The sequence below is a fragment of the Melozone crissalis genome, unplaced genomic scaffold, assembly GCF_028551555.1.
Source record: "Melozone crissalis strain CALT ecotype California unplaced genomic scaffold, PUWL_Pcris_2 ptg000013l_1, whole genome shotgun sequence".
Classification (NCBI taxonomy): Eukaryota; Metazoa; Chordata; class Aves; order Passeriformes; family Passerellidae; genus Melozone; species Melozone crissalis.
In genome coordinates, this window is record NW_026535791.1 from 15,524,927 (window position 1) to 15,597,015 (window position 72,089).

At 41.1% G+C, this 72,089-nt stretch overlaps 1 protein-coding gene across 1 annotated transcript; it reads right to left on the reverse strand.

Annotated features, from left to right (window-relative positions):
* Window positions 1-15,330: 15,330 nt before the first annotated feature.
* On the reverse strand, window positions 15,331-36,195 carry TNFSF11 (TNF superfamily member 11). The gene is made up of 5 exons (XM_054272090.1): window positions 35,977-36,195; window positions 27,611-27,778; window positions 21,141-21,186; window positions 20,960-21,058; window positions 15,331-15,786 (listed from the first exon to the last, which is right to left on the reverse strand). Exons 1-5 carry the CDS (start codon window positions 36,193-36,195, stop codon window positions 15,365-15,367), a joined length of 954 nt encoding a protein of 317 aa, XP_054128065.1. The 3' UTR covers window positions 15,331-15,364.
* Window positions 36,196-72,089: the final 35,894 nt, after the last annotated feature.

A 72,089-nucleotide genomic window follows, 5' to 3' on the forward strand; every position in this document is an offset into this window, starting at 1 on the left:
TCAGAGATAGAAGAAGTGCTGACACTTGAAGCCTTTGCTGTTGCAGTCAGGAGCTGAAGAGTACAGACAGGCACACAAAGCCTGGCCTCAGGCTGGAGAGTGAAACAAAACAATGTCTCTTTTTTTGCACAGATTTTTAGTGATGTTTAGACTCTTAAAGCTTCAAAAATTAGTGGGGTTCATTGTCTTTGAGGTTCTGCTGTCCAACCCCAAGGTTTCTCTGACAGACACATTCCTGTGCATCTCCTGTCTCTGTGCTCTCTCCTTTCCTTTTCCTGCAGCGCTGTGTTGGGAAGGCAGTTTACTCTGTTACATTCCCAGATAAAGGTAAAATTCCTTAACGTCTCTCTACAGAAGACCTACAGAGAAATTGATATTTTGAGGAAAGGAGACTTAGACTATAAAGCACCATGAATTGGACAGGGATCCAAAACAAACCCATTCTATTTGGAGATCTCCAGATTCCCACTGCAATTCTTTACCTTAGCTATGTTCTGGGTGATGATTCTCTTTTCGTTTCTCCAGCTAACATTGTTCTGCTCTACATTTTTCTTCTTAGCATCATCAGATGTTGACTTTTTTTAATATTTTTTCCCAAGGATACAGAAAGTTTGAGGTCTGATGTGCTCTCTTTATTTCTGCAAATCAACATATTCCATTCTCTTACTCAGAGGAGCTTGGCAGCAGTGGCCACAGCCCAGTTGTGCATGGCACACATCACCACATTGCAGAGAGATCAGCACACCGATCTGCCTACTCTGCTTACCAAGCATATCATTTACTGCTTTGCAAACAGTAAAAGGCCTGATTAAATTCAGGGTTTGTGTGTTTGCCAACCTGACTTGAGTTCGTAGTCAATGGAATCAAAATTTCATTAGAGCGGGTGTACGCTCAAGAGCAAATCATTATCTTTCTCATCTGCAGACTCTTCTGTGGCTTGCATGTATTGTTTCTGTGTGCAGTCTTTTATTGGAATTGCTTCTCAGTAATAAATGTTGTATCCAGTTGCTTTCTGGTGACAAGAATGCATTGTTTGGCACTGTTTGGCATGGATGTAACACTTGCAAGTTGTTCTTTTCTACATTACTGTAATGTTGAAGGCCCAGGGTCAGCCAAGGGGATGCTACCTTAGGCATCTGATACAGATTGGAAGTTACAATAGAAATGTCAAGAATCAAAGCAGAGGTGATGCCTTCTTTAAACAACTGGATGAACTCTCTTGTCTCAAGCTCTGGCTCTCAAAGTGGGGTTTACCCACTCCAGCATCTGCTGTGGGGCTCAGGCAAGCCAGGAGATTTCTAGGATGCATTGAGAGCAGTTTTACCAGGCAGAACAAACAGGGAGGTGTTCAGACAGGGCAGCTGCTTGTGGACAATGAATGACTAATCAAGGATGTGACAACTGAAAGGACCCTTGGCTGTTGGGACCATGGGTTGGTAGAGCCTATGACCCTTGGGGAAGTGCGGAAGACAAAAGGTGCAAAAATTTATTATGAATGGAAGGAGAGTGGGCAGCAACTTTTTTTTCAGGGCAGCAGTAGGCAGGATCTTGTGGGAGGTTGTTCAGAGATCCTAGGAGAGCTGGCTGTGAAAAACCACTTTGGAGCACAATAATAGTCCAGCCCAATGGGCAGAACAGAGCACATGGCATCGATACAGCAGGAGGGGCCAGCCTGGTTGAACAGGAAAATACCAAGCTCAAATGTCAAAAGGGGATACGGGAAAAGAGGGAGCAGACAGGCTGTCAGGAAAGAAGATAAAGACATTCTGAGAACATGACAGAGGGAAGTATGGTTGAAACCAGTGTGAAAGACAAAAACAAGCAAAAGAGCTTGAATAGCCATGACTCTCTGGACTTACACATCCTCAAGAGATTCACCCCACACAGAATTCTTACTTCCCAGTTTATTATGTCAGTCTTGCACCAGCAACACAGAGATGAGTGAAATTATTTCAGTGGGAAAATAACATTGTCCTCACGAGAAAAAAAGGACAATTTTGCATGAGAAAATTTTCAATTTTGTTCAAAATGTTTTGATTTTCTGTGAAGCAAATTGAGCAGACAGCAGCCCAGCTGCTGACTTGGAAAGCTCTTTCAGCTGTATTTCATGGTGGCAAAAAATCAAATCATCCAAAGCCTGCCAAGGGGAAGGCTAAAGGCCACTTCATCTCCTTCGGTTTCCAGTCAGCTCCTCTTCCTCATTTATGTGCCCAGCAAGCAAACCTAAGTTCTTCATCCTTCTGCCTTGCTGGATCCTGCTCAGCACATCTCCAACCACAGGGCAGGAGGGAAGGGTAGGCAGCCCCGGCTACAGCTGCTGGAGCTATGGGGACATGTCCTTGCTTCCCCTACCCCCAAGCAACATGGAAACTGCCAGATGATTTCACCTGACACCTACTAATAAGAGCCTTCAGATGAGCAGCCAGAAACCTTCCCCATGAGGTTGCTTTGATTCTTGATATCTCTTTTGTAATTTCCACCTCTACTTCATATGTTTTATTGATTTTTGTTGGGTTTTTTTAATCCAAAGGCTTTCCTTCTGAGGAACCATCAGTTTCCAGGCCAGGATGACCACAAGTTGCTTCTGCTGAGTCCTTCAGGCCACATTGGTACAGAGCAGAGTTCCAGGGATGTGTGTGAGGCCAAGCCCGCAGGTGGGCTCCAGGCCATCCTGCAGAGAGCTCTGCCCAGGGCAGAGCAGGGCTACAGCAGCAAACAGCAGAGCCACAGGCAGACAGCACACAAAGCACAGGAGCCTGTGCTCAAACTTTCACCCTGCCCCCCTTTATTGAGTAGCACAGCCATACCCTTTGGCACAGACCAGGACCTTGCTTCACACCACATGTCTAGTGACCAGGGGGAACTCACAGCATCTTCTGAGCCCTCCTTACTCCTTTCGACACTGGAAGAGGTGACGTTTCCCTCTGGGCTCTCATCTTCTGGGAGCACAGCAGTAGCCTGTTTTCACCTACTCTTGACAACTTGTGCAGCTGCTCCTGGAAGGCATCTGTGGGGTGACCCCAGAAACCTGGGGTTTGCCACTGATACTGAAAGCCATAACCACCAAGAACAAACAGGTCTGCCTGGGCCACTGTGGTAGCATAAAGATTTAAAGTGCGATTTTAAAATGTATCAGAAACCTAATCCTCACATGACTAGCACTTCAAAGGCTAAGGACCATTGTGCCCTACTAGTGGCAGTCCATCTTATCTAGGCAGTTAATGGTAGTGTTTCTCTGACATCATAATGCTTAAATATTTATTAGGGATGTGTTTTATCAGCCAGCACAAGAATTTTCTTGGAGCCATTCATGCTGCTGATGTTCCAGGGAAACAAAATTAACAGTTAGTTTAGAAGAGAGAATTTTCATTTGTGAATGTATATCTAAAAACATTTAAGAACATAAGAACATATGTATGTATGTATGTATTTCATCATAACCCTACTGCCTAATTTGCATTGGCATTTTGAGAATTTCAGCTCCTAGGTGAAAGTAGCATTTTGGAGAAATAACCCACAGATAACGAAGTAGAGTGGAGTGTGAATGTCTGCACCTTTACTAGAAGAAATTAAATGAATAAGAGCTTGACACAATTGAACTGATTTCCAGGACTAGAAGGCAGGCGATGAATTCTAGCATGTGCTGAGGTTATACCAGATAACAGCATCATTTACCAGATAACCCATTTCCTGCTTCAGATTTTTTATGATGTGTTTCAAATGAAGAGGAAATTCTCGGTAGTGCAGCTGCCTTGCTGTGTTATACCACTCCAGGCTGCCAGTGGCTGATTTCTGGTGCAGTTTAAGCGCTGTGGATGCTGGCTCAGAGCGAGATAAGCAGCACAGATCCTGGTTAATGCAGATACTTCCTTTGGCTCTGCAACTGAGGCTAAATCAGAAACTGCAAATATGTCAATATCTACCCCTTGCTTGCTAAAAAGCAATGAGATGTGTCTCTAAAAGGTACCTAAAGTTGGTCCCTTTATGGTACATCTCAGTTGGGGATCTTGGGTGGTTTTGGGGCGAGGAGAAGATTGATAGGAAATAGAAGTCTGGTTTGATCTTAGAGTATTTAGATTTTAGACGCAAAACAAGAAAGGAAGAGAGGTCTTTCCAGGGTCAGTCACTGGAGAAGTGGGGCTAACATCTCCTTAAACACAAGAGATGGAAGGACCCTGACAGGATACAAGTTCTTAGTCATCTTAATCAGTGCACTAACGCTGGAGAAGAAGAGAGGAAGGTGAATAAGCCTCACCTCCCTTAGAGGGATGTGTGCTGTTCTGTGTGTGCTGCAGAGAGGGAAAGCTTTCCAGTGTGTACAAATAAGGGTCGAAAAAACTCCATTTGTCTCATTGACTTATCCCATCCCCACTGGGATAAGTTATTTCAGCTCCATGCAAAACATTGTTAGCTTTGATCAGAATTATTAGAGCAAAGCCAAAGGATTAACCAAGGAGCTCACCAGAATAGAGGTTACACAGGCACCAGAAAGCAGTCTCTGGGCATTGGTGGAGGCAGGTAGGATTCATAGCAGATGCAAACCAAAAAAGAAGTCATTGTGGCAAAGATTTTCAGTGCCAAATGGATGCAGGGCTTCTGAAGGGTGGCAAACAGGTTGCTGTGGGACCCCCGGGCAAGCTAACAAAGAGGGAGAGGGACAGGGTATGGAGGAGAGGGGGGCCTTGAGCTGAGCAGAGGTGGGTGGCAGACATGCCACAAGGAGCAGGATGTGAGCAAGCAGTCAACACAAGGAGAGAAAATGAAGGCAGCAAAAGTCCCTGGCGTGCATTCTCAAGCCTGCCGGCTGCAGGGTTTCCCCTAAGCAGAGGAGAGATATGTTGTCATGCAAGCCAGCAAGTATTAGACTAAAGTGGAGTCTTCCCCCACCAGAGTGGGGCTGGACTAAGGTCCTACTTGGGGAAAATGTGGCTCTGTTTTATCTCTTCTCAACAGCCATCCCAGCATTGCTCGTTCTTCCCTACAGTCCTTATAGTATGTACACTTCTCATTCCACACAGCAAACAGGAAAATTCAGAGGATTGGGTTTTTCTAGGACAGTGAAAGAATTTCAGTGCTCAGCTCTCCAGAAAATTAGTAGCTAAACCCTTGAATTCAGCTTCAAAAATCTCAGCCAGATCAGTCACTGCAGTTGTTATTCTGTATTCAGATACCTTTGGCCAAATGCATTATTTATGGTCCTAAATACTGTCCATTGCTGTTTGCTATGACACCGAGTTAGGACTCACTGGGAATGTTAAGAAGAACCTGCAGATATCAAACCTTTCTTGTGCAGAAATTGATGCTTGCAAGAATCGGCACAGATACGTCAAATTGTCAGAAGGGTTAGTTTTGGTCAATTGATTCCACAGACGTGGGGAGCATCTGAGATGGCTTCTCCCATTACTGAGTCTAAAGAACCCACTGAGTATTCTAGTTTTCATGTATAATTTCTGAGAGCTATCTACTTTGCATGGTATTTGTGAGGATTCTTAATGTCCAAATATTTCATTGGTGAATTTAGAAAGCTCTAAATTTCTCCTCTGACCCCCGCAAACCCAGGTGTCTTGCAAACTTGCCAGAGCAAACCTCCCCCTTACTTATGCGATTTATAGGAATGGAACCAGAAAACTCTGTGTTGAATGTTCCTGCTCAGAAAACTTTAAATTACTCAGCTAAAACCACAAGCAGCATCAATGTGTGCACCACCAATTATTTTGAAAAGGAAATACATTTCCATTTTCATGAAGCAGAGGAAGATAAAGTGATGTTTTATGAACTTCCTCTTATGTGTCAAGCTGGCTTGGTTGATTTTTGGATAGCACTTCATCGCATTGGGTCTTTTCCAGGAAATGATAATTTACGAGCTTTTGAAACTCAAACTCCCCCTCTTTACTAGTCAGAAAGTATGACCTAGTTTAAGTTACAGCTTGAAGATGTGACCTAGTTTCACAGGTAGCCTGCACACACTGAACTCAGCATTGTAAAATCTGGGAATCTTTTCTTCACAAAAAGTGAGTTGGATTGTCACCTTGGATCATTGCTCCTTTTAATCTGTGCCCTGAAAACTCAACAGTATTGCTTAGTTTGGAAAGCTCAGGACAAAAAGAAAAAATTAGAGGTACCTGATATCCTATTAAAAAAAGCTGAGGGATCTTCTGTAGATGCCTGCAAAGAATGATCATCTGAAGGCCCGTTAATGACCACTCTCTCACCACTGAAGGCACAGCTGGGTAGCCCTGTGGTTGGGAAGCTTGAGCACAAAGAGTGGCTGGCACTGCTGACATGGGAACAACCTGGCAGAAACATGGTGTGGTGTGGGGTGGGCACAGATGCCAATTTTTTCCTTCTCACACAAACAATATGCAATGAGGGAGGAAAATGTTTCCTTGCTTTTCTGGTCTCTCTTCTTCATGGCTGAATATTTAAGCACCTCTGAACATTGAGCAAACACCGTGTTTTATACAGAGCCTGGACTAATTTGTGGGTTGATGTTAGCACAGCATTTGGCCTATTACCACTGGGGCAGAGAGCACCAGCATGCTTTCTCTTTACATCTCTGCCTGGATTAGGAGGGGGCAGTTCTAACCATGTCCAAAATAGCAAAATATGCACCCTTGAAAGCAAAGACAGATGGTGAGGGTGGGTCTTCTACGTGGAAATGATCTGGCAGCTTTTCTGGAAGCAGTTTTCCTCTTAAATGCTGTGATTCTAGCAGAGCACATCACAACTCTACTAAAGGCATCCAAACCTTCATGAGCTTGTCCTAACTGCTGATGACCATTTGCAGAGATCTCCGTGTAGTTTCCCACTACTGTTCCAAATTTTTCACTACATTAAATAAGGTTCTGCCTTAGACACTCTAAATACCTGAGAGCAGTGCTCATTGTCACATCCAAACAGATGAAGAGGGACAATACTAGAGAGAAAAGTTTGTATTGTATAACCAAGGGAGCATGCTGTAATTCAAATAGAGGTTCCTCTATGTTGAAAGCTACACATGATCACATCCATCACAGCAGTAGCTTTGGAGTGATGAGCCAGACTTCCAATAAACATCTTGCTTCCACAGCAGAAGAAACACCAAAACATGTAGCACTGGAATTTAGGAGCAATGCAGAATTTGAGCCTTCAGAGGCACATATTGAGTTAATTTTCCTGTTAAGAAAAATTAATGCCCTACAAACACGAGGTACTCCCTTATGGGGGAGCCATAGGTATGGTTATGTGTCATCTCCTTTGCTCATAAGTAGGAATAAGTTAGGTGAAAATGGTATTTCAAGGGTTAGTTGCATCACCTAAATCTAGGTCATGTCATGAAATTCAAAGAAAAGTTCAGAGTTTACCAGTACATTTTTAGCAAATACCACATTTCCGAGTACTCAGGAGTTGATAATATGAGAAATACCAGTATTTCGGTTAGCCTGGTCTTTTCTCACTTTAATATTAGCACTGTGGTGAACTTTTGGATAAAGGTTATATAATGTGAGATGAACACGTAGGAAGGGCTTTGGTCTAGCCCAAACTCAGCTGCCTGTCTCCATGGCTGAAGCAGCATGACGCTCCCTGTCACCTTCAGTCCTGTTTTACTCTCTGTGAGAAGCTGACCAGGGTGTGCTGGTCTTGATGCTCAACCCAAACTACTGACTCCAAACAAAAGCCAATGATGAAAGATAGTTCATCGGTAACCATTGGACAGCATCAACTATAATTACTTTGAGAGGAGGAGCTGGTATTAAACCCATGGTACATTCTTGGTGTTGGTCCTTATGTCAGTGGCTCTTATAGTCTGTTATTTTTTCCTCCCTCTAATGGCCAAGAGGGAGAGGAGATCCTGCCCTGGCAGTGGGAACTTGCTCCAGCAGACTCTTTGGTAACCGGCCCATTCCCATTGTTGATTCAGACTGTCTCGTGTTGGGAACAAACCCACATTCGTATACTTTTTCTGTAAGAACTTAAATTGCTTTTCATTGAATGTGTCTCCAGCCCATAATGGTCATAAAGGCCATCTGCACTCCCAGGCATTTGGCTCACAGGAGCAGCAGTGGGTGCCTGCTGGAGCCTCCTTTCAGTTTTGTAAGCACCATCACTACCTGGCAAAAACAACACAAGCAGAACAAAAAAAGCCTCCTTACCAGGAGAATTACCAGCAGAATTTCTGCCTGGGTCTTATTTTACATAATGGAAGCGCCTTAGATATGGAAGTGTGAACATCTCTGGCAAGTCAGGTGTGGCGCACTACTTCTCCCTCACCAGATTATAGCCTCAAAACTTGGCATGGAGCAACTAGAAGCCCTTGTGCCCATTGCTGGCCAGTATGCTGACGAAAGATGGGTCATTCTGGACATTTTATGAGCAAAGACATTTCCACCACCTATTCATTTGTTGTAGATGCTGTCAGAAACCTTTGATATCATCCTTTTCACACAGGCACAAAAATGCCCAAACAAGTTAATAACCTTTATTCATGATAGACCTCACAATAAGTACAAAAACAAGGTATGTCACCAATGAGCAAATATTATTCTCAGGGCTGTATTATCCTCAGTTACACATACACTGTAGATGCTATATTTGAAATAGATATAATAGAAGAATATTATTTGCACTGTTGCTTTGTATTAAAGCAGTTTTCACTGCACAGCGACAAATATTAAATATATGTATATAGCCTATATTAAAATAGTGACCAGCGAATAAAGGCTTAAAAAGAAACTCGCTCATATAAAACTATTTATGATAATGTTATTGATGTCAGCATGAAAACATCCACTGATTTAAAATTGGGAAGCTCAGCCCTTTCTTACCAGGGCAATATTAACCAGGATTAATAAAACTGAATGAATTGTAACAAGCAATTTATGTATTTTGGAGGAATTTTTCACATTCAGCAAGTCTCACAGCACAGCTGGGCCAATAGAGTTCTCAATTATCTTTTTTATGTGAGCTGCTTTGTTTCACAATCTCACACATCAGCACAATTCTGCAAGTGTGCAGATGGCATATACCAGAGGACAAGAGCAAAATTGAGGAAATTTGTTTAGATATTTTCAAATAAATCATGAGACATTTCTAATTGGCTCATATTTTGGGAAAAAAATGTTTTTTAAATGTAATTTTAAGCCAAATTGAAAAAAAATTAGCCAGATAACAAAGCAAGAATAGAATAAAGTGCTACAGGAAGCTGGACAGAATGCTGGACTGCAGTCCAATGCATTTGTGAACGAAAAATAGTAATCATAACACTACAACACTACTTTTTATATATGCAATAAGAATAATGAGCTTTAAATAAAATTCTCTCTTTTTACATAGTGGTATAATAGATTTGAGAGAAAAATGCAGATTCACGTAATAGTAATTCAATTATACGTTTACAGGGCACAGGTGACAACAGGCAGTAAATTCAACAGTTGCTCTCAGGAAATAGTAATCAAATTAAAAATGCTTTGTGCTATCAGATTATTCTTTAATTTATTATTCTCTACTGACAGTGATAGATTCAAAAAGATAAAAAAAATTAAAATAGAAAAGGCAGAGGCTCAGTCCTGGACCTCTGCTGCCCACATGGGTTTATTTTAGCTCTCATGCCAGCCCTGTTTGACCTGCTTGGAGGAGCCCTCTCTGTCGACCCCTGGGCTGTGCAGCACATATGCTCAGTTTCATGTGATAAAAACACAACTTAGTGGGTTGCAGCTTGGTAGGATCTTCTGCTTAGGAGGGAAGCTGGCTGAAGCTGCAAGGCTGTGTGCCACTCAGTGCCTCGTAACTCCAGCCCTCTTCCAGTTAGCAGGACAGAAATAACCTAACTATCCATTTCCAGAACTGCAGATGTTTTCCCAGAGCAAGATCTGGAGCCATGATGAGTGATAAAACATCAAACCAGATGGACCTTGTTTTGTTTTAGATGTGTCACTGCATGTGATACTGCACTGCAGGAAAAAACCCCACATTTAGTGACACTAACATTGCAAAAAGCTACAGGTTAAGCAGGGAGCTGGTCAAACTTGTATATAACATAGAAAACTTTATATCTGGGAGATGTTTACACAGAAAAAGAGTAGTCAATGTGCAAATGATTGCTAACTAAAGCAGTGTCGTGCGTTACTAGTTCCCAGAGGGCAGAATAAGCATGTTCAGGTTACAACATTTGCTGGACATCAGTTCCTGGGGACGCCAGCAGGGTGGAGAGCCCACACTGGGGTCAGAGCAGACACAACAGTAAACTGTGGACAAGCAAGGAAGGTCTGCTCCACTCTGCATTCACAGCCAGCATCTGTGGTGAACTGATTTTAACTATAATGTCCGTGGAAGGTTGTGATTGCAGTCAGTGTCTGGTGTTCTTTTGTGACACAGTAAGGAAAAAAATTCCAAACACTACACCCATCCCAATTAACAGCGAAAAGCAGGCTAAAATCCTTCAAACTGGTGGGATATGAAGTAAAAAAATATGTACAAGAGATTATCTGAAGTTCCCATAAACTTATCTGCCATGTGATCATGTTCCAGTGCCTCCCAAATCTATCACCTCTGGTGGAGGGGACCAGGGGAGGAGATCCTATTTATGAATCTTCCCCCTAAGGAGCTGGGGTCCCCAAAGCCACCCACCAGGCATCCTTACTCACTCCTGGTAATACAGACAGGCAGGGAGTTTGGAACCTCCAGGATCAGGAAGCAGCCACACCATGATCCCATCCAGAAGGCTGGGAAAATGAACCTATCACTTGGTGACTTGCAGCAGGTAGGGAGCTGAAAGCAATTGGAGTTCCTGCTTGTCTTCTGTCACAGCCAAGCATAAATTGATTGGCATTTGGTGATGCGCAGTCTGGGGGAAAGCAGTGTGGCACAAGAGACCAGGCAGTAAAACAGCACATGACTCAAGCCCTGAACAAATGGAAGGAAAATATGCCCTCAAACTTCACAAAATGGATTGTGAACAGACAGCACCAAATCAAAGATAGCCAAGCTCTCACCTCCACCCCTGCACAAATATTTCCTTGGAAACACAGCTAGAAACCCCAGCACATCCATACTTAAGGCTAAAAAAAACACAGGAAAAAACATTTGGAGTTGCCAAGAAGTTTTTGAAATCTGATTCAAACAACCTCAAGCTGACACAAGTTTCTCAGCTTTCCAAGACTGAGCTTTACTTTGGAGCTAGTCACACATGGAGATATTAGGCAATGGTATGGGATCTACAGAGTCAGACTCCAGTGAGCTAAAAAATAATAAACAGTTGGCAAAGTGTGCAGGTTGTGATCCCAAATACAGCAACCAGGAAATACTGGACAAGACACCAATACTGAGAGGGAGAAAGAACAAGAAATTGCCTGTATATGTGTAAGAGCATTTTCTGGTTTAGGTGTGATTTTTCTCCAATCACCACAGCAAAATGCTGCACACAGCCATCTATATTAAGTTCTGCTGCAGACTAATTTTTTACCAGCAGAATAAAAACATGTGGTTATTGTCTGGAGCCCTCTAAAACTGGTACATCAAACAACAGGGCAGCACAGACTGCTTTGTGTGTCCAACCTGTTGGTTCCTTATTCCCAAATTGCTTGTCTTCATTCCTATCCAGCTCAGTCCTTGCACCAATGGTTCAAAAATCTTTTTGAAAAACAAAGTTCTTGCTATTTTCCATGAAAAGGCACAGCAAAGCTGCCTGAAAGTGGGCCAAAGAAGGGGGAGTATACCTAGATCTGAACCGAGGCAGTTGCTGCCACAAGGAAAAGGAGCTGTAAGTCAGTAAGAGTGGGGTGAGCAGAACACACTGGCAGCTGGAAGGAGCCAGAGAAAAGGAAGTGGGATAGACAGAAAAAGAAACAGCCACTGGCTGGAGCAAGCTTGGGAAGGAGGGGGGAGGAGTACCCAGGTGCCAAAATACGCAATCATAACCCCATGTATAAAAATTAACTTAGCAAGAACATGGTAAGAATATACAGATGTTTACATGCACACAAATACCCTGAATTGCAAATAAACTATTTCCAAGTAAGATTTTTTTAACTTCAATTTTCAGCAAATAATAACCCTCTATCCACAGACCAAAATTATCTTTTGAAGATTATAAAATAAGAGTCACAGGTACTTTTATTGGCCTAGAGCACATCCCCTTTCTTCTCAAGCTAAGTCCCTCCATTAATTGATTAGTCTACTCTTCTCATTAATTGTGTTCTGCTGAAGCAGACACCAAGGAACAGACACTTCAGGGAGAAGATTTGGTTTTAGGAAGGTCAGTGCTAGCGCAGGCAGGTTTCATCATCTTGGAATACATGCCCAGGTTGCCTCAAATGACACCACTGAAGCTTTTCAATCTGTGGCTTCTCTGATATAAAAAGCTCAGCCAAACTGTACCTAGAGCTCTACCTGGAGCTTCCTGCTTCCTTTTGAATGCACAAAACCTAAGAAGGGACCAAGGCACAACAGGCAGAATAATGAGATCTCTCACTTGATTTCTATTTTGCAGAGAGCAGAGTAAGGGCTTGGCTTCTAATTGTTACTCTCACAGCAGCCTACAAAGCCCCATGAGGGCATTATCACAACCCTTCCACCTAGTCTATCACACTACTAGAAAACTTGCAGCCAGAAGATGCTAAGGAAGAAAAAAAAACCAAAAACCTCCACAACCCTCAAACCATTTAGGTTTCAGAGTTGTTGCACAAGGGAAATTAAAAGCCTCATATCGTATTGTGAAATTGAGATGCTTACAGCCCTCCTCTTGAGAACATGCATGCTAAGCTGAGCCTCAGGAGACAGTGTCTCAGCTCTGGTGGCTTAGGATGCACAGACAACCAACAAGTCTGTGCTCAGGGGCTCAACACATGCTACAGGTCCTGTGACCTTCTCCAGAACACACTCACAGCCCACAGCCACTGTCATTCAGGTGACATTTAGTGCTGGTGGCTCCCCTCCTTCATATCACACCATCTGTGGGCATTTGCTAAAATCAGCTACTAAGTCTAACTTTACTTTCAAACCACTTGAACCCCCATCTCTTCCTCCTCAGAGGGTGACTTAAACCCCCAGGACACAGAACAGGCATTTTTTTCCCAGCCTGCAACTGGACATCTTTATAGTAGGAAAAAATGATTGTGGCCTGTAGCCCCTGAAAATAAAAATATAAGAGCCCCAGATTCCTCAGTCATTTGTGGGTTTGAACTGACAACTGTTAGATGTGAAACATCATGGGAAGCCTTCAGTTTCAGCTGAATTTCCAAGCCCTAAAAATATAACCTGACTTGAAAGTGGTGTACGTAGATCTGAAGCCAAATCAAAACTCCATAAAATTCATTGTAATTGTCTCAAAATAGTTGATTTATGCCTCAGTTTTCTTGAGAGAGTTATACCATTCCCAGACTGTACATTCTGAAATCTGAATGGAATTATCAAAGCTGCACAAGAAATATGGGTACACACAAAAATAAAGAAATCACAAAGTTGTTTTTTTCTTAGAAATATATTTTGTAAGAAAACAATATTAACATTAAAAGGAAATGCTTATTGTACAGTATAAAATAATTGCTTGAATTCAACTCAGTTCCTTTAACAAAAAAAAAAAAAATTAAAAAGCCTGAGGATTTTTATGAAGCCCCAATTCCTACAGATTTGATTCCCACTGCAATAAATAGTGGGCTTTCCCCACATCATCCATAGAGAGCACACACACTTCAAAACCCTCCCTCACCCCCCTACCCAACAAGTTGCTGTCCCCTGTCCAGATGTGCCCCAAAGATGACCTCAGTACTTGCAGCCCTCCCCCCGGCCCCTGCACCCCCCCAGATTCCATCCACCCACCTCTCTTGGCCAAGCTCTGTACAAGCGACAGCTCAGGCTGCAGGAGTCTCCCCAGGCAATCTCTTGGCTAAAATCAACAGTGGCCAGCCACTGACTAATGTATAAATGGCTGAGGTGCTCTCAGCTGTCTGTCCTCATAAAACCTGCAAGAATATCTCTTAACTCTGCCATTCATCTGCCAAAGTTGGCAGAAGGGTGCGGAGTTTTAAAAGCTACAGTGGGAGACAAGAACAGGCAATGCAATGACATAAGCTTCACTTTTTCAGGAAATGAAGCTAAAAAATTTACTGCTCAATTGCAGAATTTGACACTGGCAGATTTTGTTGTAGGAAAATATGCCTGCTCAATAACTATAAATATCCCTAAATCATTTCTAGGGCTTACTACATATTAATTTTTTTTATAATTTCATTTTTATATAATGCCAGCTTAATTACCCTCCGGGTTTGAAAGGCACCCAGTGACCAGCATTCTGGTATAATTACTCATGGCATTGGTGTGATTTTGTCTCCCTTAATACTGACAAGTTTAAAAGAAATGTATTAAGTTAAGAAGAACAAAGATATATATATATTACATTTGCTAATTGCAAACAATCTCTTATAGCTGCATTTTTTCCCATTGGGATTAAAAAGTGCACGAGTTTAACATGTCTGTACATAAAAACAGTTTAAAACATTAAATATACAAACAGCAAGAGATTTTAAATATTTTGTATCAAATACTATAGGACAATATAATTTACATTTTTTTTACACAAAACATTACACCTGAAATATAACTTTAGATATTACAGAATATAAAAATACATACTTTTTGTTTAAAAAATGTATTTGCAGGTTCTGGCACAAAGTAACACTTTAAAGGCACGTCATATTTTGGCAATCTATATTTGCAATTAACTGTGCAACAATAACAACATGACCTGTAATTAACTTTTTAGAACTGCAAGACCAGATGATCTCCCTTCTTCCTGGAATGGCCCTATTAATCAGGTAACAGTTAAGTTGGACTGTTTAAGTGTTCTCCAAGCCATTTCTGCCGTGGTCTGAGCTCTCCAACCCTAATCCAGCAAAGCACAATCAGCCCTAACTCACCATCTGAAAAGCCACATCAAATGCAATGGGATTAATCACACTTTCACCATCTTTGCTGTCTCAGGGTCAGAACACTCAACCCAAGCAAAAAGGAGCCCTAGAAACAAGTTGGGAGCCAAGTTCTGTCCTGTCTACATTTGCACCAAAGCTAGTAAGGGTAACCAGGGCAGAACTTGGCAACAGAAGCTCAATAATTTTAATTGTTTTGATTTCAACTACAGCAATGCAAAAGGCACAATGACTAGTGAGGCCAGTGGAGACAAATGAAGTAAAACTGCTTTAAGACTGCATCAGGAGAACTGTGTAATTTTGCCCTTCCATGTATTTGCAGGACTCCCACTGGAATTTACAAGGGACAAAAAAATCTCTTTATACAGCTTATACAGATGTAATTGGGCTGCAGAAGATTTTCAGTTCTTCAAGTTGTTTTTGGACAACTAAAAACTCAAATTTTCAGCACACTAAAACAAGATTCAATCTAAATCTCTAACTTTAAATGCTCCAAAGTAAGTTGCTTCTTGTGAAGAATCCAGTAGCAATGGGTTTGATACCTGGATACTTATCATTTCTCCGGATTTTAGTTTAAAAAATCCCCCTACATTTACAGAATAAAAATGAAATTCTGAATTCCCTGACCAGTATTTGGTGCTTCCTCCCTTCATCAACACATCCAAGCGCCTTATTTTAAGACTTGTCTTTACCACATAAACCATCAACTGAAGCCCTCTTTTAGTCAAGTTTCCTGAAGTTTCATGATGTCTAAAACAAATATTGGCATAAAGATAGTAAAATCCATCTTGATTAACAATCAGTTTTCCATCGTTGAATGTCATATTTGATAAGTTTGCCTGGCCTTTGTCATGATGCCAGGATGTGAGGTTCACTTTGCGAGTTCCTGGAGATAAAAAAAAAAAAAAGGATTATTTACAAACATTTGACAAACCCCAACATTTAGAAAGCAACTTATATGTTTTTAAAATCAATAGCAACTGGAGTTCTATAGGCTAAAGTGAATATGAAACAATTATGATAAAAATTCCTAAAAAAAAAAAATCTTTTTTTACACCATACATTCCCAAATCTTGCTTGGTACTTATAACTGTGCCCTCCCAGCAGAACACTTGATGGACTATGGTACAAAACAGCCTCTTGGCCTATGGTCTGATTATGCAAGGCAACCATGAAACAAGCTCTGATCAGGCATTGCATTCCACCTAAAACTTTAGTCAAGTTACAAATAGTTGAGAGGAATGTGAAAAACTTGTTACTGTTCTTTAACATGCAGGTGTTGAAAAGGAATAACTAAAATTTGGAAAAAAATGCTGAACTGGCAATTCCCAAAAGAGAAAGCTTATGAAGCCTTCCATATTTTATGTTCTTATGACTGTAGTGGTAGAAAGGTAAACATATTTTTCATTTGATAACATCAAAAAAACAGAGAAAGGTCAGTACAGTAGTGCATCTTTAGTACTACACACTGAGTTGCCTAGACTTCACACAGCACTTCAAGTATTTATGACAAACTTCCTGAGAGGCACAAGCCACTAACAATTCTGTTATTCAGGGTAACAGCCAGGGCATAACACAACAGATGGGAGGTGGCCAACTTGTCCCCCTAACCCCTAGTAATTTTCAGTACACACAACTGACTCCCCTTGCTCCCTCCTGCAGCAGTGGGTTCATGTAGGTACCAGAGAACTTCACACCTCAGCCTCCCAGTGCATCCAAATGCCTGCTTGAAATATTCAGTGCCTTATTCTCCCAATATGGAGCCAAAAAACAGTCCATCCTTAGCAAACTTTCCATGGCACACAGCAGGGCACAGTGCCCTCTCCTTCGAGCACGTACAGAACCATGCCCCAGGACCCCACCGGGTCAGTGCAGAAAGGGAGGGGAAGTAGGAACAGGGGGATTTGAGAAAGAGGAATCTCCCCTAACTGCCAAGGGCAAGCAGCTTTTCCATGTGAGAGGAATACTTCAACAGCAGCCCAGAACAAAAACCTTCTGGCATTCTTCCACAAAGACAGAAGCAAAAGCACTGTCAAAGGCAGATCACAAATAGCTGCTCCCCTATGGGTCTAGTGCAGCCAGGTAGAAATTAGGAAAGCAAGAACAGACAGAGAAGCCAACTTCTCTGCAGTGCCTCAAAAAAACCACCTGAAATCCATCAATTAACTGGAAAAGACAGCAAGATCTTAAGTCCCTGAGCCTGCAATTATTCACCTGCAAAATATACTGAGTTAGGGGTACCAGAGTGCACCTCTGAAGCACCAGGAACAGCTGAGGAAATTACAGAACTTCATCTGCACAGCATTAAGTCTGGGAGAAATACTGCCCCATGGAGAGAGGGCTATCTTCAAGATGAGAAGGACAGGGAAAAAATCACTACCTGGATCAGAGGATAGGCACGTTAGATGCAGGACACAAATGCACACCTATGACAGAACAGAAGGACATGCCTTGATTGCCTGGCAGCAACCTGGGTAGTTGCTAGGCAGGTTTTATTTATGTGACAAGTCAACATTTTAGTTGCCAGTCAAGCTGCAATTTTGAAGAAATCCTCAGTGGGAAGATGTTCTGCTGAAGAAGGGGAAAGAGAGCAAATAGGTGCCACAGTTGCTTGTAACTGAGAGAGGGGCTCTGGGTGAATTTTGGTTACACAATTTGGGCGCTCAGGGGAACAGGCTAAGAGATGATGGGAGATGACCCTCTCTGTTTTGAGCAAAGGATTTGTACAGATAACTTCTGGAAGTCCCTTCCAAGCTATATTATAATGCTGTGATCACATGTGCTGAAGCAGACAGGCAGTTTTCCACAATTCAGAGCTCCAGAAGAGGTGTGCCGCAGCCAGCAGCACAGCACAAAGATGCTCTGGTAGGGGTTATGCCATGCGACCTCCAATGGAAGGAGCAAGCAGGTTCTCAGCACTTCTAGTGGTGACACACCTAGATTTGGAGACAGCAAAACAAGCAGTACATTGAAACAAAGTACAGGAAACTGGAGAATGTAAGTGCTGGATCTGCTGTCCATGAATGTTATGTATCAGAAACTCTGACACATAACCCAAGCCATGGGACAAACAAAAGTGCTGCAATACAGTATCTTCTAGAAAATTATTTACTTTGGAATCATGAAAAAAACAGCACAAGCTAAGTCCTGTTGACAGAGAAGGAAGTGGCTGGGGGACAATGAACAAAATGGGCCTCCAGACAGGGCAAAAAACTTTATATAAGAATTCAAGACACTGCACGCTTCTTCTCGAAACTGAAGATAAATAAAATGAATGTCTTGCTTTTTTGTGACCTTGAACTAAGACTAATACAAATGAGTTAAATAAAATAAATTAGCAAGAAGGAAGCTGATGTGAGTGGAACAGAGGAGAAAGGAGCTCTGTTTTGATAATCTGTTTGCATCCCAGTAGTTTTCAGGTATAAATAAAGCCTGAAAAAAAGACCAAAGTACTGTTTGCTCTGAAAAGTCCTTTGGAGGCAAAGGGCAGCTAAGTCAAACCTGCAGCTGTAAATAGCTCAGAATACTACAGCATTTCCTTAGACAGCTAAAGGTATCAATTCACACCCCAAATGATATATTTAACACTTATATTTATTTCTGTTTTCAATTTTCCCCTTTAAACAGTGACTAATTTCTGTAATCAATTTATAAACCAAAATCCACTGTTTTCATTTAAAACCTAGGTAACATTTATAGTGAACTCTGGTAAAAACCAGCCAGCAAGCATCCAGCTCTAACCTAAGACAGCAAACTTAAAAAATACACACAGCAAGCCAAACCACTACTGCTTCTGTGCCAAAGGGTGGGTGGGGACACCATGACCTGAGAAGGGTAATTTCCCCCCGTCCCTTGCACTATCCCCCAAGCTGCAAAAGTCCACTTGAGGCCTGACATTATCGTGAACCAAGTCAAAGCACAATGTTCTCTCACTGACACTGCTCAGTGGCCCCTTTATTAAAGGTGTTCAGTAGAAAACTGCTTCAAATCCTGTTTGACAGTGATGAAGACTTTTTTTTTTTCCCCCGGCACTGTTTATTCTGGATGAGTTTGGTGACAGTAGAGAACCTTAAAATACTAAGAACAGATCTGTCCACTCAGGGATGGCAGAAAACAATTCAGATGGATTTCAGACATGCAGGCTAAAGCATCAGGGGAAGAAAATGGAAATTGCCATTTGCAGTCAGAGAAAACAAGATGGGAGAGGAAAAACTCCCGGTGACCCTTCAGGCAAATTTTTCTTTCCCAAAAGAGAAAGCCTGTCTTTATGCCTGTCACTAATCTCTGTGCTGCCCAGCCAAGTGGGTAGTGCTTCATGCCAGTGAGCATGATATTGAAGTGTCTCACAACCAGCAGGCTCAGAGCTCCTGCTATCCCTAAGGATGCAGCCCCGCACTGCTGCAATGCCCACAGGGGCTGCAGAAGCTGTGCTCATGGATTAACTCCTGGCAATGCTCTTCTGAAAGAGGCAAAAGCCAGATCAGGGGGGAGAGAGTACATGCACAGCTCATCACACTGACAAGGAGTTGATCTGCAGAAAAAAAGAACAATGTCCCCCTGGCCATCATCCATAGATGTGCTGTGCCACACCCTTGAAGGTTAATGCAGCAAAGCACAACTGTAAAAATTATCAGCTGCTGTAAATTACAGTTGTAAAATTACAGTCTACAGCAGCATCCAGGTAAGCAGCAAATAAATTCCCCACAGAAAAAGGTGGATTTCACAGACTGCAACACAGACACACACTCCACTTCTGCAGATGAGTGATCTGTTTCTATGACTAGCAAATTAATTGAAACCTTCCAAAGACAAAATGCTAAGGCAAGTTTACTGATACTGAATCCTCTACTATTTACCTACTGAAAAGTAGGTCAAAGCCAAAATCTGACTAAAATAGAAGATTGTCAGGAGGCATTTGAGCTAACAAGAAAGCCTGTGGAAGTTCTGACTGCCATCTGACAAGCTGTTTAAGCTCTCTGCTATAAAGCTCTGGATTGTGGCAATGCCAATGCACTTGAAAGAATTCTATCCCTCCAGGCAAGAAGCTGTACAGAAGTGCTTTGTCTTTAAATAGAGCAAGAGCAAGGTATTACTATGCAGGCTGCTAAAATCTCAGATTTCAAGTCTCAACACACCATTCCCCTTTGGTTTCGTTATATAAAACAGAAAATCAATGTGCATAGCTCAATTAACAATGAGTTCAGCCCTGCAGAACATATAAATCTTCAGAGAAAGAAGACAGTGGTGATCAATGCACCCCTTCTTAAGATCCCCTACCTAACAGCTTCAGAAAAAAACTCTGGTTTACTTTTACCACACCAACTGTTGAGAATACAGCAAAAAATCTCAACTGACAGTGCCCCAGGGCAAAAACTAAAACTGTTCTAACAGTGTCTTAAAATGTTAGGAATAAATCTTTTCCTCTGGAAAGTGTTCCAAGGCAGACTCATGTCTTGTTCTCTGGTATTGTACTAGCAAGGATATTCACAAAGCCATCTGATTACTTGTGTGCAGAAAATAAGAGCTCTGGCAAGATAAAAGAATGCCATCCTCTTACCACAGGGGCAGATAAAAGCCACAAGAACAATTTTTTCCCCCTGCTCAGAAGTTTGGGCAATGTTTGTGCTGGTACATGCTTGTATGAATGCATGCATCCTCATGGCTGGTGTCCAGTGGGAGTGAAAAACTCCTGATGGGCCTACAGGCCAAAGGAAAATGGGAAACTTTAGAGGAGAGCATTCAATATGGATCTTCCTTCCTCACCTGACGACAGCACAAAGGGGCAGGATTTGCCCCTCAAGAGGTTGGTCAAGAAAAAGGGCAATTTGAAATGGAGGCCATTTCAAATCAGCACAAGGCTGATACAAAGGGGAACCATCCTCCTTTAACCACTACTCCTGCTGCCTCTGAAATTCTTTAATGCATCCAATTTATTCTGACTATCAAAAGCCATTTCTGAAGTCCCAGTCTGTTGCTGTTTTGCTGAAATATCTTCATATACTTCACTTTTGGTACATTTATATTAGTACTGGAAGTATTCACTTAAAAAATGAACTTACCAGATGGAATATTCTTATCATCAATGATGAGATGGGCAAATGGCTGCTTCTCAGGTTTGTTCCTCTTGTACAGTTCAAGTCCTAATGCCTCCATTGCAGCTAGAGATAAAAGAATTGCATTATCCCAAAAAGACAAGTTTATTGGAACTAAAATATTGCTTATTCATAAACCAGTATCTACCTTTTTCTGGTCTTGGTGGCGTTCTTCCCATAGCACGCTGGACCTCCTAAAATGAGAAGGAGACATTACTTTGATGCTTTCTTGGTTTCATAACATTGTCTAGTTCACACACTTACAATAGTCTGTGCATGTATCTGAGGACACTGTTCCACCTGCAGCACATTCAGATGTCAGGGATATAAATTATCACATTTGCATGATTCATGTAACAGGCACACACAATCAAATTACACCTAGTAATTTGGTAATTCTAATAAAGGTTCATAGAAATGCTAGTATGTATGATCACTCCATGATTTACTGTGGTGGTGACAGCACATTTAAAACCTTTTCTACCTACTGTACTTGAAATATTTCTCTAAGTATAATGGAACAATGATTGATAAGAAGGTATCACATCAAACAATGGCATTTATGAACTGATTTAATGACTTGGAGTCTAAAGGCAAGGAAAGAGGCATTTCTATACAGGAACTAGTGTGTAATCACTCTAACAATTAAGGATAGCTAAACTCTGAATTTCATTTGTGATGAGGTGAATGCAAACCTCCCCACCTCACCAACAAGGAAGGCTACAAGGCTTTACAATCAAGGCTCACTTCTAACCAGGTATGCAGGAACTGAAGGATTAGGTATCACCCATACTGGACCAAAGGGACTGGTGCCAGACTTCAAAAGGGTGTAATTCTCAGCTGCAGATACATTTTAACATGACTAAGAACTATGCTACCCGGACCCAAAACCAGCACAAAATGCAAACATCAGGCACCACAAAAAGCTTTGCTTTTAATCATTCACACCTCCTCTTGAGAAAAAGATAAAACCAGCAGATTTCAAAATTTAAGCAGCCTGATGTTGTTACAAGCCTAGACTAAGTTTAGTATTAAGCTCAACCCTCAGTTCTGTCTCCCTTTTCCCCATGACTCTGTCTGTTTTCTAAAAAAAACAGGGGTAATATGTTGGTTATTCTGAATACCTCATATCATGGAGCTGTCAAGAAGGTGTTTAGTAAAAGGAAACATTTTGCTGAAGACAGCCCTGTTTGAACCTAGGAGTGGTCCTCTATTTCATCTTTCTGCCTCACACACTGCTGTTTGCCTGATTCAATCCATGTATATGAAATACATCTCAGATTTGGCCAGATCAGCAAAGTCCCACTGTGCTCTCAATCACTGGGGTGTTTCAGAATTTGAAATCCTGCTCTGAAAACACCTGAAGTCCTGTTTTTATGTAGTTTTGCAACCACAGTGAAATAAGTAGTGTCTTGGCTGGTGCATTTATTACTCTCACTTTCCACTTTCAGTAGGTGTTTAAATGTTAAACCAAAATGAAAAGCCACAGTAGTGTGGAAGTTGTAGTATGACTATCAAAGCATAATGCTTCAGCTGAGATATGCTGATTTCATAGATAAGAATCATGAAGATGCTTTTTGCTGTAAAGACAAGAAGAAAAGCAGAAGAATCACAACTTCAAAAGCAGCAAAACTCACATCCACTTCCTGCATTACATTCACTTTGCTTCTCTGATCTTCCTACTTCAATGTCAGTTCTAGGAGCACGAAAAAGAAGTTCAATTCTAGGAGCTGCATGTCAGCATCAGCCACTAGCCACATTTGAATAAGAAATAGGAAGATAACAAGAGAATGCAAGTACTAGGTACTGTGAAAAATGACAAAACCCTCTGAAGAGAACAGGATGTAAGGCAAAAAGAGCCTGGGAGATAGACCACATTCTCAGAGATTATTGCAGCACACCTATCTCAGCCCTTTTTCCCTTGAAGGAGAGATATGTCTGTCTTCTTGCTTTCTTACTGGAAACTTCTCAGATGTGAAGTTTGTTTCAATATCCTTTCCTTTGGGAGGATGTGATAGTGTCCTTCCCTGGAAAGCCTACTGAGCAGATCCAAAACAAACCATGTACATTCTAATCTCCTATGATCTAGACTTGGTACTAAGAAAAAAAAGAAAAATCCCATGATTGATAATTGCTCAGCCCTTGAAAGGCCTGAATTGGTGGACTGCTATTCTCATTTTAGCTTACATTTTTCTTAGGAACCTTCAGTTCTGCTTCTGCACATTTCCAAAGATGCTCTAGCTTAAGGAGCTGAATACCTCATCTTCTGAAACCCAGCAGCCTGACTCAGCTCATCTTCCACACAGAATGGCTCTGGTCCTCATGAAATCAGTCTGAGCTGCTCTCCTTCTAACTGGTGGTGGTGCTGTTCATCTGCAGCTTCACCACTCAGTAAGCAGGACAGCTACCCAGGAGGACCTGGGCCCACAACTCTCCTTGTCTGGAATTCAAGATTAGCTCAACTGGTTAGATCATGGCACTAACACCAAGGCTGGGAGGTTTGAGCCAATTGTTCATTGACTCTTCTGTGAGCCTATCACTGGATCAGAAGTGGAAGACTGTAGCCAAAAACCAAAATCCTCCAGCAGCTGTCTAAGCTCCAGACTAGTGTCAAGTTCGTTACTTGATTCTGACCAGCCTCATCAAAGTTTGATATTGTTATGTTGCCCCAGCTTCCAAAATGAAGACAAAACATATTAATTAGTCCCAAGAAAACAGATATGGAATTGTAGGTTTCCTCCTAAAGAATAAGCAGTTAAACACATCTTGATTTTTTTTCTTACTTGATGTTCCTCTAGTTCCAAGGTGCTGATACACAACCTACCTTAAAAAAGCATTTAACTGTATTTGCTTCTGACCCTGAAGGACATTTTTCAGTGGATGTTTGAAGGTAGCCTCTTAATGGGATTATAAAATCCCCTGGTATTCTTATTGCAAGGAATGAAGAGCTGTGATTTCTCAAATCACCAAAGTATCCACTGCGTTTTTTAGCTCCTGAATGTTCTTAGGTGTCTCATACTTACTAACAATGTAGAGGCTCATTAAGGAGGCAGAAACAACTCAACAGAACCCGTGACTAAGACACTGCTATAATGGCATGAAAACTGCTGACAAAACATTACCAGCAACTTCTCTCAAGACTGCCATCCACAGAAGCATGTGTGATACCAAGCTGTTCAGTTATTTTTAGCAGAACTGTACACAAAAATCACCCCACTCTTAATCTTATGACAAGCTGCACTTGTACACCTTTGTCATTTGCTCACTGCCCACCAAGTCAACTCTGCTGGCCTGCTCCCCACATTCCAACCTCCTCCACATACTCATTGTTTAAACAACAGACAAGGAGTTAGTCACAAAAATGAAAAACATGTCTTCCCTTCATACAAAAAAAAAAAAAAGAGGCCACTAAGAAGCTCCAAAACTTTCTCATTTTACAGTTAAAAATCATGTTTTAAGTGCCTGGAAAGTTGGGAACTGCTTGCTACCTCATCCACAGCAGGCTGCAAAAATACCTGCTGCTCTTGAACTTATGTCCAATGCTGAGGATGCAGAGACAAGGCTACACCTGAAGACATGGCATTTGTGAAAGGTTTTTAGTCTCCTTTAGCTTTTATCTAAATATCTCAGAATCTACTTTGAGCAGCTCTAAGTAGCCTTTAGAGAACAATGAGAAGAGAACTTCTGGACACTCACTTATTGCTTCAGATGTGATCTTAAAGCTTCTTTAACCATTTGACTCTTTTATTACCAAGTGCTTTAAGTACAGCTGATACCAGGAAGAAGTATCTGATTCTCTTGCCGGAAATTCAGCAATCTGAAGAATGCTAATCAGGAAGGAAGTAAAATAAAAAGTACATGAACCTGTATTCAGACTGCAGCTTAGACACCAGCAATAAAACCTCTCTCCAAATGAGTAGTCTACTGCTTGCAAGAAAAAAAAAAGAAGGCATGTAAGACTGCAGGATGGAAACCTACAAAATTGTAGGTGAAATTTTAACAACTTACAACAATCACTTGTGAAACCTTTACTTGGTCCATAACTATGTGCTCTTTAAATGTCTGCTAAGTATATAGATCTCTTTATAAATGCTGCCCTGGAGGTCTAGCAAAGCACTCTGTTGCCATGTGAGAAAACAGCTTATGCCTGAACTCCACAAGCAGCTAGAACCTGGGAGCCCTGCCAAGCAAAGTTACTTATGGATTGACCCAAGATATGTTTGTAGTCCTTTCTACTTCAGGCTCATAACAGACTTCATAAGGACTGTGGTTAGAGCATCTGGACTGCCAAAACTTTTTCAGGGTTACAGGGAAAAAAATTAAGCAAACAGACTGGCTAGGAAAGTATATTATTTGTCTGCTTGCAAGTTTATATGCAATATTGAAAATATTCTCTCTACTTAGTAAGCTGATGCTTAAGCAGAATTTTTATCACAGCATATGTTAAGGAATCAATCATTAGATTCTGATTAAAAGAAAAAAGCTATTACTTTTTCAGGAGACAAGTATTTCCCTACTACACTGGTTTTCATAAGAGCACTTCCACTTTCAACATCAATCTCTGCTTTACATTTAAGCACTCTGTCTACAGGTGTGCAAAGAAAACCGATGAGAACTGGCACAGGAAGCCAGAAGCTGTAACCAGACCATAAACCTGAGCAAAAGAAATTTGTCTATTTTCATTTCCTGAACAGCTCGGATTGCAAAACACAATATATTGAAAAATTAAAAAACAGAAATGGTATTTTGAAATGCTCCATTTTAGTCACTTAGCATGCTGCCAGCTCAAATAAGGATACTGGTTCTTAAAACACACAGGTTAGATTTTTTATTCTCCTTAAGGAAAGTGAAGAAAGCACAGACAACAGGAAACCTCCTTTAAGTCACATTTGCTGGATCTGCACACAAAGGAGTGTGTGCAACTGCAAGTAAGTTATAGCTGCATCTCTGCTCTTCATCGTTGCAGGGCGACTGAAAGGCAGAATTTACAGATGATGATAAAGTATAATTCTCTCTTGACACTGTTACTTTCACTTCTCTGATGTACCGACAAGATGTAAAAAGCCTCAGGTCACCACCTTCCTATTTATTTCTTTCTCTGTCATTGATACAAGATGACAAAGCATCCAGACCACTGGTGCTGCTGCTTAATAAACTCCACTGCATTCAAAGGAAAATCAGAGTCTAATTACTTTGGCAAGGGAAATTTTATTGTTCTCAAACTAATAGTGATCAGCCAAAAAAGTTATCCCTACTCACTACTTATCCTGGCCACGGACATTGCAGCATTTAACCTCCATCCAGACTGGCAGGACACAAAGCCTCAGCTAAAGCCAGTGCCTTTGTTGAGTAACCAGCAGCAAATAACCAGAACACAGGGCTCCCCATTGACTTACTGTAACAAGCTCCTTCCTCTGTCACGAGTGAAGGAGCAGCCTAGCACACAGCACATATGTAGGTGCTTCATGAGAGGCTCTAAAATTGCAGGAGGGAAGAACTAATCTTACAGAAATAAGCCTTTGTTTCCCCCTAAAGCTCTTGAAGGAGGTGGCTAGCAAAAGAGACAAGACTCCTATGCCTCTCTGTGTTTTGTTCACAAAAAGATCTGTCACTTAGAGGTCGCTGTTAAAACCACACAACACATTAGCACAATTCAAATGCTGTAGATTTAAGTCAAGTACAGTTCATGCTAAAGCATATGTGAGCCCAGCTCAAATCTTATGTAGCACCCTTAATGAAAAACTGCCAGTCCTATGAAGATGTGAGGCAGTAAAGTTGTAATGGGTCTGATAAGCCAGAAAAACCAAATACCATAGCAGACATCCATCTGTTACACAGCCCATAATTAGCACTAAACACTATAATGAACACAAAAAGAGATCAAAGGCAGTAACTGCAGTAAACGGGGATTATGGCATATTTCCAGCTTGCCTAGGCTTCTTCATTAGGGCTGACTTCTTTTGTCATTTGTGTTGGGAACAACCTGTCATTCTCAATTCCTGGACAAAGACCACCCAGTTATCATGCTATGGCCAAGTAGGTCTTCTGCCAATGTGAGAATGGCCTGCACAGAACACAGAACTGGCAAAGTGAGCAAAACCAAAGCAGGAACTGAGCCTCACTTTGGACTCCAGAAAAAGAAACAAGAGCAAATAAGAGCAAATGCTATCTCCTTTTCCTTCTGGCAGTATTTTGCTTGCTGGTGATCTTGACTTAAGAGAATCTTGTTTGGAAGATTCCCTTGAAAACAATGTGGAACTGACACCTGTTATGAGCATCTGGAAAACCTATACAAATATTAGAATAAATTACTACTCTTCAGGCCCATCCAAATGTCAGAATGGGTAATCACCTAACTTCAATCAGTTTTCTTAGTACAACTTCAAGTCTTCCTTTCTTAAAAGAAAAATAAAGTAAATAAAATGTGCTTGAATACAGAATTGGTTAGCCACTACCAGATTCATCAGCAAATACAATACAATCCTGGATAAAACACCAGGTGTTACTCAAACACCAGGAAATAATTTATAGAACTTACCTCTGAATACAGATTTCAGAAAAACTGTTTTCATTTAAACAGGACCATGAAATAAAGAACACGCTGTCGGTGCCACTTACCCTCTGCACCGCCCTTTGGAGAGCCTGTTTCACACTTCTACAGGATTCTGGCATTAACTTCGCTTCTTGACTTTCAAAAGAGGCATCATGCAAATCTGTACTTTCTTGGTGTCCAAAAAGTGTTCTGACACAGTGTGCATGTTCTTTTGAAATTCTAGTAGGGTCCATCTGAAACAAAAACATAAGTACAGAAACAAAAACATAAGTACAACCACAGTTCTAAGTGTTAGAGACACTTTTCAACCACCTACAAGTTTGGCCCCTGACTAAGTTTATTATCTAAATTCTCATTATAAACAATGTAGAGAGAAAAAAGTTTCCAACATCAGGGTTAATTTCATCCAACAAACATGTCAGATAGGAGAATGAATTATCTCCTGGTGCTGCCTTTATCATTAACTTAGACTAGATACAGGACTTTCAAAAGTTAAAGATAAATCCAATTCTTGTGGTAAAGTCAATAATTCTGAATTCTGTATTTCAACCACTCAGGGCAATATCACAGTTATTTTAGCAGGAAACATACACAGTTATCCTACCTCAAAAGCTATTGTTTGTAAGATAACACATGAATGTCAAGTAGAGAAACACGGGGGAAAGTATGTATGTTTGTGTAGAGCACATCATTTTCAAGAGAAGACACAGAAGTTATCTCTGAAACCATTTTATCACTGAAATTATATCACTGAAGCAGTCAGCTATCACTGGAACTGTTTTATGGATATGGATGTGCTCATGGTGAATAGAGTTCATTTTCCTTACAGTGGCTGGTACAGGGCTGTGTTTTGCATTTCTGACCAAAACAGGGTTGGTAACACAGGGATGTGTTTTCTACAGCTGAACAAGGCTGACACTGAGTCAGGGCCTTTTCTGCCTCTCACCCCACCAGAGAGAGGGCTGGGGTGCACAAGGAACTGGGACAGGACACAGCCTGGACAGCGGACCAGAACTGGCCAAAGGGATACCCCAGACCATATGGCATCATGCTCAGGATGTAAAGGTGGGGGAAGGAAGAAAGGAGAGACATTTGGAATTATGGCATTTGTCTTCCCAAATCATTTTATGTCTGCTGTCCTAGGGATGGCTAAACACCTGCCTTCATATTCTGCTTCCTTTGCATGTGCAGCTTTTTCTTTATCTTTAAAATTTTCTTTATCTCAACCCATGAGTTCTCACTTTTACTCTTCCAATTCTCTCCAGAATGCCATCACGGAGTGAGCAGCTGTCTGAGACTTATTTGCCAGCTGGGATTAAGCCATGACAGTGGCAAAACATATTGCTGTGTGAAATAGCCCCAAAGACAGCAAAACAGCAAAAGTTAAAGACCTAAAGATGACAGAACTGCATCACAAGACACTTCTGCAGCATTGGACAAAGAACGGTAAATTTAGAGTATCTGTAATACATTTTTATCAATCAGTCTTTGTGACTGAATCAAGTATATTTTTAAATCCTCCGTTCTATCAATTAGATAAACTGGAAGATAATCCAAGGATTAGGATTGTACCTTGACAGCACTTTATTGCACAAAAACTATTTAAACCATTTCACCTTTTTTTCCCACACACTCCAAATCCATTACACTGAAGAGATTAACAACTATCTTTCAGAGATGGCCTAGGACTCCCAGAAATTGTTCTCAAATCACATTTACTCTGCTTTTACTTCAGGCTTAAAGAAGGGGTTTTGCACTCAAACTCTTAGTCTAGGCTTCCTAACTGTATCAGCTGGCTTATTTAAGCACATCAACTTCTGTCTTTCTTTAGTTGGAAAGAACAGTTTTACCAAGAATTACAGAGGTTATTTGTAACTGCAGTGCAGAAATACCAAGACATTATGGATGGTGCCTACTGTTCAGTTTCCTTTAAAACAGAGCTGAAAAAACCAGCATATCAAAAGGAAGTTTTTCACAATACGAAACAGCCAGAGCAAATCTAGCATATCATTTGCTCACAGGAATATAAACTCAACTCCCTAACCCCCCAAAAAATAAATTAGTTAACTTAAAAGTGTAAGGTTAGGATTACAGGGCTGAATTAAAGTCTACACCACGCGGGCAGCCACCCTACAGTAGCACACAGCAGAGAGACACTTGTTGCACAGACAGCGGTACCAAATACCGCCTCCTCCATCACCACCCTTCTGCTCAAGTCTCCAGATGGAAAGCTCTTTGCCCAGTTAATCCAGACCAGTGTCAGATGCTGTAGCCTGGTTTAGCTGTCTCAGTTATCCCTGCATATGAATGAAACAGGTCATTGAAGGTTCACCTGAAGATCATAAGATGCCACAGCTTTGACCAGAGGGGTAGTGATGAGTTACAGAATGCCTTGGAGGCAGTAACTTCTTCCTGTGATGGCCTGACAGCTGAATCCCCATACAAAATCTGTGTACAGCCATTGCAGCTCTATGAATTAAATGCTAAAAACCTACACTAATGCCTTCTGAAGTCAGCTAGTGCAGTGCAGCCTCATTAACTGCATAAAGAGATCTTAACTAGCACCTCTCTGCTCTCATCCCCTTCACCACAGATTTTAATTCCTGGATTTCAGTCTCCTCTTCTAAATCAGTAACAAGGGAGGAAATTTTGCTGGCCTAATTTCCTTTAAGATTAGTTCCTCAAAACCAAGTTACTCCAGATATACCAGATAAGCATCAGAGTCAGTACAGGGATGGGCATAAGAATTAAATATCAGGAAGGCAGCACTAGCTTTAACTGACAGTAAAACTTAACTCTTCAAGCATCTCTCACACTATGTTCCACTTGCATTCAGAACCCAGAAAATCAACTAAAATAAACTAAACATAATAAAAAATAAATAAAATAAAAAGAAATAATGAAAAAGAGAACCACAAAATGTTTACCAACAGCACTAAAAGGCAGTTAATGCAGAATGACCTGGGTTGGAGGGTACCTTTGGACGTCTCTAGTCCAGCCGTCTGCTTGAAGCAGGGCCAACCTGTAACTCAGGCCAGGTGGGTTAAGGCCTTTTCTAGACAAGCTTTAGGGAATGTCCATCAAGAAAGAATTTCAGCTTCTCTGGACAAACTGTCCTAAAACTTCACCACTTCTAGTGTGCAAAAAAACCTTGGGTTTTATATCCTTGGTGCAATTTATGACTGTGCCTCTTGTTTCTGCTGCACGTTTCTGAAGAGCCTGACTGTCTTCAGGTATCTAAAAACAGTGATTAGCTTCCCTCACCTTAGTCTGCTCTTTGTCAAAGAATCCAGCTCTCCATTCTTTTATACATGATGGCTCCTACCTGTCCACAGTGGTTTTCTGCTGGACACCTTCCAGTTTGTTGATACACTTCTGCTACTGAGGGACCCAAAATAGGACCCTTTATTTCAAATGTAACCTCTCATGCTGGGATCATTAGAGACCTGACTGAACTGATGTCTCTTAACAGGATCTGGGTATTTGAGTCTTCTCCCCTCTACACAGATCACAGAATAGAACATAGAAAGTTATAGCAAATAACTGCCAATAAATACTAAATTGTATCAATAATTCTACTAGATAGAGACTACTATCCCAGTTTTGAGTTTATTAAAACATATCTTCTGAATTACAGGCAAGAAAACTAGGTTTTACAACACAAAAATAATGAAATTTGTAAAGGCCTGAGTGTCCAGCATGACAAATCATGCCAGCATAGACTAATTGCTATCAGCAATCATTCAAATGTGTCACACAATACTGTATCACAACCGTAACAGCAGATTGCACAGAATCCCTTGCTTAGTTTACAGTTTTTCTGCTCAAGGCATAAGACAGAAATCCGGCATCTCTGCACCTACAGGTGAAAGACTGAAGGCTTAATGGGAACACTGCAGCTGACAGTTTCAGCAACCTGGAGCTGTGCAGCCCACCCTGACAAAAACTGCAAGTCTCCAGAGTTACTGCTTGATAAGGGGAAACTCTGATCTTGGGACTAGCTAACCCACCTGCTGCCCTCACCTTTTTCAAAGAATACCTTCAAGAATAGTCTTCACCACATTTCACTACGAAAATCAGCTCACTTGCCTGAAAAGGACTTCTCAGAAATCCTGCATCATAAGTCTTTACAAAGAACAGGCACTGAACTACCATGGCTGTAAACAAGCACTACCAAGCATTGAGATCAAAACTGGGGAAGTAGTGATGCACAGAAAAATTTCCAAGAGAGTTTTGAGAAGAACTTCTAAAGAATGAGAGAATTATGATGAATTATACCAGAAGCAGCTTGCTAACTTGCAGGGCAGAGCACCTTCAGCAAAAAGTCCTAAAGATTTAATATCTGGAAGAAATACCAAGATGCAAACACAAATAAAGGAGAAAGCTTTATAAAGTGTGAAGTATTCTAAATACCGTAGAGGAATTAAACTAAAGAGAGGAATGTCTACCTTATTTTTAATATCTGCTTTGCCTGACCTTGAAATCAGGTCAGACTGTTCAGTGCCCCTGGTTTTCAGCACCTCTCATCATTCTAGTTGCATTTCTGGACTCTATTCAGCCACTTCAGGGCAGCCAAATTGAACTCCAGCATCATGGGTTAGATTACCTTACAGAATTAAGAACCAATTTTCTGGTGTAAAGAGGACTCCGTTTGGTTTTAAGAGATACAATACATTCCACCCAGCTTTACTATTAAATTTTGCATCAATTATGCACCGTTACAATATTGCATTAAATACTTCCTCCTTACAATAAATGTTTAAAATCTATACTTGCACTTTTTTTCAAACATAAACCACTTTCCAGACTATCAAATATCACTTTGCACTCCATGACCTTTCTGAAGCACCAAGAAGGGGCTCTTTCAGGCTTCTGAAAGATGTTAACAATCCCCAGCAAGCTGTTTTTTCTGTTAGCCACAATGCTCACAAAACTTCAACTGAAATCTGAAAGGTAATAGTTTGAAAACATACCACAAGAATTCCACATAAGCATGAAATGACAATAAAAACTGGGCTTCCAGGTCACCATTTTTCCAACTGTGACCTCTTCAATCTGGTAGAATACTTGAAATTTGGACAATCTTTTTTTAATGGGAAAAGTGCACACTCTTGGAGGTCTAGCTTAAACTGTGAGCATTAGACACACAGCCACCACATTTCATTTTGAGCAGTTTCAATTTGCTTCACTGCTCTCCAGCTCAGTCAGTGTTAGCCCAGATGCCTACTTTTTTGAAATCTAAGTGCACTAAGGAAATGGGCCAGAAAGAAAAGCTTAAAAGCTAAGCTTTTGGAGACTAAACCTCAGCATTTATCAGTCACAGTTAAAGAAAATACTTCTCTCACCCTGTGCTGTGCATGAGTCTCTATCGAGTGATGACCTCCAGCTGCTCTCGGTATCTTAACTAAATTTTCATGGCATTTTTATAGATAATGAGAAAATACTCCTCAAAGTATAGGCAAAATAAATGCTTAAGACCAATACATTGTTTTATTGTTTAATTTCTTGGATTCAGTACACTGCACAGGATAGATGCTAATGTTTTTACATTTCAGTTCACTATTATGAGAATACTGGTAAAATTTGAACTTGTTGCTTTTTTTTTTTTTTTTCTTTTTTGCCATACCAGCTCATTGTCTCACTTGCATGGCACTGCATTATTTCTTGGCCACAAACATGTGTTTACCCGTGAAAACCTAGTGTCAGTCTTAGTTATGTGTCTTGTGAAATTCCAAATGCTCAAGCCACAACATAAACAAAATTAAGGAAAAACCAAAACCTCAAACTATTGTCTCAGTTTATACGATGTCATGATCCAGCCCAAATGATTTCATGCGAATACAGACAAAATGTGAGTGGTAAAACTGAGTCAGAGTTTACTCAGACTCTTAGATAAGGTTTAAAGAGCTTCTAAAAGATATATAATTTCTTAACATCAGCCTATACAGTCAAATCTTTCTAATTCACATTTGCTCTAATTTACCAAGCAAACAATTCAAATCTTTTCATCCACAGCTACTACTCCTAATGCCTCATTATTTCAACAAAATTAATTAAAAATAATTAAGTTCTGTTATTAAAGTACAAATGTAGATAGCTGAAATTTACTTTGAAAAGGCCAAATTGAAGTAGCTTAATAAAATCAAACATCACAGAAATCTTTCCAAAAGAAAGAGGTCTGATCACGTCCCACTTAAATAAAATAAATCTCGAAGAGTGTGAAATAAGAATTAACTGCTGCAGGACCTACTATGTTTTTCCATCTATATTATTCCACAATTAGAAATGGTGAACAAATATGAATTATCATATCTTCTTACGGTGAATTATGTACTTAAATTCAAGAGTATACTTATTATTCTATTTTCCATTGATGACATTTTCTCCATTAAAATTTTTTAGGCAATGACTTCAGTCAAGCCTACATCGAGTTATATCACCTCTTTAGATGTTTTGGAAATTCAAATTTATGAAAGAGTCCATTCAATAGCACTACTCCAAATCTACAGGAACAAGAAGCTAGCAAGAGAATTAACCTGTCAAATGCAGAGTTACACCTGAACCATGCCATTTTTTAAAATCAATGAAGCAGAAGAAAAATAGCCATTATGGTTCTTTTTTACCCTTTGTTAGGCACACATGAAACCCTGACATGTACCTGTCAGGAAGAGCCTTTCATAAGGGGGTACACTTTGATTAGTTGTTTTGATTGCAATGGCTCTCGATCCCCCTAATGAACACATAGCTGTGCATCTCTGAGCTGTGTTTTGACAAGAATGTCTTTTCAGGTTCATGAACATCTGGAGTGAAAAACATTCCCCTGTCACAAGTTGAAGCAGGCATTAATTTATTTCACTGTCAAGCAAACAAGTAGCTTTAAGCTACTTTACAATGAGTCCCAGAAATTAGATGTCACTCTTCTAAAATATACAAGTTATGATTAACTAAGTGCTGTACTGCCGTTACATTTTTATTTTTCGAAAAATGGAAAACACAAAGTCATTGTCAGTAAGAAAATATGAATTAGTCTGCATAATAAATTGTCAGCAGCGTTACTGTATATTTGACAGTCACTCATCTGATTAAGTGGGTATACACTTGCGCAACACCTGCTTTCAGAGTGCACTTAGTTAAGAAATCCAGCCTGCTACCTCAAGATCAAGTGCCCCTACCTAGAAAGTAAACCGAAAGAAACAGGTTTCCAGTCTGTGCCGACTTCAAATGAAAAGTACACACAACAGAAGCACCACTTCCATGACGGCAGTGAGAGCCACATCAACAGAACTAGCTAGCATCCGACAATAAAGCCAAGCAGAAATCTAACACCTAGCCCTGAGAACCAACTCGCTGGCAGCTCCCCACTTCCTCCGAGAGGGCTCAGCTTTGCAGGGCAGGAGATGCAGCAGCGAGGGAATCCAGGCAGCCGAGCCATTTCCAAGAAGCTGAGCGCTCCGCTCCCCGAAAGCCCAACCGCTCAGCGCCTTATCTGCCCCCACAGCGACACTGCCCGCGCTGCCCTCGCACGCACCGCTGCCTCTGCCGCGCCATCCCGGCACACTCGGGGCCTGGCAGGTGAGGTGCGGCTCTCCCAGGCATCCCCAGGATCCCAGGAAAAGCCCCTGAGCCGCCTCTGGCCGATGCCCACGGGCACACAGACCCAGCTCCTCTGCAGCGCCCCTGCGCAGCCTGAGTGACAAACCACCACCAGTGGTGTTTCGTGACCATCTTTTTTGTCCCTAAAGCCATTTCTACTGCTGGTGAAACATTTACGGCAGCCAAGCACCTCAACCATGCCACAGAATCACTGATTATGCAGAGCTGGAAGGGACCTTCAAGAATCACCGTGTCCAACTCCTGACCCCACAGAGTACCATCTCCAAAAATCCCAGCATGTGCCTCAGAGTATTGTCCAAACATTTCTAGAACTGTGTCAGGCTGGTGCTGTAACCACTTCCCTGGAGAGCCTCTTCCAGTGCATCACCTTCAGGGGCAAGAAACTTTGTCTATAAAAACTTTGTCTAGCCAATGCCAAAATTCTCTCCAGTGGATAACTGAAAGCTGATCATTAAAAACCAAAGCCCTGCAAGTCTTCAGGTGAAGGATCATGGCTAAATTGCTTTTTGAGTCAGGGAACCCCTCATATCCAACCTGGCGGCGAAGCCCGGTACCCCAAAATGCACCCGATGCCCGGAGCACTACCTGGAACCCTCGTACTGAGCAGCCCCAGTGATCAGGGCACAGCACACGCTGGGCAGGGCACTGGGAGCCCATTGGCCCGACCCATCTCAGAACTGCATCAACTTTAGAGACAGAGAAGCGTCTTCTAAAACTTTTTGTTTGTTTCTCTTTAATTTATCCCCTCGATCGCACCGGCACGAGGGCCTTGCCCTGTTCTGCAGGGTGTGAGGTGCCCGCGCCCGCTCCCGCTTACCTGCGCTCGGAAGTAGAGGAAGAGGGCGACGCTGCAGACCACCTGCCCGAGCCCCAGCAGGACGAGGGCGGCGAGCAGGGAGCGGGACGCGGCCGGCGGGTGCGGGTGCGCGGGCGGCGGGGGCGGCGGCGGCGCCGGGGCGCTCTCGTGGGCGGCGCCGCTGCCCAGCTCCTCGGAGCCGCGCAAGTACTTGGTGTAGTCTCGGCTGGCGCGACGCATCGCAGCTCCGCTCCGCTCCGACGGCTCCACACGCGGCTCCGCCGAGCTCCCCAGCGCCGGCAAACAACCTGGCCACCCCGGCCGGGCACCTCTTATAAACGGGACGGCCAATCAGCCCCGGGCGGCGCGCCCCTGCCGTCCTCCTCCTCCTCCTCCCTCCCGCTGCCGCACGCACCACCGCCGCCCCCTCCTCGCCTCGCCTCCCCGAGCACGGACCGGCCCCCGCCGGCCCGCCCCTGCCCCTGCCCCCGGTGCCCCGGCCCCGCCGCCGGGCAGGTCGCCCGGGGATGGCGGTCGGCGCTGCTCCGCCCCGGGGTGAGCGCCGCGGGCGGCCCTGCCTCCGCCGCCTGCTGCTGTCCCCCGCACCCTTGTCCCGCTCAGGTCTGCGCTCCCCCCAGGCGGCCCCGTCAGCCGAGGGCTCCCTGAGCCCCTGGTGCATCTGCAGGGTCCCTGTGCCCTGAATTCCCGGTGTCTGCAGTCAGCGTGCATCTCGGGTGCGCATCCCCTCCCCCTTCGGTGGGTCCAAGCCCTCGGGGACCGAAAGGCTGCTAACCCCTCCCAGTCTCACTCGCTCCTCACTCCAGCCAGGCTAAAAATGAGCACAAGTGACTTGCCCTGTCCAAAGAAGCAATGCAGTTCACAATCGTGTTAAAGGAAGGGGTTAAAGACATGGCAAAGGTGTGCTGGCACCTGGCTGCCAGTGAAACCAGCTCAAAACCTCCTCATCTCCCACTACAGACACATTTCTGATCCCTTGGTTAGGAGCATCTTCTGATGTTCTCTATGTCTCAGCTTACATTCAGTACCAAAACCTCTTCTTCATAAAGCAATGCTACAGTTTGTAGCCATTTTCTTTCTCCTTGTCCTCTCGGAGTCCTGTTCAGGCCAGATATAAAAAGGAGTTGAAGTCCAGCTCCGGCTTTGAGGAGCATGGGAGAATGACACAGATCCATCTTACAAGTCATCTTGTCTATAGGAAAAAGTCTATATTTCAACTCAAACACATGACACAATATCCTGTTTAGGTCTCTCTAATCTAAGAAACTGAGAAAATTTTACCTTCCTGAAAGATTGACAGAACCTGACGTAATTATGAGCTCCAACAAAGTAAAGGAAACTGGAACTCACCAAACCACCATGCAGCAAATCACTATCAGAAGGAACTGATGTTTAGCACTGAACCCAAATAGTGCAAGGGCAATTCCTTCACCTACAAGACAGCACATGAGAAATGATGATGAGGGAGCCTGCATCTCAACATCACCCACCACAAAGCCATTGGGAGGAATACCCCAACCTTGAATATCTACCACTATTTCTTCTTTGTAAATGCTTACTTTTATTCTTGGAAACATTGGGAGCATTGTGGTCTGTAGCCAATTGGAGGAAGTGTTCCTGTAACTGTTTACTAACTTTTCTAAAAAAAAAAAAAAGACAAAATAGCCACCACCACCTGTAAAATAACCATGAAAATAATCTCACATTAGAGTGAGCTGCACCCTCCTAAATCAATTTTACATTGGTCTACAAAAACAATTCTTTCAGAAAGAACTTTTTAAAATTGAGGTTTTCAAGGGTCTACATAGTTTTTAAGATCCAGTCACCAATTAGTTATTAAACAATTTATAAAGAAGTTAGGATAGTATCAGTGATGCCAGCACATGATTTTTTATGCTTTCCTATGAGAAGTAACTCAAGAAAGACCTCAGATTTTTTCACTCTAGAGTTCAAATTTCTTCCTAATGAAGATGGAAAAAATTTATGTCAGCTCTTGTCGCCTTAAGGTGCTTGTCTATATTCTTGCAGAAGGAAACAAAAGGAGACTTTCAGTGAAGAGCTATGAAGATCTGATGACACCATCTTTAAATACTTTGTCACATACAAAAACAACTTTCTCTAGATAAACATGCTTCGTCCAGGATCACTGCTTCATTAACTATCTTCTCTACCGTCTTTAGTATTGCTATCCATTGTATGCTACACCAGAGAACCAATACTGCTGACCCTAATCCTAAATGTCTAGTCTCTTGACACTGAATAACCAAGCCCATCTGTTTCCTGTTCATCCACAACCATTTCACCCTCACAAAATCTCAGATGGGAATGCAAGCACCCAGGTACTTTCCTCCAGGACATCAGGCTCGTAAGGAGTCACCCCGCGTAAACCTTCCCATCAAACCAACACAGGTTCCTATGTGTTGGTATGCTAGGCGTACATAAATGACATTTTTACTGAAAACTTAGATTCCCTCATTGATTTCTACCACAAATCCAGCAACCAGAATTGCCCATTAAACTCTGGAAAACTTACATCAGCACTAACTTTCTAGACACCAAGGTCAACATAAAAAATAGCAACCGTCAAAATACCATATGCAGAAAATCCACAGACCAACACACCTCCTTCCACAAACCATTAGCTATCCAAAACACACTAGAAAAACTGATATAGCCCACAGACATCACCTCATTTGCTCTGAGGAAAGCACTCCTGACACGCCCTCACAAAGCTACAGATGATGCTCATTCAACACTGACACTCCATTAGGATTGCATATTTGAAGAAGCCACCTAAACCTTTTCCAAACTTACTACAATACAGAGAGGAAATCCCCTACTGGGTATCATGTACCACAATATGCAAGAAATGTATACTGGAAAATGTTAACGAGTTGTAGCTTATATTGGAAGAAAATCATACCTTGAAATTATTTTTTCCTAGAAACACCCATCCTTCCCTTCAAACCACACTCATTATCATTAGCTCCATCACTGAAAGCAAGTTTTGGCAGACTGGTGTATACTGGCTAGAGCCAGATAGCTCAGGAAAATCATACCCAAATATTGCCATGACCCTCATGATAAACACCTGCTCCAGCAGAACCACCAAAATATACAGATCCTACACATGAGCATTCTGAAATGCTATGGGCAGCACCAAATGCATTCACTGCTCTTAGGGAACTCTGTGGGTGGAACCAAGCATCCAGCACAGGATGCATCATTAGGATAGAACAGCAACACCCAGTTTCCAGTTGGAAAATTATGTTCCCAAAACAGCTATTCCATCTCTAACCTTGCAATCCTGGCACTGCGAGACTAAAGATGGGCCAGAGAACCAAAATGTGCAACTCTATCAGATACCAGATTTCATATCAGATGAATTTGACAAAGACTTCTGGGTTTCCTTATTTCTCAAGTCTTGCTGATCTTCGATTACTGTTTGCTCTGATCATTCCACTTCTGTCACCACTTACACTCTTAATAGGGTCAGGATCTCCCTCTGGTCCCAAAATAGAAAACACTTTTCTTTCAAATGTCTGACTGATTAAGATAATCTAATAGAATTCAAAGTAATGATCTACAATTACTTTCATATTTTCTCTATGCTTTGGGCTCAAAGAGTAGTTCATCTGCATGAAAAAGAATGTGCTTTATCTAGTATCTCATTTACACAATTGTCTCTGTGGACCTAATAAAAGTACTTTCTTCTTAAAATATATGTCATTCTTTGGGTTGTGAGGACTAATGACATACACAAAAGTTATCTTAAACAAAGTCCAGGCTCTGTAATATGAACTCTTGGCCCCTGAACGGAACACAGCTCTTTCCTATTGTCTACAAAATACTTGTGTTGCAAGAGAGATGATCACAAATCTAGTACCTGTTGTGATAAGACTGCATAGCTGCTAGGAGTTTTTTTCATCATTTTGCTTTGAAGCAAAACAGGAAACTGTGTTTACATAAAAAGGCTGTGTTGAAAGTAGTTCTCATTGCAAGGCTGATTCTCATTGCAAAGTTGAAAGTCTTAAAAAATCTGAAAATGTCAAATAGCAACAAGCTTGCAGGTCAAAATAAAACATTAGGGGGAAAAATATAGGCTTTTTAATTTTAGTTTATTCTCTTTCAAAACACAGGGAATCCCAAAGCATTCTTGTCCTGACCTACACTTCAAATAATACAGTGTTTTTTACCTCAAGAGAGATTATGCAGCTGAAATATTCTATTTAAACAAGTATTATATTCTTACACCAGAAAGATTTTTTTCCTGTGGACATATGTTTGTAACTAAAGTTCCCGGTATTACTATTGGTTAGAATATTGTCAGTGAAATTACTTCATCAGCCAAAGGTTGTTTTTGACCTGGCACAAATGTTTAATTGAGTTGTATGAATTTTGAGCATGTTTTGGACAAGGGTTCCAAGGAACAGCACAGACTCTTTAGGGGATGTAAAGAGAATTCTGTACTGGAACTCTGATCTACTCAGTATGAATAGGGATGTTTTGATGAAAGTAGCAAAAATAGTCAGAAGTTTCATGTATGTTGGGAGCGAATGAAATTCTACAACTTCCAAAATTGTCAAGAAATGAACTTCACCTTATTTTTTTCTCTTCTTGACATGCTATACAATGGTTAATATAAGTAAATATGTAAGTGTAAAGAGGAGGATGGCAAAATATGACCAATAACACAGAATGCCTTAGTAAAAGCTTAGGCTTTTTTTAAAACACTATCCTAGAAAAGTCTGAGAAACAGCAATTGATACACTGGGAAATAATTTCTATATTTTAAAAGAGCGGAAAAATGCATTAAAATGTCATTTAAGTTTTCCAGCAAATTGTCATCCTGCTTCTTTATAGTCTAGTGGGTATGACAAAGGTCAAAACAATGAAACTGATTTTGAAATATCAAGAGAAATAATTAGTATATTAGTCTTTTATGCTTATGTAAAACCACTTAAGGTAATAGACATAACTTTGTCCCTGTTCAGGAAAAACTAACCGAAAGGAAATTGTAGGAACATTCTTACATTATTTTAGGGCAGAAGTCAGTAACAGAGTGTAGGGGAAAATATTGGGAGAAGAGTTCATATTTTTCTAGGTTTGGTAAAACCTAGAGAAACCCCACACTACCTGTCGTTAGTTAAAGTCCTCAGAGTCTGTGAAAAGGCTCAGAGAAATTGGTGAATATATTTTCCACATCTTCAATATGTTTTGGATCGGGTTTCTCCAGTAAGAAGGTTGGAGGTCACCTTATATGGATTTGCACAATTTCTTTTTGTATTGTACAAGTTTCATGCATTAGGACTGCAGCACCTCAAGGCCTCTTTTTCAGAAGAGAGACTTTCTGGATGTTTTTTTAAGCCAGATATGCTGAAACATTTCTTAATATAAAAGGTTTCTGTAGTGTCACTTGACTGTCATGGCACATTTCTTTGTGTTATCTGAATTTCATGTATCCTAGTCCATGTCCAAGTAACAGGCGACATGCAGAGCTGCAGAACTCCTGAGATTGAGTCAAAAGACAGATGAGAGTCCATCCCAGTGATTATGATCCATACCAGGAGCACAGGCAGTGAGGCACTTTGGTGAGGAGAGTTTGATATTGGACAAGGTCACTCTGGTCAAACTACAAATTAAAAGTGTTTCAATTTTATTTTCCAAATAAATCAAAACATAATGCAATACAATAAGCTGAATATATTAAAGTATTTCAGAAAAGTATTTTTCATTAAATTATGCTGTCAGAATTAGAGGAACACTTTCTACCTTATTTCACTGAGCAGCCTTTCCTCCCCCATGATTTTATGTTGAATTACACACAACCCTAAATTTTTATTAGGACCATCTGCACAAATTTAAATACTTCAATTTACATTGCAGCTAGGAACTGTATAACTTTATAACTGTATAACTTTACCTTCTTACGGCTGTCTTCGCAGCTGCTACCAAACATCGACTGCCTTCAGCGCTACCTGGAAGTGTGGAATTGCTCTGATGCCAAGGAAGAACCAGTTGCTGAAGGTGTGTGCAATTGAAAACAAACCATTTGCTGACAGCAGCTGTGCCACAGGACAGCTTTCTCACACAGGAGGACAAGAGCAGTTCTGAGTCAGACGGAGATCCATCAACTCACGCTGGCCTGTGTGGGTGGCAGCTGCTGTAGATTTGGAGTGGCCGTGTCCAGCTGTGGAGAGCAGTGTGGCTAGCCCGAGCCCTGCTCTTTAGAAACCAGACTGCAGTTGCCTGGAGCCTGCCCTTCACAGGGATGGTTTTGTTAATCAAGTGGAGTCTGGAGCTCCAGCCACCATGCTGGAATTTCTGGATCTGAGACTATTGAACTGGCTGGTTCAGGCAAAAGAAAATGCTTCCCACAGTGACAGGGAGCAGAACAGTTTCATGGTCATTCAGTATCCAGACTCTTTCTGACCAATGGCCGCAAAATCAATAGTGAGTAAACCCAGCTAAGACGAGAGAATAATGTTCTGATTGCAGAAGTGGGAGTGGCCAACAGTTTATGCCCAGGAAAGAAATAAAAGAACAGGGCAAGCATGTAATTAGACCTCCCAGTACACTCCAGCAGCTTGTGGCTCAGAGCTGCCCTAAGTCAGTGGTGGTATTTTCTGTGTTTAAGTTTGTGCCCGAAGCTGCCTGAGGATTCTGATAGTGTGTGGACATGTGATGGAGCCTTGGTGGGAGCTGAGTCTTGGATGGGGCAGGGACAAGAAGATGTGGCACAAAAAGAAAAGGTATAACACAGCAGTGATCACAATGAGGAATATGAGTCAGAAGCTGTCAGACATGCTCAGCAGGGCTTGTGGCTCACAAGAGGGGACAGAGAGTACCAGATGATGTAGCAAAGATCCCTTAGAGAGGATATTGAACAAAGGAGACCTGGAAACATGAAGTACTGGATGATGACCCATGAGAAAAGACCAAGATGAAACACTTGGAGGTCAGCACAAAAAAACCCTCTTTCTTAAAATTTAACTAAATTATAGAAAGGCTTGGGTTGAAAAGGCCCTTTAAGATCATCTAGTGCTAAGCACAAAGTGATATTGGAAAGGAAATTGATTGAGATAAATTAAGTGGCCACTTGATGTAGACAAAAGGGATGTGCCATTCCAGGCCACATGGGAGGATGAAAGAGGATCTCCTTTTGGAAGAGGAAGGGCAATGCCTTTAGCCATCCCATTAAAGTTTTGACAGTGCTCTCATCAAATCCCATCAAATTTCACAAAGTGCTTTATTCCCACTCATCTCATTGGGGGTGGTCATGCCTGTAGGTGCTCTCTGGGCTTGGCACAGAACAGCCATTGAGGAGGAGATGCTGGGCGCTCCCACAGTCACTCCACAGGATGTGGGAGACTTGTCTTTACATTTCTTTTTTTCCAGTGGGATTCAAGCCCACAAATATTCCAGGATCCCTAGGAGGAAATCCTAACCACATATCTGTGTGCTGGCTGAAGGATTTGCTCTCCCAATTTGCACAGTTTTAGGAATTTTGAAGGGGAAGGAAATGGGAAAAAGAATAATATGAGGGAGGGAGGTGGTGTATAGGTGTGTTCCCACAGAAAGCAATGTTCGCCTTAGAGATAATATCTGTCTATCTGGAACATCTGTCTTTATCTCACACTTCCTCTTTTCTCCATGTATTTCAGTGGTTAAAGCATGGGCAAGAGCATCTGGTTTCAATTCTGCCTCCATGAGGGCACAGAAGCATATCCCACATCCCCAAAAAGAGGTACAATCATCTGTTCTTCTGACGCGGGAGCAAACGCATTTGCATAAGCCCACCTGCCAGAACTGTTCCACATTGCTTGGAATGATTAGAAGGAAAACAAATAGGGATTTTCCAACTTAGTAGGATGCTCAATGCAGAAAGGAGATGGCATGAACTGGAGAAAGATTGCATGTAAATTATGATGTTGTGTTGAACATATATCCTGAAAGCAGGGATGCAGGTCTGAGGAGTTTGGCACTCAGCACTGGGCTTTATGAGCTTCATTCCAAGTACTTGATGTGGAGAAACTGACTGCAGACCCAGCTCAGGACAGTGTCCCAATGCTTTGTTAAGGACAACATGAGGTCTGGTGTCACAGTGCCCAAGATTCCAGCCCCAGTGCACTGCAGATGATCAAAGCCTACCCAGTAACTGAAGTAACCTGCTGAAGCACGCATTCACTAACTTTTTCCTCCTCTATCACCTTGTTTGATCCTGCAGCAAGTACCATTTAACAGTTCAAATAAAGAATGTGGTAAAAGCTGCCCAGGAGTATTATAAAGCAGAGGCAGATTTCACAGTCTGAGGCCACCTAACATAGCATAGCCACTGTAGCATAGTCAATAGCAAAGAAATGCACTTGTACTTGCTGTCTTTTTTTGTATTGATCAGTTATCAGTAGGGCTGTAGTGCTAAAACTTGTATAAACCCTTCAATAAATGCATCAGAACAGCACAGAAACAGCAATGGTTTCAGGAAGTATTCAAGTAGAAAGCAGAATCTCCCTCAGCATCGCTTGGAGCCTGAAGAAATAGGATCGTTTCTTCATGAATAACTACTTGCATACAATAACACCATATTCTGCTTCATCATACAAAAGCACAATAAAAGAATGAACTGAAACAGGGAACAATGCTGTTTATTCTGCCACATTTTTGAAGATCTCAGTCCTAATTGCATATCATAAAATACTTTGATGCCTCATATAAAAGCAAAGTGGGAAAATAATACTTTGCTTGTCGAGAACTTCCTGCTAATTATAGTTTGAAATGTTTGCATTTGCTTTATCTCCTCAAAGGCAATTACCAGCAAGCTGGTGAATTTAGGTGAGACTCCAGTGCTCTTGTTCCAAATCTATTTACACGCAGGGATAGGGTTAAAGCCCTGGTGAAAGCTCTCAATCTGTCCCAATCTGGTACCCACACTGAAAAAAATTTCAAACAGGAAGCAGAAAAAAAAGCACTATCAGAATATCAGAGGAGTGAAAAGCTTTCAGTCAAGGCTAAAGCGGTATAATTACTTGTCACAAATACATTAGGTATATGAAAGTGGAAAAGGATCTTATTTAAAGTAAAGGTCTACAGACAAACAAATCAATATAAATTGTCAATGATTATTTAAGCAGGAAATTAGAGGAAGGCTTTCACAGAATCATAGAACACTTCAGGTTTACAAAGACCACTAAGGTCATTGAGTCCAACCATTAACCTAACACTGCCAATTCCATCTCTAAGCCTTATCCCTAAATACTACATGTAGTTGTCTTTTAATACCTACAGGAATGGTGACTGAAGCACTTTCCTGGGCGGCCCATTCCAACACTTGACAATCCTTTTGCTGAAGAAATTTTTCCTAATAGCTAATCTAAACCTCTCCTCTTAATCTGAGGCCGTTTCCTCTTGTCCTATCGCTAGTTGCTTGAGAGAAGAGCCTGTCCCCCACCTCACTACACTCTCCTTTCAGGGAGCTGTAGGGAGTCGTGAGGTCCCCCTGAGGCCCCTCTTCTCCAGGGTAAACCCCAGCTCCCTCAGCTGCTCCTCATAAAAGACTGCTCCAGATCCTTCACCAGCTTCATAGCTCCTTTTTTACCCATTTAAGGACTAATGTTAATGGAATAACCTATCAGTTAGAGTAAATGGAGCAAGCAGTTTCTCCAGAAACTTCACTAGATAGACTTTATCTGTGGAAGGAATAAAGAGTTTTATAGGTTTTGCAATAGCAGGTATTTGTCTTGAAGAGTCTTTTCCAGTCCTCCTCCTGTAGTGACTTCTGCTTCTGCATATCAAGAACTTTTGAAAATAAAGCAGAAGATGATCCTATGCTTGTGCAAAGTCCGTGTACCTTGAAGCACAGAGGAATTTAGTGGTTTCTACCTTAGATTTATAAAATGTCTTTCTTTCTCATGCAGTTTTAAAATTATATTAGTGAATATTTTATGGGATCAAGGCTTAATATCTAGGTATTGTTATCAACATGAACAGAGAGGTTTAGAGAATGAAACTGTAATACAAGATTCAGTTTTAAGTGCAGCTTTCTCCTTTGGGAGACCAATACCTATTGTGCCTGTAATTAGCAGAAAACTGAATCCCATAAAGAAAAGGGAAAGTTTCAAACTCTTGCAATAAAATAGATGCCACTGGTAGAAAGACCTCCATGATAACAATTTTGCAAATTGGGAAGTGAATCTGGAAAGGAGCACGTATTCTGCTCCATATTAATGCTCTAGCATTGCAGCCAACATGTGCTACAATTCCTTGAACTGTTTATGCAGGTGATGGTTTTACCTTCCTGTTTTATGGAGCAATGCCTCTCTCTGGCAACAAGTTAACAGATTTTACTTATTTTTGCTCTCCAGACATCTTGTAATTAAAAAACAAAAACAACCAAATAAAACCCAAAAAACAACAACAGCCAAAACAACAAACAAAAAAACAAACCAAAGAAAAACCCCACAACAACAACACTTGCCCCAAGGTTCATTTCTACCTACAAGACTCTCGATTAATTAAATGGCAGCTTTTCTATCCCATCACCACACTTATGGACAGCAGAGTTCAAGAAGTTCATGAACTGGTTCCCCACAGTTATCTTGAACATGAACTCACTGTTTAGTCAATGGCTTAGAAAAACAAGGCTGGACAGCTGGTCTCTGTGCTACTTACCACAGTCTCAGGGCAGGGACAGAGGAAATTTAGAGAATATTTCCAAATACAGACTGCCAGATTATTCAAATCTACAATGCATCCTCATAGATGTTAAGTATTATTTGCTCTGGAATTTAATGTGCACTGTAATATGCTCCCTGTTTTATGGAGTGTGAAGGCTGACATTTGAAATTAGTGCTGTTTCGTAGCCTGGTATCTGGTTGCTACATCTGGCTGTGTCATGTAGTCTGGGGAAGTGCTCTACCACAAGGACTTGAGCCGCAGAGGATGGTGAGACAGATGAAGCTAGATAATCTTTTTTATGTCCATGAGGGTCAGTGTTTCAACACCAAGAAGAACTAAGACAAATAAACAGAAACAGGACTCACTGTAATTAATGGCTCCAGAACACAATAAATCCAAACAGCTTCTTATTTTCTATCCGTGGCTTGCTTCAGACTAATAGGAAAATTTAAAGGGTAAAAAAAATCTTTCCTCTTAACTGTTGAATTGGAGCTTTCTTACAGAACCACTTTCAAACCAAATGTGCACACAGACAGAGCACTGCCCCCACCTAAGATCTCTGTCTGTATGTATGCATGTCTGTGCCAGTATGTCATTTGAGAGGGTTCTTCCTTTCCCAGTGTTTCCTAATCCTAAGAAAACACCATGTCCTCACGTTTTAACTGTGCAAGAGCATTTCAAAAATGTTGCCACGTGGACTTAGATATCAAATACAATTTTTTCCTTCTCATTTTTTCATATATTCTCTGGTGATCCAAACCAATTTTCACTTTGAAGTCCTTAAATATTAGACTTGAAGCAGAGATGGCTGCAAAGATTGTTTTAAGCATAGATTACCAGATTCACACACGCTTCACTGTTGCTCTGTAATATGACAAGCTTTGTCTTATGAAAAGTAAAGATTCATCCAATGGGTTGATAAACATGATTTATTAGTACTATCCTCAGCCACACACGCACACACACACACACACACACAGAGACACATATGAAAACTGCAGTCTGGACTCAGCAATTACTTTCATCTTCACAGTGAAGTCAATGAAATATTTCCATTCACAGTCAGAGACTGCCTCCTTCTCTTTTGCACCCCACCTCCAGCACCCCAAGGCATCATCTCTCCTCTTTGGCTTTGGCACTGGAGAAAGAAAGGAGGAAAAGCAGGGAAGGGCTAGGAGGGACAAAGGGAAATTCCTGAGAAAGGCTGTGTTTCTTGTGCAAGCTTCATGTTCTAATGCCTGTTCAAATCAAGCCTGCAATCCTGCACATTGTCTACTAAACATATACTGCATGATTTGAAGGAAAACCTCTGGTTAAACATCATTCCTTGAGGCTGGTTCTTTGATAGTGTCTTCTTTAAAACTGATTTTGAAGCAGTTTATATCCTTTTATTATGGAAGCTCAGGCAGTATCTCTTTATGAGATGTGTTAAATCCACACACACACAAGTTTTGGGGTTTTTAAAATTTATTTTGAATAGCTGCACTCATGTGGATTGTCAGTGTGCCAGCCCTTGTTGCAAATAGCATGCTGTCCTTCTGTGCCCCGGGCCTCCTGGTTGGTCTGGGAAATGCAGTGTGCTAGGAGTTTCTGGCCTCCTTTGGGGTTAGGTATGATGGTCTCCGTTGTGCGTAAGCAAGTGGTTTCAATCCTTAATTGCAATGGGGAAGTGGTCAGACAACATACAGTCCTGGCAGGATAATGGCAAAATGTCTTGGAAGAAGACCAGAAAATAGCAAATACGTTACATATGAAGTGAATATGTGTTTCTAACATAACCTGGAAAATGTGTAGCATATAGGAAAGCAAAATGCAAATATGTTTTTGAAGGTTTTTCTTTGAAACTGGTGCATTATCTCATGCTATTCCCTTATTCCTCTTTAAAGAAATTAAAGAAGTGGTCTAAACATTTTCTTCTTACATCACAATTACACAAATCCAAACACTTATTATGAAGAAATGGATGTGGGTTTTGACTATAATTATGAATTGAAAGTGAGCTGTCAGTCATCAGTAGTGAAGCACCAAATTACAGGATTTTGCCTTGTTTTATCTCAGAGAGAGATTGTTTCATCATGGATGAACACTAATACCTCGCACTAGACAGCTCACCTCTTCCAAAGAGACAGGAAATCTTTCACAATATCATTTTGGTAACTTACTGCATCCTTCTGAGATATGTTTTACTTTGCTCACTTTACAGGGGATTAAACAGAGACATAGAAAACTTAGCAGCTCTAAGTCTCTCTATAATTCAATAATTCTCTCTATAATTCACATGACAGCTGGGAATTACTTCCACGAATTGTATTTCCAGTGCCTTCTTACAATCACTTTAGAGATTCTCTCAAATAATATCCTAGCCAGGATGAAAATTCAGCTTATGCTCCCAATCTTGTCTGTGAAGCTGATTATCTGAATGAACACCAATTATCACGTACATCCTTGAAGAAAAAAAAAAAAAAAGAAAAGCAAAAAAACCCCACCAACCCAACCAAAATCAAAACAAAACCAAAAACCAAACCCAAACAACAAATAAGGGACAATCTCTCATCTGAGAGATTGAAAGTGAGCTTTTTGGCCTTCCAGCTCTCGCTGCTACTTTCAGACAAGGCTGAACATCACTTCCATTCGGACACTTTTGTGCTTTACCTGTTTTTTTTTTTACAGGTGTGGATGCATTCTCCTACCTGCCAAACTTACTTTGTATCCATGGTCTGTTTACACTTCAGACATGAAGGTGGCAGGACATTATGTGTATAAGGTAGCAACAGCACTGAAGATGGTGGTGCCTGTTTCTCAGCTTCACCCTCTGAAGTGATATACAGAAGCTTTGTCCTCTTCCCTCTCCTCTTGCAGCTGCTTTTTTGCTCTTTACAGGGTGAAGCTCTTACATATATATGAAAAACCATGCATCCATAGACAGCACCTCTGGTCCTAGGTCATAGACTTTCCTCTCTCTCTGTGTAATATCTTCCCTCTTGTTCGTTAGAGGTGGAAGCCTATCTCTGATTTTATGGTACAGAAATAAAAGTAACTCCTACTTGGTCCCAGTCCAAAATAAAATATCACTTGGAAAATATTAATTTACCACTCTTTTTGACTGTAGAAATTACTCCTTTATTTTCTTATTATACATGCACAAAAGCAAGCATAAGGGATGTAGCTTAATTCAGCAGGAAATGTTTTAGCCTACAATACCTCAGAGGTAGAGAGAGCAGGTCATGGTCTCATCTTAAATCATTTCTGTCTTCAAAGGTAGCAGAGTTGGCACCAGATGCTCATGGGACTGTGGAGTTATCTTGCTCTACCAGAAGAGGAGCATGTAAGCATTCAGCTTTTCCAGGGCGTGTTTTGCTCTAAATCCATCTTGATTCTAGGGGATGTGTGTGGATCTTTATAGCTAAAAATATTTATAGCACCCTGTGTTGCTATAAATACTATACAGCACTACCTGTTGCCTGCTCAGCTGTGACAATGTGAGCAGCATACCTTGATATACCCAGCAGTATTCCAGGTACTCCAAAGAAACTAAAACATGAAAATGACCTTTCCTTAGTCAGACTGGTGCTGGGTAAAACATTCGTCCACACGAGACAGCACACTATAAAACCTGGCATGTGTGTAAATGACTACTCCAGGGCTGGTTTGGATCTATTTCCCTGTTTCTATGTGCACCTAAAGTTTATAGTTCACCTGAAGTTCACTGGCTTGTTTGAAGCTCAGTCACCATCATGTGGAGAGAAAGGAAATATCCATTTAATTAGGCCTTTTGTCTGCTGGCCCAAATGCCTTTACTGATATGGAGGAGGTTGCACTCAGAGGCTCTGTTCAGTCTGACCAGAGAATGGCAAGTGAATGAATTGTAACTGCAATTGTTTTGTCCACATAAAGGAGAAAAAAAAAAGAACAGAGGAGAGAAGGGTGTTTATTACTTCAGTTATATTTCTGAATTAAAAATACAATACTTTTAGTACAGTATTTTTAATATTTTAAAATTATTCTTCTAGAAAAAACCTGAAACAACATCTATATATTGTGGGGGAATAAAAGCTGTTCTGCTGCCGACACTGTTTGTGTTGTTTATAACACTTCTCACTTAGGATTGACCAAGTACTGCACATAAAAATATCTTGGGGAAATGTCACTGCCATTTTTCAATATATTAGAATGGTTTCAGATGGCTAGAGAAAACTGCTAAGACATTTTCAACCCAAGATGACATTCAGAGCTCTGAAGCATAAGTGAAACGTGCAAATTGGTTTGTGCAGTTTCCATTTGCTCCTTTCATTTGCTTGCAATACACCATTTTCAGTATTAGATCTCAATACCTGGGGAGTTAGTTATCACAAAACAAGCATATCTCTCCATTCTGGTAAGAGTTTCCCAAAGGTTGAGAGTAGTTCACTCTAAAAATGTGTTAAAATTTAAGTTTCATGTACAGTTTTTAGAAGTTTAATGATACGGTCTGTATGGGAGTCGCTATTGGTTGAATTTGGGGGGGATAAGAGGTGGATTAAACTTGAAATTAACCTGAAAATAGTTCTGCAAGTACAGTCAATATACTAAAAAAAACCCAAAAAACCAAAAAAACCAAAAAAACCAAAAAAAACCAAAAAAACCCCCAAAACCAGCAAACAAGATGTAATGGGCAATTAATTTTCTCTTATAAATTTAAAACTAGTGGCATTTGTTAAAGAAATTAACTAGATCTGTTTTTTACTAGCATAGAATATTTCCCTGGCAATATGAAGAATATCCATCTGCCAAAATGAGGAAATACTACTTTCCCAAGTAGTAACCAAATTCAAAATGCTGAAAAGAAACCCAGAAGGAACCAAGTAAAGACAGCAGCACCGCTGCTTTATTTTTGTAGTTCTTTGTAACTCAGTTTCCTGTTCTGCAATAAATTGCTTAACCTCTTACAAGGTTGAGCTTATTTTCATCATTAACCTTGCCCAGTAAAAGCGAAAGCGAATTGGCAGAGGCAGGTTAGTCAGTTCCCACCGTGGCAGGTAATCCACTTGCGGGGTGCATTTGCATAGTATCGATGAGCCTGCAGCCCAGCACGTACAGCTGCAGCACTCAGCTCAGAGACAGCTGGCAGCAGGGAGGAATTGCATGGAGAGAAGTTCCCATTCTCCAAGCACAAGCCAGGAGGCAAGGAAGGGGTGGTGGGACGACAGCTGATAACCTAAAAGGCCCGCACACACCTTTCTTTCTAGATGTCACCCTGAGCTTGCTGATTCAAAAAGCTGCAAGCAATCAGTTTTGTCTACAACACCACAAAGATACAAATATTTGAAGTCTAGGCTGCAATTTTCTGGCTCTTAGTGTGAAGTCAGTGCCAAGTCAGGTATGTGCAGTAGGGGTCTGTGCATCATTTACACCTTTGTGTTTCTTGAATGTGAAGTCATATTTTGACCATCTTAGGGTAACAGCCTAAGTTGTACCTCTTGAGCTCATAAACCATCCTACACCAAAATAAGGCAGCTACACCAAGAAATCTGAATGTGAGCCAGACCCACCAACACCAGCTTTGTAATCCTGTTTTAGATATGTTGCAATGATTATCAAAGAAATCAAGAGAGTAGAAGTGAGAGAGGTCAAGAGAGAAAAGGTAAACAGGATCATTGAGATTCTTGCACAAAACAGCATCCTTGTGACTTTACACCAAATTTAGAAGTGTGTTTGGGCTTGTTTCCTCATCCAGGCAGATGCCAAAGGTGCCAAAGCTGCCTCTGTCTAGTCTCACTCAATGCTCTAACATTCAGATCTAATTTAACTTTTTATCAGTCAGTAGATCTTGCATTGTCCAAGTTGAAATTGTTGATGCTGGATATGACAAGAGTAAGTTTAAAAAAAAAAAGTCAAAACCATTTATTTTGGATATGGTTAGTGAGATATCAGCTGGCAGACAACAAGTCATTTTGCACTACAGATGTTTCAGTATCTGGCTTGAAAAGGTTTTTCCCAGCAATTATGTTACACTACCCACAAACATAGTTTTTTCCTTAGCTCAAATGGCAGAAGCCCATGTACTAGATTGAAATGTTCCAGTCCTTCAAATGCACATTGCACAATGCTGCTGAGCACTGGGACTTCTATCCTTTCATTTTCTGTCTTTAAAGATCTAGGAGGGAGACATATAGATCTGTTAAGAGCACAAAAAAGAAAGCAAAGGAAGTCAGGAAACATGGCGGGCATATATACACTATAGTATGTTATGTGTATATCAGAATCATACACAGATTTCATCTCTAGTGTATTTTGGTTTTGTTTTTTTTCTGGCAAGCCTGATTTGGAGATATTTTGGGCAAGGCATCAAAAGACAGAGTATTGTACAAAACTGGCCAAACTCTCTCTCTAGAGTCCCAAGCAATTCCAGAGCAGCTCCCACAATTAAAATGTGTTGTGTGACCCCAGGGAAGTGGGCAGAAATGGACCTCCTCAATTTTTTCAGTCCTCTAGGCCTCAGCTGTGCACACAGACTATTTCAGCCTGAGAGGGGAGACCTCTGAATATCTCCTAGCTATGGCTCCTAGAGGTCCTTTCCCTTTCCTTTTCCTTGTCTCCTCTTGCCACCAGACTCTCATTCTTTTAATGTTCTTCTACTATTTTTTACTTAAAACTAAATAGAAAGATAGGCTATTTTCCTAAAGTGAAATTTTTGTCTCAGTATATATTGGCCCCAAATGTTTTAAGATCTCAGGAAAAGGGATTAATGGCAAAAAAGAATATGTATCCCTGTGGCTAGAGGGATAGGGATAAAAGATGGAGCAGGGAAAGGAAGACAAGGTTGAGAATGAGAAACAGTGATGACATTTGTTTTCTCAGATGAAAAGCCGTTGTCCTTGGAGAATACTTCACATATTTATCTTTTAAGGGGGGAAAAAGAATTCCCACTAGATAGAGTGAAAATTTGAGAAAGGTCTGAGAAATAGGATCTTCTCAGAAGATCTTTGTCTGTAGGTGGGTAAAGTCATCATAGCTCTGTTTTTCTTGGTTTTCTTTACATGAGAAAAACTGAGCAAGAATGCCTTACTATGCATAATTGTAAGGATATTCATTTCTTGGAGTTCTTTTTACACTGCATCTCTGTCAATTGAAAGGTCAATTTAGTTATTTTTCCCTCCCTCACATCCTATACTGAGGGGAAAAAACCAACACCAAAACATGTAGACAGGTCTTTCAGATTTCAATGAAAATAACAGCTGTTACCCATAAAAGCAGCTTCCACCCAGAGTGAGGATGACATTGCCACAGTGGCTGAGATTTTCCTCCCAACAGGCAGAGCTTTATCTCAGGCAGAGCCCAGCACTGCTTTGGTTAGCAGAAGCAACTGTCCTGATTTCACTGTCAAACATCCTCTGCTTTAGGACTGAAAGGAAACCTTTGGTCTGACTGCATCTCCCAGTTGATGATGGAGCATATTGACTGCAAAAATTGCTAGCTTCAGCATTTGTTTGTTTGGCATGGTGCAAGCAGAAACTTTGGTTTCATATTGTTTTGGTCAGATGTAGGTTTTACATTCCCTTCTTATTGCCTGATCAGTGCACTGGGAAGACCACCAATCTTTTGGGTGGGCTCTACAACAGTCTCTTATTTCCCAATTTATTTAAATTCAGAGTATGAAATCATTGCAACAAAACCACAAAAGCCATGGAGTTTACAGACAAACTAAAGCCTCTTCTCCAGTGACTTAGTTGCAATTATAGTACAATACTAAGCAAGCAAATATTGTTTAGCAAGGAGTTAGTTTCTCCCCTAAACCAGTGAATAGCTAGGAGGGCAGCCACTTCACATGTGTGCCTAATAGCAGGCCAAGCATGGATGCAGTACAACAGAGATTGAAATTCAGTAGATAAGCTGGAAACAATCATGAACTTCCATTCTGACATTAGTCCATCAATGTGTGTCCCATGGGCCAGATGTGAAGTCCATAAAATGCTGTAGGGCAGAGAAGCAGACAACGTGCTCATCAGTAGTGTGGGACTGTGAGATAGGTGAGACTCAGGTGAGTGTGCATGGAGCCTGGGGTACTTCTGACAGCTCTAGCGCCCCTACACTAAGCCACCCATGCTGGAAAATATATTTGATAAGAACATTTCAGCTAGAGGTTGGAAAGGACACATGCTGTGTTTCCCAATGACACATAGTAAAGGAGTCTGTAGGTTGAGAGTAATGAATTGTGTAAGAGCCACAAGAGATACAGAGTTTGAATAACTAACTGGGGTAGACCACTCTGTAAAAGAAATCTAGCTCTAGTTGGAGGTGCATGACATACTTGAAACTGCATTCAGGATTGTTAGAACCAAAGTGTTGCTACATCAGGTGTGGTGGATGGCAATAGAAAACCCAAGTAAGGACATGAGTAACATGAGTAGGACATGAGTATGTCCTTACTCATGTCATGACTAAGGACATTTGTCTATGTAAAAAGGCAGCAGCACCATTATTTTTTTCTCCAGCTGCTGGCTTTCAGACAGCCCTCAGCAGTGTCCCAGCCTGGCAGTGCACATTTGGGTCCTGGGGTGCAGAGTGCTGTTACTTCTGTTTGCAGGCTGGGCATCTCCCAGCAGAACTAACATTTCAGTTCCTGAACAGCTTTCACTAATTGAGCTCTGCACATTAAGTGTGTGGTATTAAGGGATAATGTTGTGGCTTTTTACATTGTCTGCAAGTATGCAGAGCTGCTGTGCGTTACCAGGGCTTCTCAAGAGACCTGTTAACTGCTTTTTAATATTTCAACCTCTGACATGGGTGTTAATGTGCTGTTATAATTGGAAAAGTCTCTCTCCCTTACTCTGCAGTTTCACTCCATGTGTGTGTTCCAAGACTTACTTGCTGACTTTATTGACACACATAATAAGTTTATTGCTTCTCCTCTCGCTCTATACTGTTATTGCCAAGTCCCAGGCATGCAATCTTCAGTCTTGATGGAAATACATAAGCTAGAAAAGCATAAAGTCTGACTTCTTTTATCCAGGCCTGGAGTTGCAAAGTTATTAGGTAACAAAACAAGAGGAGAGGGGGTGAATGCATCGTTTCAATACCAAAAAGAGTTGATCCAGCCCAGAAGTCCTGTCAATGCAGTTTGACAGAGTATTGTTTCTTGGGTTTTTTCCCATCAGTATAATATTGGGTAATCCTTTAGTTATTTAAAACTAGATTTGTCTGGTATTTTATACTTTCCAGGTTTGTCCACAAAAGCCTGAACCAGAGTTCACAGAAACAGAATCACAGAATATCTTGACTTACAAGGCACCCTTAAGGATCGTCAAGCCCAGCTCTCTGCTGCTAGTTAGGGCTGCCTAAAACTAATCCATACAACTCAGAGCATCATCCAGACACACTCTGACAGCCTCAGTGTTGTGACCACTTCCCTGGAGAGCCTGTTCCAGGGACTGACCACCTCCTCAGTGAAGAGTTATTCCTTGCCCCACAGTTTGATTTCTGATGAATCATGGCCAAAAGTAGCAAAGTGGGAACTTGGTGATGAACATTTAGGTTTAGGAGGAGCAGTGTTTTCTTGAATAAAATGACTTTTTTAGAAGGGAAAGAATAGAAGAGTGGTTGTGAATAGTTAGGATCAATGAGAGAAGTGGAGATTTCCCAGTACTATACAGAGAACAGTAATTTGAAAAGAATTGGTTCAGTAAAAAAAAACTCATTTGATATAAAATATTAGCACATCCCTAGACAAGTAACTTACAACTGAATCACATTTCCCTGCATTCATTAAGATTTTCTTTATTTTCTTCCTTTTATGCTCCTTTTAGGATTTCCACAGATTGGCTTCAATAGCAGCTTAGGTCTTTCAGCAGAGGGAAAAATGAGTTTAGGGATTTGGAAGCTGACAGTAAGGCTAAAGCTAGGATCTGACCAGTGTCATGACAGTTCAGCCACCCCAAGGCAAAGAAGGACTGGTACAGAAGGGACAGAGGAGGGGGAAGTCTTGCAAAGCCATGTTTGTGGCTTGTGCTACTGCTTAAGACAAACAAGCCATAAAATAACGACTTGTAGGGGGTTTCTTGCCAGCCGAAGTTTCCACACCGCCATGTCAGGTCAGATTTTGGTTATATCAGCTTCCTGCACTGACTTGCCTGTTCTCGCTCAGTGGTACCAGCACTGGAAATGTGTGGGAAAGGTCATTCAAGGGCAGGGGAAGGGGAGCTGAACCACATCATCTTCACCTCACATGAGCTTCAGCTATTACACAAGCACAGTGTAAGAGCTGTGGCTGTGGGAGAGGACTTATAGCAAGGCACACACCTGAACCACCATCTCCAAGTACATCATCTGGCCATGGATCTAGTGATGAATGCCATACCTGAATAACCACTCTTAGGGCAAGGTGCAATTTTTAAAAAATTCATTTCGTGCCACACTTACCTACAATGGTAAGAACCACAATTTACTCTCTAGGTTTCATCTCCTCTGTGTGGTCATGGATTTTCCAGACAAGCTCAGCACCTTTCTGTGCAGCCCAATCAAGCAGTACTAAAACCCCACAACAGAGATTGACATTGTGTCCTCCCCCTAATTCAGCTTCCATTTATCCCAGCAGTGATTTGCTTTGTTGTTTCTAAGCAGTGAGTGGTCCTCAGGTTCACTTTGTCCATGCAAAAATGAGCCTCCTAATCCCACCCTATGAGCAGAGCAGTACTGCAGCACAAGCCACCGTGGCAAGGCCTCTCATGTAAAACACTGCCAGCATCACTGAGCAGCCTGTGGGAGACAGCCTCATTCCCTTCCCGCTGCACAGTTTTGACAAGGATAAAAGGAAATACTCAGATGTCCTATGGGAATGTGGGTGATCTCAGATGTGAAGGAGTGAAGAGGTAATCAGTCATTGCATTTTCTTAATGAGGAACTGCATTATCGGTGTCATTTGGTACTATTGCTTGGAGGGCTGGGGAACTGTTACATTCATTCAGCTCTGATCCTGCACATAGTGAACATTCTGTGCAACTGCACACCTTGCCATAAGGAATAAATCTGCTGGAAAAATGCTGTGATTGATTAAGAGCGGTCTTGTTAACTAGAGACCTTCCCAAATGGCAACATCTGTTTCAACAAACCATGATAAATACAAGTATCAGCAAAAACAATAATACCAAACTCACAGCAGCAGGTGCTGACTTTGGAACAGTTGTCTTTTCATTTTTAGAGTCTGTTACTACTTTGCCAATGTTCTGTAGGTATGCCAGGTGACTCGATTCCCCCTTTTTTACGATTTCTTTTTGGCAAACTGAAATAACATGAGAATTTTGAATAAATCTAAATGAAACAATAAATATGCTGTGAGAAAAATGTGTTTACAAGAACTTAAGAAAAAGTTGAAGGTCTGGTAGGAGTTTTAAACAATATATTTTTGTTTCAGGAACTATTTTTATTTTGACCATTTTTGTTAGCCCAGCAAAAATAGAAAGGACAAACAAATATTTTCATGTTATTCCAGATGCACCATTTGTCTGCTCCAGCATAAAAAAGAATTGTTTTAATCAAAGATGCAAGGTTTTGGATCTCGATGCAGCTCTCATGGCATCTGTCTACTCCTGGTTCCAAACCATTGTGCAGCAAAGGGGAGCAGCACATTCCTGGCCTCTTTCTGCACCTGTGAAGAGCTGGGATTTACTGCAAAGCCAGGTAGCACAGAAGTTAAATAATTTGGAGAAATCCTCTGCCAGGATGCTGGCTCAACATCTGCCCAAAGCCTGTTCTGGCACAGAGAAGAGGCTGCTACAGTCAGAGGGACCATTTGCACCCTGCAAAGATGGGGCTGAGAGCAGCAGACTCTGCCTGCAAGAAGGCCTGGCTACCACATCTGCCTGAAGATTGAAGGTGGTGGCTTGCTGCCAGGAGGAAAAGGCTGGGAAGGGCTGATAACTTTGGGAAAAGTAGCTCACTGTTCTGACAGCTGCAGCCCATTGCCAGGTGGGGACTGCAGTGAGGGGAGCAACTGAGGAAGGGCATTTTCTTGCTTCCCAGGACTGTGTTTCCAGTTAAGGGAAGTCATCATTTGGTAGCTAGAGGTTTTGTGTCTCTGGAAGTATCTTGGAGGCCCAGGAATACCTTACCCTCTGTCCTTCCAGAAGGCAAGGATGCCCACACACACTTGGGCATGTTCACTGAGGGAAATCCCGTCCCTCTTGGGACTTTGTCATATGGTTTTGCCCTCTCTTTCCCCCTGGCACCAGGCATAAATCTCAGAGTACCTGTAGCCATTCTATACTGGGTTTGTGGTTTGGGTTGGTTTTTTTCCCCAAAACCACATTCCCATTCTTTTCAGGAGACCCTGCTGCAGTCCCTTGATGGCTTCACACTGATGCTGATGAAAGTATCAGACGTGCCAGCTGCCTGACTCAGCTTGTGGCTGTGCCTACAAGAAAGGGACTGGCCTACCCTTCTTGGTCCTGGGCACACGACAGGCAGGGGATGGGGCACGGTGGCACAGTTTTATAGGGCAGCATTGTTTCAGCTAGGCAGGGTTGAACCCGTGTCCTTTCAGCACAGAGACAGGCAGGGGGTTTGCTGGCTCCTCTGTTCCTCTTCCTGCCTCTGGGTATAACCCAAAAAGTGGGAAACTGAAGCTGAGCATTGGTCTTTGGGTATAAGCATGGGTATCCAGGAGCCTGGACTGAGTTCTGTTTTCTCAGCAGTTGATTAGCTGCATCTATGAAATGATGCTCTGAACAAGGAGAAGTCATACTCTCTATTTTTAGATATGTAACTTGGCACGCTCTGAACGGCTCTCAAGCTAAATAATGAAGATGTTTTCAAGTAGAGATGTTGTTCACTCACTGGGAAAATTCATTAAGGAAAAAGCAGTCTCTTTAAAAATGCCATAATACAATACTGCACTACAATGATGCAGGAAATCCTTGCATTTGCTGTATTACCATACAGGCAGAAATAGAACCTTAGAGGAGGCTAAGCCTGTCTATTTGTTATCTTACACACTGTGGAGGCTAAGCCTGTCTATTTGTTATCTTACACACTGTTTGGAAACACTAAAAAAAATCCTGCAGTTAGAGTATGTGTAATCTTGGAAGTTCTGAGCCCCAGGCATAGATAGGAAATACATAGATATGTAAAATATATATTAAAAATTGGGATGAATTCAGGTGTCATTTTCATTTTCTCTCGCTGTATGGAAGATTAGCTTGCTAAGCAAAACACTTCTGTATATCTGGGTAACAAAGCAAGTTTTGGCTGTTCTTCAGGGTTGTGGATATTCGCTGTGGATTTTACGTGCACATTCTCGTGCTCTTTACAGGGAAACTGTCTTAGTGTGGGATGGGCAGAAAGGGTTAAGAGGCCACTGATCTTGTGTGTGATTTTTTTTCTATATTTTATTTTCGCTGTACAGCAAAATAGTTATTTTGCTTTCGCTTGTTAACGAACTGAGCACTGCCATCTTGTGGGAATTTTTAGCAAGTGAAAATATTCTTAAAAACCTGCTAAAGGCAGGAATAAAAGTTATCCATTAAGATCTTGCCAATGGATTACTTTCCACCTCTATTATGACACCTCTGTTTACATCTGTAGACTTTGGCTGTATAAACCTAAAACTGCAATTAATAAATCTATATTAAAAGTGTATAATAATTTAAAAAACTGATCTGGATCTCTCCCTACATTTTGGGGTTTTTTGTTTTTTTTTTTTTTGAATGGAGATTTACCAGTATCATGTGAACTTTGCAATCAGTGGTATTTCTCTATACATTTCTGACACCATTTTCACAGACCATGAGCTCAAAATCCAGTAATTGTATTTAAAGTTTATTGACTCATAGACTCATGGTGGAGGGCTGATTCTGTGAAGATATCCTGGATCCAAATCTATCAGTTATTTTTGACAGGTAATAATTGAAGGGCCATTCCTTGAATTCTCTTTTAGGCAGCAGCTGTAAGACAGTGTCATTTGAAATATGCTAAGGTGAAACCAGGAGCCTGAGATATTTCAGTCTCAAGACTGCTTGACATGGTTCTCCAGCACATGGAGAGATGCTAATGCAGCCTCCCTTTATGAAAATCATTGAGTAGAGCATAAATTTTAAGAGAGAATTTCTCCTGGTGTCTAATGAATTATTTTTTACGCAGGCAGACAGTGATGGGACAAGGGAGAACCATTTTAAAAGAAGGGAGAAGTGATTTATATTATCTATTAGGAAAAAAAAATTTACCCAGAGGGTGGTGAGGCACTGGCACAGGTTGTCCAGAGAAGCTGTTGATGCCCCAGACCTGGAAGTGTTCCAAGGGAGGTTGGATGGGACTCTGAGCAACCTGGTCTTGTGGAAGGTGTTCCTGCCCATAGCAGGGAAGTTGGAACCAGTGATCTTTAAGGTCCCCTCCAACCCAAACCATTCTGTGACTCTATGAGTTTAGAGAAACACTTTAGGGAGAATTGTCAGTGTAAGAGGATCAAAGCATACCTACACAGTGATGTTCGAGAAGTCGAAATACCTTACAGAGGGTCAAGAGAATGAACCGTACACACTTGTTAGAGTTTATTTTCTCCAAAAGGCATTGACAATCTATGTCAATGTAGGCAAAAGTATGGCAAGAATGGGTATTGGTGAGAACCTGCTTCTGCATATCTAATTTAGAAATAAATGGATAATTCAGTTACGTATCACAGAGATTGCTGAGAGCAGTTCAAAATGGGAGGCAAAGGCATCTCTGACTGGTGCTTCAGGTGCTGTCTAGCCCACAACAGGGCACCAAAGACATTGGCTCAAAAACCTGGTCATTGCCAACAGCCTAGAATAACAATGATGTTGTTCAAGACAACAATATTTCTTGCCTCCTGCCAGGAATAAAGTCTGTGTCATTTGATGGTGAGGGACTTTTCCTCTGACTCAATGCCTGAGGTAAAATCTTCAGTGACCAAAGTCCCCTGCTTACAATCCCTCAGTCCAAGAACAGTGCCCCCACACCTGTCTTCTGTGGGTTTTTTGGGCTGTGCTTGGGCTTATGGTGAATGCTATAGATCCCAAACCAGCCCTATGGACCATCCCGAAAGGGAAGGCCCTCCGACTAGAGCCAAAAGATGGAAAGTTGGAGGGAGCTTCCCATGTCCACCAAGCAGTCCTACTTCCAAAGACTTTGGAGAAAGAAGTACATACATATATTGTTTTTCTAAGTGTATATATGTGTGTGTGCACGTGTGTGTGCGTGCATGTGTGTGTGAACATATACATATATATATATATGTATGTATGTATGTATGTATATTTTGGAAGAAAATCAGCCCTGAAGAAATTGGTGCAGGGCTTTGTCAGTGCCAGAGGCTGTGTAGCACAAATGTGCAATGCACGTGGGCTTTTGCTGCCATGAGAATGTGTGCAACAGCCCACCACGAGGACATACATGGGACTGGCTACTGTCTACTTTGGGATGTGCTCACTGAACAAGCAGTGGAAGCAGCCTGAAAAAACTACACTGACATAAGCACAGGAGGGCTGCTTCTCCTCCACTGGCCCTCCAGTTCTTCCCACTACCCCAGAAATCCCCCATGACCAGTGAAAACAATTTGCACGATGAACATGCTATATGTACAAGACGTATATATCATATATCATTGGTTATATATCCATCAGTCAGTCCTGGTTCTTTTGAAAGCCTTATATCTTCATCTGTAAAACAGGCTTAATAAAAACAAGATCTGGAGTTTGTTTGGTTTTTATTTTTCAGAGAACATGGAAAGCCACAGCTCAGATGTCCTTCATGTAACAGATAAATGCTATTAGCAGTGTCTTCATGGCTCCGGCCAATAAAGCGGAAATAAATTGCTTAGCTAGAAAGGATTATGAATAGTTGTATTAACATTTGCAAAGTGCTTTGAGGCTCTAACATGGACAGTGGAAACAAATATTGTATAAACATGCTGTTATTAAATGACCGCTCATCTCTGGGAAATGGCATGGGAGCGGTTTTTCCATATTTGTCATGACTCAGTAATTCCAGGTAAAAGACACGTGTTTCACAAGTTAAAAAAAGAGAGAAGTCTTAACTGTCAGCTCTGTCAACACATCTGAGGAGTCAAAAGCCAAGCCATGTTTTTCCTGGCTTGCTGATTAACACCACTAGCAGCAATGTTACAGGGGAAATGCTCCTTGCTCCCATTCCACAGGATTTCACCTGAGGATGTGAGTATTCTGCCTGTAGGTGAAGGGCTGAGACACTGTCAGTCATTGCTTATTTAACAGTGCTTCTGACAGATAATTAATCCAAAAGCCTTCAGCTCTCCCTCCTCGTTCAGTTCTGGCTCAGCAGAGTTTCTACATGTGAAACTGTCAAATATTTATTTTGATTAATAAAGGCAACAATGACTAAATTCACATCAAGGATAAGTGCATTGGATGAGGAACACCATTTTCACACAGACACTCTGAAGACTGCAATTTGAGGTACTAAATCACACAATTATTTTTTGTCAAAATGCTGAAAATTATTCATCTTGTCCCTGCCTTAACAACCCATCAGAATGCCAGCTCTTTTTCAGGGCAGCTTCTAACCAGTGATATTTAACACAGGTAATTATGCCTCTTGAAATGCAAAGCAGTCGAGTTCCGTAAAGCATCATGCATGAAGCTGTTTTACCAGCTGTTTTCCCAAGCCTGAACTCCTGAGCTAGGCTGATACATTGTGCTCCTGGTGCAGGACTTCTGGTGGTTTCATGAAAAGCATCGGGAGGCGAAAACATTGTTGTATTGTATTTCTCCTGTGTTTGGATGCTGGCCCATGTGGGCTCCAACACCCCCAGAAGCAAGCTGAAGCTGGCCTTGTGGCCATTGACACTGCTCTGAATATGGCTTATGGAAAAGTTCCATTTAGTTTTACACTTGCAATAACATTGTGCCTTGTGTGTTGTTTTTGTGTTAGCTGAAAAGCATATGTTTTGGCTTTTCCCATCAACGTAGGAGAGAGGGCTTGTATTTTAAGTCATGGGACAGAAAAGGAATAACAAAGTCAAGGCTTTCTTTCCAAGCTGCTGCACCTACGCAACATTTTGACAAGCTTTTTTGCTAATTTGCATAATTGCTTTTTGCTATTTTTTACTCACTTCTGCTAATTATCATCACTCAATTTTTGCACAGAATTAACAGCTTGTGAGGACATTTTCATAGCGCAGAAGCAAATTTTCTCTATGAGAGTATGTAATTATTCAATTCTATCCAAAAAGAGCTGACATGCATAAAATGCATCAAACATATTACCCTCTTCACTGGTCCATAGAAAATCTAATAAAATCAAGGGTCACAGAAAAATTTTTGCAAGGTGTTCTGACACTGGAAGACTGAGTTTCATAGTTTATATGGTTTTATTAAAGCAGTTGATTATCTATGAATTGATTACAACTAACTCATGACTGATTTTACATTGGTGGCCAACAGCCATCACTCTTCAGACCTTGCCAGCTGATGCACAAAAAAGCAGAAATTTGTTTTGATGAGATCAGCTGTGAAGCAAAAACCTACTCAAAAAGGTAAAGATACAAAGACCTGGCAGTGGGTGTAAATGGCATCTTGTTACACGCTGGACTTAAGGTAATGTCCATTCAATAAATATTAAAAATATCAAAAATGTGCCCTTTTTTTTCTAATACCAGCATCACAGTTTTTGAAAAAATAATCACTTGAAAATTGAATAGCTGTAGATTTTACTAGCAGACCCATCAGCTAATCATCTCCATTACACCGATTTCTACTACAATTGTAAAAGCAATCTCCTCCATGATGCTGAAAAATTCTTGGCAAAATGATAACAAAACCCACAAGATGTCTAATAGATCTAGTTCTGGAAGTATATTCTTTGACAGTCAAGTAAACTGTTGATGTGAAAGGAAGGACTTTTAAGCATGAACTGACTAGCATGATTCCATGTTATTTAGTTAATAAGAATCAAAATTTAAAAAAAATTCCCAGTGCTGATATATTAATACATGCTACGACCCAACCTGCCTTTTTGAAATCCCTTTGGGTGATAGCTCTATCTTCTGAATGTCTCCAGAGCTACTTTCCTCTTCTTTGTGACTGTAGAGAGAATTTTAAAACTCTGTTAGGAAAGAATGTTTCATCAGTCAGGCCAAATTTAGGTTCCCTGCTAAGCTGGGCTGCATAGATCCAATGTAAATATACAAACTGAACATAAAAAAAAAGCTCATTTAAGTTTACTCTGAATGCTGTGCTGAGTGAACATGCCCACCCAAAAGCTGGCTCTGATGACTTTTGTAGCTTTGTGTGAGATCCATGGTATTTCTTAGAGATTGAAGTCCCTGCCAGATGACACCCCAAGCTGGGGGACTGTCCCCATCTCAAGGCTGACAGTTTCAGAACATCCATTTTCATAGTGTGGATTTACACCTGAGGACAAGAAGGTTGTATTTCAGAGTGGGAACACTGCATTGGTGAACTTTGCCTTTTGTTTTATAGGATGGGAGATTCACCCATGCCAGTTACTGCTGGCAGGGCAACAATTAAATGAGCCATGGGGACAGTCCAACGCCCTGCAGGGACTCTGGCTGGATCTGGCTGCCCCTGAGAGCACGGGAGCAAGGCTCACCATGCTCAGCCTCACAAGGGGGCTTGGTGCCCACTCTGCAGGCATATCAGCTCAGAAATCATGAGCTGGCCCTCTCCTAAGCTACCACTGAATTTGATTGATTGAAGGTGTTGATGGTTTCATCACATTCAACAGAGCAGGCCCTGGAATACTAAAACTGGAGAAGACAGAGTGCTTATTTTACAAGCAGCAAGGAACTCTTTTTGGAGAAACCATCCATTTGCAGAACAATTTGCACCTAAATTTTATCCCCAGTGAGTATTCTTGATTTTTGTTCACAGGCTGCATGTAGATAATACCTCTCTCTTAGTGACACACCATTCTACATGCAGAGAAGTCAGACACAGCGGTGATTATCTTGTGGACAATCCCTTGTTTCTCTTGGAAGCGTTTCAGGGATGAAGTAACAGTAACCACATTGAAAAAAAGTCAAACAAACAGTACAGTATTATGGCAACTGATTACATCTTGTTCAAAAAAACATTAAGGGTCCTGCTCTGTATTTTTTTTTTAAACTTGAACATATATTTTTTCCCAATCCCTGTCCTTCCTCCAGCACCACCTCTCCCAAATCTTCCTGCTGGGATTCATGTACGAAGGAAAATAGCTAAATTAGCTGTTCAATACTGTTCCCAGAGGAGATCCAAAATGCAGGATGCACACTGGTTTCAAGGCTGCCAGTCAAGTAGAGCATTTGACTGTGAAATTAAAGATGGCCCTGGGGATTCCTTTTGTGGTCACACAGATGAGTAGGGTAAATTTCAGTATACAATATATAACATTCAGAGCAGGATGATCACAAAGGTGGTAGTTAAGGCAAATTAATGGTCAGCCAAGTAAAAAAAAGATTGTCATGATCATGCAATGATCACTTATCACTCCTATAACTTCAAAGATTGTTTCAGTTACTAAAAAAGGCACTTTAGGGTATCCCAAAACTTAAATTGCACCAATAATGAAATCATTCTTGGACATAGCCACACAAATATTAAGTTCAAGCCTAGCTACCATGTTCTACCACAAATTATCTGGCCTTAAGTACACATTTGCTTCTAAACTCCTGGAACTTATACACAAATGTATAAAAAAGCATTTACCCTAAAACTATTTGGTCTGGGAAAGGAAAAGCTCCAATTTAGAATACAACGTGAAGGATGCACTTCTGGAAGCTACATTTCTTTAAAGTCAGGATAGTCCTGGTTAAATGCTTCCTCTGGTTGCAAGGCAGTATGGCATGAATCAAGAATCCATTTTTAACAGAGCGAATCAAACCAGAATGCAAGTAGAGTTAGCTATGCTGGAAACCATAAACTCTGGGATGACTGACTGTGAAATGCCAGTGTCACGAGCTGGCACTAAATTACACCATGTGCTGACTGTGCTTTGCTTCGTTTTCTGGAAGGAGGGAAGGTACAGTTTTATGGCAGGGGTGCTGCCTAAACTCCAGCTGGTGTGTACACAGCTCTTGGTGTCTGAGTCTAGACTCACAAGCAGACACAGCCTCCTACCCAGACTGGCTGAAAAAAAGTTATTTATTTGAGCCACTGCCACAGGGATGAGCAGCCACCACCCACTTCTCCCCATTTGGTAGTGCTCAGGCATCACCAGATCAAGCCACAGCTTGTGTTCTCATTCCTATCATGAAGCATAATGAAAAGGAAGGGGAAAGGGAAAGGGAAAGGGAAAGGAAAAGGGAAAGAAGAAGAGGCAAGATAGAACAAGAAAGAGAAGATAAAAACTAGAAATAGCTGTACTTCTAGTTAACCCCTTTTGAATGTAGCCAACATTAAAAAAAATTATTTGAATACTTTCTGTCATCTATGTTTAAATCAAATTTCACTTAGAGCAGCAGATTTCTGTACTACTAATATTTTGCTACAGGGCTGCCCACTAAACCAAGGCTGCTTTCCAGTAGACCCCTCACTCTGCCACAAATTGCACAACAACACAAGCAAACATAAATAATGCATCTGGCAATGCATGACATTTTTAAAACCTGCAATCAAAGAGAGCCCAGTGGGGAGCAAAGAACACTGGTACAGGCTCTAAGGCACTCATATAGCATGGACCCTTTGCCCCTGAATACAATCTGCCTGATACATGCTGGAAAACCTCACCAGGCCAGCCCTTCATTCCTGATCGCCCTCGGCACAGAGCCAGGTTTAACCATGCTGGCTTCAGCCAGATAGATTGCTGAGGGAATGAGGGAAGATGGATAAATTCACCCACTGGTCTGAAGGCCAAAAACATCTGCTGGAGTCATGGAGTTGTTGGTTGGCTGAGTTCACATAAAGGAAGCCCTGCTGGGAGTCAGTACCCAGCTTTTTGAGTTTTGAGGGTTGTCCTCGGAGACCGCAGCGTTTCGCTACCTTGGGGCAGCAGAATGTCAAACTGACCAAGAAACCTTGCAACCTATTAGCACAGCATGACACAGCCAAAATGCTCTTTGTCAATATCAAATAGATATTAAAATCAGGAGGGATTTTTTTAAAGAAATCCTTGAGTCTGCACACAGCCCAAAGGCGGAGCTCACTCCACTAAATTAAAGGTTTCAGATGTGCAAAGATTTGTAGTGCATCCATCTGGGGAGATGTGAATGTGGCACCAAAGTGATGGGCAGCTGCACAAGAGCTGAAGACAGTTAAAATGTAGCAGCTTTTCTTTTTGAGTAACAGAATTAATATCGTGATTAAACAGGAGGATCGTTTCTCTGTTGGAAAATTTTCAGAGGAAATTTCTTACCCCTGATGCTCAGTAGGTATTTCATGTCTGGCAACAGCGTTATGTCAGATAAATTCGTGTGATTTGTTTCCCCTGCTTTTGGAATCAATGGATGTTACTGAAATAACCTGCTAGTCCACAGCACTCTGGATTAAATAAATCTTAGAAACATCTTAATCTTCAATTCCTAGATAAGATTAATCTTACAAATCCATATGTTAAATAAGTAAATCAATAATCCAAAAGCTGCATACTGTGACCCTGTACCAGACTTTACAACTGAATTTTGCCACTCTCTGATGACTAAGGAGTTGCAATAAGTGTTGTCCTTGTGGTATAAATACAATTTCCTAGCAGTCTGCTGTGTGTGAGTCATCCCAAACACTAAAGGAATAAAAAGTCTCTCCCTTCAGTTTTTGCTTCTCATATCTGAACAGGAGGCACAGAACGTTTTAAAGACCATTCTCTGGTTCAAAGCCCATTGAAATCAGTAGGAGCCTTTCTGCTGAATTTGGATCAGAGCCACCACTCTTTAATACATTAAACAGTGAAGTTTAAAAGTCACCTGCTTCCATTACTCATCTCAAAGTATGGAGATGTTTTATAACACTTATCTTTTTAATTGGAGATTGCAAATCCCATTAACCTGGTCACTATGGGAAATCCATATATAGATACAAGGTAAGGGCCTGATCCTCTACAAATACTAACCCATTTTCAACTGAATGTTATGCCTTTGGCACTCATGGTGTTGCAGGTGGGAGTTTAGGCAGGAGTTAAATTTGCATTTTAGATGTGCATGCTAGAATCTTTTGAAGAGTAACACTACTCTGTAGCATGAAAAATCTGCTCCTATGCATTAAGACTGCTACTGCCTGCCAGTTACATCCTTTCCCAGTCAGTTTATTAGTTATAGATCACAAGCCAGAGAAATGCCAAACCTGTTTTTCCTGGGGTTTGTGCTTCACTGACTGAAGCATTGGGAAATCTGCAGCATATCTTGTGATTCAAACTCGATGCCCTTAGCAAAGAGACTGAAAAGTGGGAGCTCAGAGGTTTGGACTATCATCAAACTCACACTGTCTCTCTGCACCTGAATTTCTACTTCTGTAGAAATGTAACCTGAGTATGACAGAAATAAAAGTTGTGTTAAATATTCTGTGAGGTCTCTCAGTTCTTTACCAAAAAATAATTTCTGATTAAAAGATAGACCTTAATTTCTAAAGGTCAGACTGGATTAGAAGGGGGGCTTTTGTTCACAGACATGTTCTTATCAAAACTTCATTCTTATGGTGACATAGGCAGCAAGACTGATTTGCCCAGACTTTTAGAAGAATGGGAATGAATTCTTATTACACTTTCATTTAATGGGGAGGGAGATGATAAGAAATATGATCAGTCCTTGGTAAATTTACCATGTGGTGAACAAATACATGGAGAAACAATCCTATTTAAGTGAAGTGCTGGCTAAATATTTAAACACTGAAATACTAATTCCACAGCATTTTTTAAGTTACTATCCATCCTATTTCTGTAAAATGTCTCCTAAGAATTATAGTGTTAAATCCTGAAATATTTATTGAAGCAACACTATGTTTTCCCTGGGTAACAACTCAGTAATGACTTCAGCATATAATTCGTATTATTTAAGTCATATGCAGCATCCATATTTTAAGCAGTATGTCAGCTCCTTTAAATTGTATCAACACTGTGTTGTATAAGCTTGTGGCAGGAATAGAAGCAGCTTTTGTTTGAAGCTACTATTTAAATTTTCACCAGAGAAAGAGAAGGTAGTAATTTATCCATGGAAATAAGATGTTTCTGAATATTACAAAATAACCATTATTTATGGTTAACTGCATCCAGAACCTTTTCTAAACTTGATGTGAACTTCTACAGTCCTTCCAAAGAATGTTTTTAGTCAATCCTGCATGACATCTATAGCCATAATCTGAGGAAAGTAGAGTAACTGGATACCAGTATTTAGTACCAGTAGGATGTACTCTGTCTCTTGCTATTTATCTGTTATGTTTATATTACCCAAGTAGCCAATGAGTACAATAAGGACACTGATTACCTTCTTGAGAAATGGGTCTTTTAAATTGTGATGCCGAACTGCTGAGCTTACAGGCAGACAGATAAAGAATCAATTTAATATTAAATAAGAGCTTTATTATGTTGTGATTACAATGTGAAGTAAGAAACTCTATGCAAGTCAAAAACATGAAAAAGTTACTATCAATGTTGCTTTTTCATTTATTGAAAGAAAATCGACTGGATTTTTTCTATCAAAAGCAAAGTCAAAATCTTATTTAGTTCAGGATGAGTATCTGAGCACGAATTGACTGATTTTTAGGTCTGTGAAGATTTGTGGTGGCACTACTCATGACATTCCCATCTGTCAATAGGAATAGACACTATTTTCACTGTGTGCATGTGTTTCATTTTCCTGGGCCTAGTTTAAAAAAAGTAAATAAATCAAGATGATTTTGCGAGTTAAAAGTCAAAGATATGAAGAAAGATCATGTTCCTGAAAAAAACCCAAACAACCCAGGGTGGTTACATCAGGCTTTCATTTTTAACATGACCATGATTTCATCACTCTGTGGTTGGCTAAACAGATCAGTAACATTTTTGGTAATTAACACCTTTTTTTGTCACTTTGTGGAATTGTTTGCAAATCTATATTTACATAATTGCTTCTCCAAACTGCAACAGAATCTGGCACAGGCATGCGTCACGGAATGAGCTGGATTTAGACCCACTCATTGTTTGACCTCTCTGATTGTAACACATACAAGGTTTTTATCTTCATCATCCTAATTAGCTGGCCCATGTTTTGTTGAGGTCTTTCACAAGCTTGAAAAGAAGCAGCCTCTGTTTCCTGGTAACCAATCTTAAACTTTAGAACTGTCACAGACATTGCAAAAGAGATTTCATTTTGAGCTGCAAAATAACATTCATACACATATTTATCTTATTTATCTGTTTTCTGTAGTCACTCGTAAGAGTAAAGCTGTGTTAAACTATGTAATGTCAATGGACCAAGCCAGCATCTCCAGTACTGGTCCTACTGCAATCTGCCTGTGTGGCATTAAATTAAGGATCAAGGCATTACTGGGGTGCTCAGTTTCACTCTTACGCAAACAATGACTGCATTTTTATTCAAAGAGATACCCTCAGCAGTGAGGCACCACGTATTTATGGCATTGAGCTTCAGCCTTCTCATGGCCTGGAGACAAGTGCTGTGAAGCTCTGGACCCCATGGTGAGAGCACCAACACAGAAAATACATCCTCTGGAAAATCAGAGTTATCTTGTCTCAGAAATTGCCTGCAGAGTCTCCTATTACTGGTCTGAGCTTTTCATGTTTCCTTTCTAAAGTCTATTGTGAATGTCGAAATCCTGTCTTTCTTTCAGTCCTAATGCTTTCTGTAAGGCAGCTACAGAAAGGAAATTTCAGGTTGTTCCTACTCCTTTGTATGTGAACAGAATATTAAACTGTGAGAGAACAAGAACACTGGGGAATAAAAAAAAACACTGTAAGAAGGAAAAAAATAAACATGCTTTTATTCTTTCTGTTGGTAACAGTCATACAGCAGCAAATTTAACCCACCTTTTTGAGCTCTCATTGATGAGTCTGTTATGTTTCTAATCATGCCTCAGTCTTTCACAAAGTCTGGCACTCTGTCCACTACACAAACAGAAGATGCATTAACCCCAATAGCAGACTGTTAAATTTTGGGTTCTGCTTCTTTTTATGGCTGCTTGCCATGGAGCTACCTATACTTAAGGCACTTTCTGAAGCTTGGAAAGAAAAACTCCAAATTCTCAGGGCAAAGCAAGATGTTTACAGGTGTTCCTGTGCCTTAACACCTCATCCCCCCCTTCGACATCACTCTTGCACAACTTTTTATGGCACTTCTGGCACATCTGAAATGACCACAAATTATCAGACTGTTTTGGTCTGCTCCTCCCACCATGTGAAAAATCATATAGGGTGCAACTGGCCATATGGCAGATCAGGAAGCATAGGAGTAGTAGTTGCCACATTGACATTCAACATTTCCTCCATCCCCAGCTGCAGGGTCCTGGAAGAAAGGCTGTTGAGGGGTGAAATTCCACATCTGTTTATTTGTTCAGTGTGTT

What these genes read in the sequence shown, in the direction of transcription:
- TNFSF11 (XM_054272090.1), bottom strand. Translation starts at nt 36,195, where the DNA reads ATGCGTCGCGCCAGCCGAGACTACACCAAGTACTTGCGCGGCTCCGAG. An exon ending in TCCTCTACTTCCGAGCGCAG is followed by an intron (nt 27,779 to 35,976) that starts GTAAGCGGGAGC and finishes TTTTTGTTTCAG; the next exon opens with ATGGACCCTACTAGAATTTC. An exon ending in TCCAAAGGGCGGTGCAGAGG is followed by an intron (nt 21,187 to 27,610) that starts GTAAGTGGCACC and finishes TTCTCATTTTAG; the next exon opens with GAGGTCCAGCGTGCTATGGG.